General features: G+C 39.2%; 1 pseudogene; it reads left to right on the top strand.

Moving 5' to 3' along the window:
* Positions 1 to 56,037: 56,037 nt before the first annotated feature.
* LOC132612697 (uncharacterized) lies at positions 56,038 to 69,969 on the top strand (annotated as a pseudogene).
* Positions 69,970 to 72,089: the final 2,120 nt, after the last annotated feature.

The raw sequence follows: 72,089 nt of genomic DNA, 5'->3' as shown, positions 1-72,089 counted from the left end.
TTGTTGGTCTTGAGAAGGGTAATGGAAACCAAGCACCACCTGCTCCAGCTGCCCCTGCTGGGGCCGTGGGTGAAATTGAATCGATGAAGAATGTGATCCAGATGCTTACTACTCTTGTTGCAGATTAACAGCAGCGTGGGGGTGCAGATCCAACACTTGGTGGTGGGGGAAGGCTTAAGCACTTTTTTGGGCTAAATCCGCCCAAGTTCTTTGGTTCACGAGAAGAATATGATCCCCAATACTTTATGGATGATACATTCAAAGCTTTAAAGGCCATGAATGCTCATAGTTCTGAACCTGTGGACTTTGCATCATACCAATTGAAAGATGTTATCCATGCTTGGTTCGAATTGTGGGAGACAGAGCGGGACAACAATGCTCCAGCTCCTACTTGGGTTGAATTTGAGGGAGCATTAATGGAGAGATTTCTGTCTGATGAGTTCACTTGGTACAACTATTCTATGCTAGCATAGCATGCTTCTACTTATGTTGTGTTGCAAATGCGAGAGTCTTCTATACATTTAGAAACTTTCGATTTATTTCCGAACGCACAAGAAAAGGTAGAACCTCCTCGATATGGGTTTGCCAAATTTTCTTCTGCTTTACTGGATGCTGGTTTTCTTCAATCCCAGGCAGTCCCTTTTTACTCGTCGACGTGGAAATTATTTTGTTTTTTATTTTAGTATATATTGATGAAATTGTAATCATTGGTAATGATATTCAATTCTCATATCAAACCGTTGATTTGGAGATAGAGGTGACGGAGGAAGAGTATCGGGAGTGGTATATTCCCAGAGCCTTGAGATCTTTCTTTTGCTATTCTCCGCCTTGACACCTTAATATCAAGGACCCCCCCCCCCCCCCCCGATACCACAAGTAGGTGGAGACGAGTGAATCGTTAGTATCGTCAGTTGGTGCTTTGGAGTTTGTCTTTTTAACATCCTTGATCTTGATTTGTTTCCAAGAGCTGTTCCAAATTGTAACAAAGGAGAAGGCCAGTCCGTATTAAGAGAACGAAAAAGAACAACAATTTGAAGTAGTGGTGCTCGGTAGTCTGCTCTGGGCACTCGTCATGACCCCCTAGTCGGGTCGTGACATAGCTCATCCAACATATCATCAAGTCTAGGAATAAGATGTCGATACTTTACCATGATTTTGTTGACAGCTCTACAATCAATGCACATCTTCTAAGTGCCATCTTTCTTTGGAATAAGAATCACCGGTACGACACATGGACTAAGACTTTCTTTGACAAGACCCTTCTCAAGTAACTTTTCAACTTGCCTTTGCAACTCCTTAGTTTCCTCCAAATTGCTCCGATATGCCGATTTGTTGGGAATTTGGGATCCAGGCACAAAATCAATTTGATGTTCTATACCCCTCAATGGAGGCAATCCTTTGGGCATCTCATCCAGAAATAGCTCATAATATTCCTGCAAAATAAAAGAAACATAACTAGAAAAAGTGATAGTATCTTGGTTAGTATGCAATAAGAGATCCTTGTTTACAAGGCACACTATGTAGCGCCCCTCATCAAAACCTTTTAAGAAATTGCTTGGTTTGGCACGTTTACAGATCTTGGCTTTCCCTTTTGTTACCCCTTAGTCCTCTTGGCTAAGTAAAAACTCTTTTTGTACCTCTTCTCTTTGCACTCTCTCCCGGAGCTCCTTCATTATTCGATAGTCCTCACTCACTTGATAGGGTGTCAATGGGGTAAGAGTATGCTTTCTACCCCCAAAGACGAATGAATACTTATTAGATCTCCCACTATGTTGAGCATCCCTATCAAATTTCCATGGTCTCCCAAGTAACATATGACATGCATGCATTGACACCACATCACATAAGACTTCATCTTAGTACTTGCCAATGCTAAAATTCACTACAACCCGCTTAGTGACCCTTACTTCTCCATAATCATTAAACCATTGAAGCTTATAGGGGTTAGGATCTTTCCTTGTAGGAAAGTTTATATGGTCAACCAATGTCGTGCTCACCACACTTCTGCAACTACCACCATCAATGATCAAGGAGCACACCTTATCCATGATTTTGCATCAAGTATGGAAGAGGTTTTCCCTTTGATCAAGTTCCTCTCTATTCATTGCACCCATGATCCTTCACAACACACAAGCCAAATTAATATTCTCCTTTAGTTTCCACTCATCATCCTCCTCTTCAAATTCTCTCTCATGTTCACCTTTCGGTTCACCATCACTACCTCCTCCACCACCCTTCTTCTGTTTATCGGTTCGATAACCATCAAGCATGGCAACAATTGCCCTTCTATTATGACATTCACTTGTAATGTGGCCCCTACCTTGGCATTTGAAACATTGAATAGTGGAAGGACGAGGAAAGTTAGGTTTAGCATTGTTATCTCCTTTAGCCTTGTCTTCACCCTTATCTTAGTAATCGAAATTGGCTTGAGGAGTTGGAGTAGTGATCTTGGGCTTTTCCCATCTATCCTTGCTCCATGATGAGGATGACACATTCTTAGCCTTGTAGGATTTCTCCGCTTTCAAATCCGTTTCAACATTAGTTGCATCATAAAATGCTTCCTCAAGTGTGGTATATGAATGAAGCCTCATAGGTTTTGAGATATCATGGTTAAAATTGGCCAAAGATCGGATCACCGTGTAGTTCAAGTGTTCTTCGATCTTGGATTTCAACCTCAAGTTCTCAAACTCATCGAAGTATTCTTTCACACTCTTAATACCTTGCCTCAACATGTATACTCTATTGATAAGACCTTGATAATAGTCGGGTGTTTCATACCTTGCTTCCATGAATTCAATCAACTCTTGCCAAGTTGGCACATCAAATATATGTTTATGAGCTCTCTCACGTATCTTGGATTCCCACCAAGTGGATGCATACCCCTCAAATTGGGCGAGGACATACTTTGCTTTCAACGCATCCGAGATGTTGTTAGTAAGGAAGATCATCTCGCTTTGAAATTTCCATTCTAAAAATTCTTCTGGGTCACGCCCACGTTTAAACTTGGGAAGTTGCACCTTGATAGTATGCAAATTGCGGTCTTGACCTCCCCTATCTTCATACCTTTGCCATCTCGCCCTGTTATCATGTCCTTGCCATCTAGTATAGTCATCATGACCTTACCACCTACCTCACTCTTCATAGGGTCTACCAAAACCTCCTCGTCCCCTTTGGGCATCATACCCATGTCTCCCTCCATACCGTGGCTCCTCCCACTATCTATCCTGCTCATACGCCTCAACTTCTTCTTTATAAGTGGGATTGTGGTATTGGGTTGGAAATGGTTCCGGGGTAAAGTTTTGTAGTGTTTGTGAATTTGGGTGTGTGTGGGAAACAATTGGTGGAGTGACTCTCAGGGTCACGTGTGGTGGACGTTCCTCTTGAGGGTGTTGGTATGATTGGGGTTAGTTAAGGGGGTTGGTTCGCCTCACATATCCCGAGGCGTCGTCATTTGTATTAGTAGGGTGTGGAAAGGATGAAAAAGGATAGAGGTTAGTTTGGGGATAGTATAACGCACACATTTGTCCCGGGGTTATGGTTGGTGAGGGGTTGGGGTTCCTACTTGTCACACCCCGACTTTACTAGGGTGTGATGGGCACCCGACCCCATATCTGGAGCCGAGCGAACCCGCTGACTCTTGTTACATATAGAAACTCTTGAATCAATTAAGAAAGAAATACATAGCAGGCTCTCCCATATATTTGTTTTTTCATAAGTAAAATCTGATATCATATAAGACTCGTGACATGAAACATAATAACATATCGGCTGCTGGAGCCGCTTACAGACTGACAACCCAATACCTACGACTCTGTCTGCAAAGTCTCTAACATCAAACAAACATCACAGCTCATATACTCTGACTCGGCAACACTCCAGAACAAGTGGAGCCTGCCAACTCCGCTGGATCATCTTCTATGATAGCTGTGGCTCGTCTGGTGTACCTGCGTGGCATGAACGCAGCCCCCGAAGAAGAGGGGTCAGTACGAGTAATGTACTGAGTATGTAAGGCATGAATAGTAACATAATAAAGGAATATACAGTATGAATAATAACGGAATAGACATATGGAGATTATCCTGGGACAGATGTAACCTGTACATATGAATTCCTTTCTGCGGATGCCATGTATGCTTAGTTTCTTATTCAGAAAAACGGTGCTTCTTCTTTACATATACAGAAAACAGAACATTTCAGAAAACGGTGTTCTTTATTTACATTCACAGACGCCGAGTACATCGGCTCTCCCACCCCCTCCCCAATAGTGTCCCAGCATATTATATATATATATATATATCACATATACAGACGCCGTATCCGGCTCTCCCATATCCCGCGTCCGGGATGAAATCCAGCTGAATGAGGTGGTGATATAACAGTGGCCCTTCCCCTTTCCCCATATAAATATAGATATACATATTCACATTCATATACATGTGTCATACAATTGGCATGCATGAGAGCCCAAAGAAAATCATATGTCCATCGGAGTGACATAAGGTCGGTGACCTCCGATTACATTATGGAATAATCATGGGCGCTTTGTCTCACCTTGAAGGAACGAGTATTTTAAGGTGAGACTACCAACGGAAAATAGCCTTAAGAGAGAGCATAGAATGAAATCAATGGCATTATAACCGCCAATTCATATGCTTTGAAGTCTTTTAGAAATTAGTGTCATAGCTAAGGAATAGAATTAATGTTCAAGAACTAGTATAACACTTTCACATTCTCATTAGATTCTTAGCTCAAGATTCTTAGTCTTGGAATCATTCTTATCGTAATTATCATAGGCATATTCTCTTTCTTAACATCATCATTATCATTGTCATCATAGGAGTATCCTTGTTAGCATAGTTACAGTACTTGTCATTCGATGAACGGAATAAGGATCAAAAGTTTTCTTTGGATTCTGCTACAAAATAGATTAAACGGAACAATAAGCAAAATCCGGGGACAATGGGCCCACCTCGGGTCAAATGAGGCGGCATACCAAATTTATGTACATTACACTTCATGACGTCACTTGTGAGGGTTTTAGGGTAGTCGGATCTCATTGGTGCAATTTCTAGCTGTTTAGGTAGTTTCTCAACATTTGGTAACATTTTGAATTCAATCTTACTGAATGAAAAAGGGCCAAATTCAATTTTGGATTCCTAGGGATAGGATCGTCCCCGAGGCCCGTATCCAATCCTATTACATCTAAGACATGCCAAAGAAGGAAGGGTAAACCTTACATACCTTTTCTGCTTCTTATGCGACTCCAAATCCGCCAAAATCTACAAATTGGTCATGTTTACCAAAACTTGATTAGAGCCTTTAGAAGTTGATTCTTTAAAGTAACACTTTGTCTGCCGAAATTTCGGCAGCATTTCCCCTGTAAATGTACCAACCCCGAGAGTACGGCTCGGCCCCAAATCGATGACAACAATCCGGGAATTTGACCCGGCCAAACCAACAACAATACTAGCAATTATTCCAGCAACAATTCAATCAAATTCACTTCAATTCAATTCAATTCTCATAGTCTTCCAACAACTTAATAAACATATATAATCAATCCAAAACCATACAAACATGATTCCATAACATTTCCAACAATCCACAAAATTTTCCAACACAACCCGAAACCTTCCAAGTCCAAGGAAAGATCACAACACATTTCTTTCTTCAAAATTCACAAACTACACCAACAAACCACACTTTAACAACATTATTATCATAATTACAAGAAACTACATTTGATTCAAATTGGCTTACAAAAAACAGCCCACAACAACTACGACACCAACTTGGATCATTAAACTCTCATTTACATCACATAATCCACAACACAACAACCCAAACATACTAAATAAAATTAGTCCATTCTTTGACATGCAAAACAGTCCATTTTCGGCCACAACAACTACACCCCTATTTTCATGAATTTTCATCCTTTTCCATACATTGCAACAACAACTAACATACTACATAGAATTAATCCATTCTCTTCCAAATCACACTATGACCACACGGCCACAACTACATATACACGAACAACTATTCAACATCCATATTTTCATAATTTTCATGAGTTTCATTTGCTCCTACACACCACAACATACACAACCATACATAACATATAAAAGAAGATTAAGTTCTTACCCTTTTTCTTCAATTTCCCACTTGGCTAGAATGTTGATCTTGCAACAATAAATGTTCTACTTGTTCCAATGACCTCTTCTCCTTGCTAGGGACCTTCCAATTAGTAGAGAGTAATTTTTGAGAAATTTTTCCAAGGTTCTTGTTTCCTCCAAGCTTGGCCGAAATTGGCCCTTTATTTTTCTTCCAAAGTGTCTTCTTTTTTTTCTTTGTTTCGCTTGAAATTTCTAGAGTTGTAAATGATAAATTGTCTTGTTTTTTCAAGACTCATACACATATATATATATATATATATATATATATATATATATATATATATATATATATATATATATATATATATATATATAGTTATAGTGGCATGTGAGGGGAACATGCCTCTCTCTAGATTTTTCTCTTCTTCTTTTTTTCCATTTTTCCTTTTCTAGAGTTTTCTTGAAAAAGATGACTTGGTTGGCTTCTCTTGCAAGCTTTGTCCATACATGTACATAATTAACCCCCATTAAATAAAAATGTGGACATATAGGGGCATTCCACACGGCCAAGGGCCCTTCAAAAACATTCTTGATATTTTTTTTTGTGAAATTCCCATTTTGCCCCTATTCTTTCCGCAATATTACCATTAACCCTTTTGCGAATTTTCCTTCTTACCCTTGGCCTTTCTCAACATTTCCATTCTAGTAATGTCCATGATTGATATTTATAACCAACTTGTACATTAACATAATTTTTGAAAATAGCCTTACCCTTAACTTGCCACGACTACCTTGGAATATCCGAACGTTTAAAATACGGGATATAACACTACTCATGTCATCTCCAACATTCACATCCCCACCTTTTGATTGGGGACTGCCCAACCTACTAGTTTCCTTCACATTCCCCAACCTAACATTGATACTTCCCACATCCACCCTCATTGCACTCATCTCTATGGTCATCATTTCAAACTCCCTAAGTAAGAGAGTCATTGAGTCCTTTCCATCGTGAGATTTTCCTTCGGAATTAGTCATGGTACCTACAAAACTCAACAAACAATATTAGTAGTAAAGTTCCTCATGTCGCTCGTATTTAACTCTCAAAGTTTACCACTCAACCTAGTGCTTCGTCCAAGGTTGGGAATGAAAACCACTTTTCCAATCAAGCCTCACGATTGCTAAGCTTTGTGGAATAATGGATTCTTGTGTTAGGAATGACGGACGACTCAAAACAAACGGATAAGAGCCAATAAACGTTCGACGAAATAAAATGAGAAAAACTTGAAAATAATTGGCACAAAATAAATGGGACTAAAAAACAATCAAGTAAGAACAATTACTAGTTGTTAATTAGCTTAGACAATGAAAGAAAGGAGATAAGAAGTGGACAAACACTTAGAAAAAAAAAAATTGGAGAAGTTTTGGCACTTAGAAAAATTTTGGGGTAGTTTTTGGTTCCAACACTTAGAAAAATTTTCTAAGTGTTGAAAATTTCAGCTCTCTGAATCTGTACTGCACGCGCCACTAAGGCTTTTGCTGAGGTGGCAACTGACGTGGATTTTTTTTTATTTTTTTTTAAATTGGGATAAATATTTCTGATTTTTTTTTTAGACTTACTTGGGCCCACAAACACTTTTTGACCTCTTCACTTGCAGAATTTGGATCAAACGCTCTCTTTTTGGGTCTTCTTCTCTATGAAGATTTAAAGTTCTTCAAGAACTCCAAATTTCTAATCACCTTCAAATCAACTCCAAAAATTCCCAAATTTCGAACTCTAGGTTCCCCTCCAATAGTAAAAATAAACCCAATAATTTCCAAACCCTAATTTCCTCTTCTTCTCCAAGACCACCTTCAAGTTCTTCCACCTTCAAACTCCATTAATGGTGGATGACTCAAAAATGATCCAATTAACTTGAAAATTTGAATTTTGACTCAAATAAAACTAGGGAAAAAGAATCTAGTGTCAAATCAACAAAACAAACACAAGTTTGTTTTGGGTTTTTGAAGAATTTTGAAGTTTCTATATATATTATTTTTTATTTTATTTTTCTAGAACCAAAGGACGAAGAATGGATGGAATAATTCTTCTACCAAGCTCTTGATACCAAATGATCAGATTCCTAATGGAAACTCTAGAAATTCAAAAAAAAAAAAGAATTAGAATGCAAGAATTTAAGATAAAAGAAAGACTCAATTAGTAAAGGAATTAGAGGCAAATCTAGGTGTGTTAAACCTAAATCCTCCTAATTGATTCCTACTAATTGATAATCGACAAGGAAGACTGAATGAATCCATAAGTGAGCAATTCAATGTAGAAAATCAAGGACAAGAGTTTTAGATTACCAACCAAAGATCCACACAACTAATCACTAAGATAATCTCTAATTAACTAACTACACAAACTATCACTCATAAGACTTTTTTCTTCAATAATCAAGCTAAAAAAAATAATGAAATGACTAAGGCAACTATATATAGTCTTATATTTTACAAATAAGGCCCAAAAGTGACCTGTGGCAAAATTAGCTACAAGTTGGCCGAAAATAGCCAACATTGGCTCTTCTTTGGCCAATTGCACTTCTAGCCACTTTTTATGGCTTCCCTTCTTATCGCTTCATCTTCAACATCCTCCCAAGCAATCATCCACACGTTATACAGTCTTGAGAGGTGTTCTTCAAGCTCCTCCAATGCCCCTGTCTTCATGAACATCACTTGCAAGTCTTGGAGCTCCTTACTTGGCTACGAGTGAGAGGCCTTGAATGAGTAGAGCTCATTGGTGTCATATCAAATTCTCAACGAAAATTTCACAAAAGAGATCACCTTGACCCGGCATTTACTCAAGTCAACCCCAACCAAACCAAAACCAACATCCCAATTAGTGACCAAAAATACGAATGGACACCTCAGAACCCGAACCAAGATCTCAATTACGTCAAAAATCCCATTCCGGACCTAATGGGACTATCATAATTCAATTTAGGATGCAGTTATTCAAAAGTCAATTGTTTTCACTTATTCAACTTAGAAGACTCAAAAATCCTCAAAACCAACCAAGACTCGCCCGATGGTATTGGAAACAGTGCCACCCATCCCTGCGAGTCCTAAATACAGAAAGTCGAACTATGGAAAAAGTTATTTTGGAAGGGAAAGAGTAAAATGCCTAAAACGACCAAACGGGTCGTTACAACGGGTTATGGTTTTATGATCTAATTTTGCCACCTCTATGTTTTTCTAAGAAACTCTCATTAGAAGGACGTAATTTTGAGGTCTTCTATGTCTACTAGATATTAGAGCCCAACATATTTTACTAATTTTACGAAAAAGGGTAAAAATGTCCTTTAACGATGCAAAATTGAACAAAAATGCCCTTCGTCATAGTTTGGTCAAAAAATACCCTTAAACTATACGAAATTCAACAAAAATGTCCCTGTTATTACTTTGTTGGTCAAAAAAGCCCTTTTTCTAGTAAATATATTGTTTCTTTTCTTTTTAAACGCATTATTTTAATAAAAATCTTATTTTTAAAGAAAACTTTTCTTGTTTCTTTTCTTTTAAAACCCCCGTATAAAAGGTTGAAGGTATTTTTCTTCTTCTTAATCTCGTTTTATCAATTAAAATAAATTTACCCCATGTACTGTTTTAACTTATAATATTGGTAATATATATATATAAGATGACAATAACCCCATCATTAGCTTTCATTTAGATAACAATATAATTCTTTTTCCTAATGAAATAGGAATATTTTGATTTCTTAATCTTCTTCCGAATTGAAGTAGTATAAGCATTTTCTGATATAATCCTTGATTACAAAGTTAAGATAAAACAATCATAATGCCATAATACAAGAAAATTTATTACATTGCTTCAAATCACAAAATATCTTTAAGATATCTTCGATGAAGTTATTGTTGACCTTTTTTTCATTTTAACTTTAAACCCTAGGATTATATCAAAATGCTTATCCTAGTTCAATTTGGAAAAGATTAAGAAATAAAAATATTTCCTATTTTATTAGGAAAAAGAATTTTATCGTTATCTAAATGAAAACTAATGATAGGATTACTATGACTATATGACCTATATTATCAGTTAAAAAAGTACATGGGCAAATTTCATTTTAATTGAAAAAATGAGATTAAGAAAAAGAAATGACTTTCCACTTGTTTTTGTTAAAGAAAATTACGTACCACTTTTTTATTAGTTAAAGAGATTTTAAAATAAAAGAAACAAGAAAAGGATTCTTTAAAGATAATATTTTTATTAAAAATGTGTTTAAAAAGAAAAGAAACAATATGTTAATTAGGAAAAGGGCAATTTTGACCCAATTAAGTAACAATAAGGACATTTTTATTCAGTTTCTTGTAGTTTAAAGGCATTTTTGGACCAAACTATGAATGGAGGGCATTTTTGTTCAATTTCACATAGTTTAAGTGCATATTTTACCCTTTTTCGATAATGTTTTGTCTCTGCACTTATAAGAATATTTCTACATTTTTTACAATGTTCTTTTAAAGTTATGTGTGAAAAGATAGAGGTTCTGAGAGCAGGGGTTTAATAATTTGTATTATAGTATATTTTTTATGTTTCAGTTTATGTGATTTTCTTAAAATAAATATGTTAATAGTTATTTTTTAAACTTCTAATCAAACCTTAACTAACATTTCAAAACTAATTAAACTTTATCCGAAAATATGATTTGAGCGATCATCCCCCTAGATTAAAACTTGAAAATCCTTATATGTTAATAGTCATTTTCGAAACTTCTAATCAAACCTTAACTAACATTAATTTCTAAACTAATTGAACTTTAACTACTTTTTAAAATCCGAAGTTATCATTTGAGCGATCATACCTCTAGATTAAAATTTGAAAATATTTAAAACTTCACAGATATGTAAATTTAAATACAGGGACTCCAGAAAATGTTCCTAGAGTTGTTATTAGCACGGTTCATACTCCGGAAAATGTTTATGAAGTTTGAAGTATGCAGTGCAAAATCTAAGTATTTATTATAATAAATTATTTTGGATGCTTCATAATTTAAAGCTTAATACATTGGAACACTCCTTTTTGACAATGTAATACTATCTTAGTTTCCTTTTTAGAATATTAAACATCGCAATCAAATTGCAAAAATATTTAGTTAATATGATCACAAAATTACCGTTAGTGACATCACTAAAAACGTACTTAATTTTGAAATAGAATCCTTACCACTGTTAAATAGAGACTTCCACATAAAACTTTAAAAGGAGCTCACTTTTTTAGATGAGTCATTTAGAAAGGCTGCAAATGCAGCATGTAGCATAGAAAACCTACTAGGATCCACACTTTTAGCAAAGTTGCTTATGCACTTTATTGTCCAAGAAAGAAAAGTACATACATAAAACAAGTGAGTACAACATCTTTAAACCACAGCAACTACGAAATACCAACATTGCCCCTATATCAGCAAGCAGACAAAGTACATAAGTACAACAGGTAGAAAGGACATTACTTTTGAAATCCCATAATGACCCTACGTTGGCAAGCACGTACATGTCCACGGACTCCTGTGCGCTTCTGGCCTCTTCTATATATTAGTAAATTAATGCGAAAGGAAATATACGGGCTTAATATATACTTGCCCAAGCTAAGTATCAATCAAGAAAGTCATTTTGCAGCAATAATGCATCGATTGATTTCGAAGAAAGAACAAGTCCTGATGAGTTAAAAATTTTAAGAACCCATTTCTTGTTTCTTTTGTTTGGGTTCGTTCTGTTGGAAATATTAACAATATTAATCAGTAAAACTAACAAAAGGATAGAATCAGAACGCTACGTCGTGGCAAGCCACTGCCTTGCAAGCAATTTCGGCCCGACTCCGGTGCAAATCGTTAAGGCCGGTCACTTCCCAAGGTTCCCCTGCACTCCCAAACACTTGCACTTGTGGTTGGAAGTTTGGACATTGCACAAAACCAATTGCCTAGAAAACAACTTAAGAAGAAGAGAGGAAGAATATATTTTCTTGTACACCTCATAGTTTTACATGTTGAGATTCATCGTATGTTAGTTACCCTAGTCTTGGATAGAGGGTTATCTTCGAGGTTATACGAGGATGAACATGCCTATATTATGTTTATAAGAGTTTAAGCTCATGTTTGGTAAGCCATGGAAAGATTAGAAAATAAGTGAATCGAAGCGGAAAGGTTTTGTCAAAAGTTAGTTCTGAAAATGTTAAATACGGACCGTATTCCAGTGGCGGACGGGTGAGTAACGCGTAAGAACCTGCCCTTGGGAGGGGAACAACAGCTAGAAATAGCTACTAATACCCCGTAAGCTGAGGAGCAAAAGGAGGAATCCGCCCGAGGAGGGGCTCGCATCTGATTAGCTAGTTGGTGAGGCAATAGCTTACTAAGGAGATGATCAGTAGCTGGTCCGAGAGGATGATCAGCCACACTGGGACTGAGACACGGCCTAGACTTTTACGGGAGGCAGCAGTGGGGAATTTTCCGCAATGGGTGAAAGCCTGACGGAGCAATGCCGCGTGGAGGTAGAAGGCCCACGGGTCATGAACTTCTTTTCCTGAAGAAGAAGCAATGACGGTATTTGGGGAATAAGCATCGGCTAACTCTGTGCCAGCAGCCGCGGTAATACAGAGGATGCAAGTTTTATCCGGAATGATTGGGCGTAAAGCGTTTGTAGGTGGCTTTTTAAGTCCACCGTCAAATCCCAGGGCTCAAACCTGGACAGGCGGTGGAAACTACCAAGCTGGAGTACGGTAGGGGCAGAGGGAATTTCCGGTGGAGATATGGTCCGTATTTTGTGATATGGATAGTATTTAAGGATTTAAAAATATAGCAGAGAAGGCCGTTTGTGAGGTGGTGAAATACGGACCATTATACTGCCAGTATATACGGACCATATCTTTTTGGTTGTGGATTTTGCTGATTTTTATATATTACGACCTCTCCTCATTATTAAGCCATTTTAACCCAAAACCAAGTTCATAAAAGCTCTAGAAACTTCTCTCATGATATTCAATCACTCCCCAAGCAAAAAAATTAAAGATAAAAGTGAGAATCAAGTGCCTGGGATTTTCAAAGTCTTGTTGAAGCTTGTCTCTTCTTTTTATAGAAGCTTTGGAAGATAATTCAAGGTGAAGTGATCTTGGAATTGAAGTGTTCTTGAGTTCTTGAGGTAAGATTTCATCTTATTTCCATGTTTATGAGTTTTTGTGATAGTTATGCTAAGGTTTGAAAGAAAGAAATTGGAGGAAAGATTCAAACTTGAACTTGATGTTATTTTGAGTTGTAATCGAACTTCAGCTATGATTGTTAGTGTGTTTTGAGCAAAAATCTTTTTATGGGGATAATATTTAATGTTGAGAATGTGTTGAGGTTGTTATACATGGTGTATTTGAAAGAAAGAAGTGTTGTATAGAAGCGTACATTGGGCTGCTCAATTGTATATCTTTAAATGTTGTGAATATGAGTATAAAGAAGTTTATATGAGGTTGTTATGTTAATTGTTGGTTGTGTACTTTGTGATGATGGTTAAGAAATTAGGGAAATGTTGCCCGTTTCACTTTTGAATCGAGTTATCATTGATATATGTGATATACTAGCGCCATCTAAGTTGTATATGTATTCCTTTGTTATAGGATCGACTCTCTAGTTGTGATAAGCTCGTTGTTGGATTACTTGAATGACTTGAGGTATGTTAAGGCTAACTTTCTTTCTTTGTGGCATGATCACTTATGAACGAAACGAAAATGTAACATTAATCCATAATGACTCTATTCTTAGTAGCTAGGGATGTCCCATGTTGATTCATGTTCTAATATGTTATTCTCGGTAAGTTCTTCTCTAGATTAAGTATGATTCATAGAGTCACTTATTGATGAAAATACTATCTCATAACGATGTTCGGAGGTGTAACGACTTTCCGTCACTCCGACAGATTCAAGATGTACTCTTATCATATTTCTGCATTGCATTTCATTTATCTATATGTACAAACCTGTTACCCCTCAGACGTTATATAGGCGTATATTATGCATCATATATATATGTATGGGGTATGGGGAAGGTGACGGGTTATATACGCACTACCACTTGATCAGCTGGTCATATGATGATAATGATGATGATGCCCACAGAGGCCGATATGATACAATGGGATGCCCATAGAGGATTGACATGCGTTATATACACACATATATGTATGACCCTTTGCATGCATGCACAGTATTTATGCACATCATTAGCCCACAGAGCCAGTTCAGGCATATAGGTTGCATTTATTTCATCTTATGTTCTCTTATGTCTCTTTTATGTTACTTTCATGCCTTACATACTTAGTACTTTGTCCATATTGACGCTCCTTTCCTGGGGGCGCTGCGTTTCATGCCCGCAGGTTCAGGTAGATAGGTTGACGATCCTCCCCTTAGGTTGTTGTTCAGTTGACTTTGGAGTACTCCTCTCATTTTGAAGTTGCGGTTTAGTTTTGGTGCGATATTCTTTTGTGTACATATGGGTACGGTGGGGCCCTATCCTGACATTTTTATGTCAGGTACTTGAGTAGAGGCTTGTAGACAGTCATGGTATAGTTAGACTTTGTATGGCCCCTTCGACCTATATTTTTGTTGTAGAGTATCCCACGGTGGCCTTGTCCGCTTGCACAGTTTTTGTCCAGTATAGTTGTATAGTATTTCTTCTTGGGCTCATCCCTTTCTCAATATATTCCTCATGTGATTTAGCAGATTTTCATCTGGTAACCCCCGTGGTCCACTCTTGTTTATGATCATGATAGAAAAGCATGTTTAGCGTTGCTCAACAGGTAGGGCCTGGGTGCCCCTCATGACCCTCTAATTTGGGTCGTGACATTTCTGGTGTGTAAAAAATTCACCAATAACACTACTAACATAGAAGATATAAAGAGCTCTTACAAAGATGAGAGTTAATGGAGATTAATGGATATTAATTTTGGAGAGTAATGATGATTAATGGTGAGTAAAGGTAGAATTCAAAGCAGTAAATTAACTTAGCCATTAAAATGAATATAAGTGTCTATTACAAGAATAATTCTTGAAAATATCTATATTCTTTGCATTACACAACGGACAAAATATAGGATTAATTTCAACAATTCCCCACTAATGCAAAGATAAAGAGTAAGAGCGAATTCTGGGCAAAGGAAAGGAACATGTACTTAAGTGTTAATATCTTTCAATTTGAATTAACACGTAGTGAAATGAGGCAACAATTAATATCCACAAAGTGAAGTATTCTTGAACTGAATGGACATTAGTTGAGACCCTCACAACACATACCATATCCTTAATTTTATGCAAACTCCGCATTACTAAAAAGTGCTTTTATGGCCATGCACCAAATCTCGAGTCTCATGAATGCTCTAGAAAAAACAGCCCAAGTTTTTCATAGAAGGCAGCCAAACTTTTACACTCACGTACGTGATTCCATCAAGTCTATCTTCAACATAGACTACCATAAGGCTATTGAATCATTAAGAGCAAAATAAGCTCAACCTTTCTCATATCAAGCGGTAAATCCATTCAGTGCTTCTCAATAGCACCACCACAGCGGTTTACGGAAACATTAAGAGTAAAATTCAAGTAAGTCCATCAAGTGCGTCTCAAATGCACCCCCACAACGGGCTATGGATTAAGAGTAAAAATCAACCTTACAAAACACTACCACATGCCATAGGAATAGGAAATTTAGTGTATATTGACGGCCTATATGACTTCGTTTGACCACAAACAGGTATCCACCATATTACCTCAATCCAAGGGCTTTAGCCCTACGTTTCAAAAATTATTCTCTTTGCCAAACTTTTGGTTAAAAGATCCGTCAAATTTCTCTCGGACCTTACAAATTCCAACCTTCAACAATTGCTTGACAACATCATGGCTAATGCAAATGTGTCCTAGTTTTTTTTCTTTGTACACACTACTCTTAGCAATTTCAATTGCCTCCTATGAGTCACAATGTAAAGAAATTGGTTTAGCTTGTTCCCCCACAATGGCCCATCTATCAATATTAGAGATAAAATCATCATTTACAAGTAATAACATGTGAGTTATTTCAAGACTAATATATATGCACTTGTAACATCTTTTTTAAAAGCATTCTCAAAAATGCATATCACATTTTTCGTGATGAATATTTTCTTCCATTTCATTAATCCCCACGATTTTGAGAATTTAATAAAATATTATACTCATGAAAAATGTATCACACATTATAAAGAAGTTTACGGTAAAAGATAATTTTACCGTTTCATCTTTTGAGTTTGATAGGTAGAAAAGTACTTTATCTTTTCAACTCACAACAAGGCTAGTAGAAAACTTCTACCTTGATATTCACTGATTTTCAACTCTTTATCACCTTGACACCCACAAACAGATGTAATATATCTTTCCACCTGTACTAACAATGTTCTTAAAATCAGCAAAGTCTAAATGGACTAGTTTTCTACTAGTGACAGTCTTAAAAGGTTTTTGCTATGTTTCGCTTCTACACAAACTGGGCACTTTGAAAATTCATCGACATTCATCACATGAATTAAATCCATATTTTTAACTCTTTTAATAGAAGCAATATTAACAATAGTATACCCTACCACAAATCAATAGACTCAACAATATAAGCATATTTGAGAGTACTTTCATTATTAATGATCTCTTAAAGTATAGAGAAATTCACATTTTCAGTTATCAAACATACTTTAAAATTATCATAAAGGTTCACCAACCTTAAGTTAATATTTAAATGTAAATACCATTTATTCACAAGGTCAAGAAATTGTATAACTCTCTAGTGTAAATATGATCTTTCCAATTTAAATATTCATATCAGTCCACAACTTGAAATTAAACTCCATGTGGTATTACAAGAAACATATTTACGCTAACAAATATCATGTGCTTGTGATCTAGTCCTAATGAAGTTCATTTTGCTGCTGCATATGCTTCGTCTCATTGCAGTTTGTTTGAATTAAAGTAGAAATTGGGAGAAGTTTCCAACTTTGGAACTTGTCAAAAGGTATAAACATTGTCCTTTTAGATTAAAGATTTTGATAGAATTATTAGGCAAGCTTGGATTTTGTTTTGAAAATTTCAAATTATAGGAGGGTAAGATCTCATTTTACTCAAAGATGCCGGCTTAAGATTTTGATGTGGGAAATTTACGATCTTTATATTCAATCCTGGCTCTTATTGTTGTTTCAGAACTCATGAATTCAAGAGGCTATGTGCCTATTGCCTTGCAGAAATGATAGAATGAGTGAATCATTATCTGAGGTTTTTCATTTCCAAAAATGTAGCTTGAGGCTACAATTTTAGATTAGTGAATTCTTTTCTACATTTTGTCGTTTCTTGATTTAATTCTCTTGTCACATTCTTCCACCTCATCCAAATTGAAGTAACAAGCAGTGCAAGATTCTCTCTGTTACATCCCGTACTTTTAGAGAGGCACTTATTAAATTTGAACGTAAGTATGTCGAGCTATGGCTAAGTAAAACTACTTTAGATTATGAGGAACGAAGCATTATTAAGTATATTGTATGAGAAAAGGATGAATTACGATCTCATAATTCGTAACCGGAAAGGAAAACCTTGGAACCAAAGGAAATGACTATTATCAAGTATGATTAATGATAAATATCATGTCTGAAGAGTTTTAGAAGGTTCCAGGACCAAGCAAATCGAAGAAAATAAGTTTGTCGAAAATTTGAAAATTGGTAAAATTTTGGGTAAATTTTGGAGAGGTATATCTCCTAGTATATTAGGAGTTTTAAGGTGTTTCAAAAGCCTAAAATGAAGTTCGTCGAGTCTAATTTCTACCGCAACAAATCGCTCATCGATACGACATCGGAGTAGAGAATTATTGACGTTACAAGTTAGGCTGACAGAGCAGAAACGCGCGCTACAGTAACCAAGCTGCTACAGTAACTGCTACAGTGCCCGAACCGACTTTAGAACCTTATAAAAGGGGTTTTACCCCTTATTTTTCATCCAAACACCTCTCAAAATATCCCAAACTCTATAGAATAATCCCCCAACTTCCGTTCATATAATTTTAGCGCAAATTAAGTGAAATGTCTAGATGTAAGTCCGAACAGCGTATAGTTGTGATTATAAAATCGTATAGCGACGAGTTTTGGCTCAGGTTCAAGGGGGAAATGAAGATATCGCAATATTAACGGCAGTAAGGTATGAATTTCTTTTTATTAATATTAGTTTCAGTTTATTTACGGATATAAAGTTGTTAAATAGTCGTATAACGAGTTAGTTAGTTGTGGAACTTGGAAAACATCGTGTGGGATGTTTATGGAACATGATGGTGTTGGAAATGATGTTGTTGATGTTGGTATTGTTGTTGTTGGTTGCTGGATTGTGATTTCGGGCTAGGCATATAAACAGGGGAGATGCTGCCCGAATTTCGGCAGATTTTAAATAAAGGCTTGAGATAAGTGTATGATGGTGCGGTCTTATATGTAGATTACGAGACTACGAACGATCATAACTAGATTGCAAGATAGGAGGAAGGTGGGAGAGTCGGTAAGTAAGCTTCCAGGTATGTTAAGGCTAAACCTTTCTTTCTTAAGGCATGATTCCTTTGTTGTGAACCTATATATGACATCTTCAATAACCTTATTTCTAAAAGTACCAAAGCTTATAGTTCCCGATGTTCTGGTGATATCCTTGAGCTTGTTTCTTGGCTATTGATGTTATTCATTGATGTTGATCTCATCTTGTCACGCCCCGAACCATGGCCTGGGCGAAACACGGCACGCGGTGCCATACTGCATGTGACCGAGCAAACCACATGGCTTGATGAATCATCATGAGGCATATATGAGCGAAAATATAGCATGAATGTGATGAGCTTTTATAAAACATCAGATGTCATACTAATTTAATGAAATACTTGTTTAAATCATAAATGCGGAAATAACATGAGTTGAGCCAAAGATGGCTAAACGCCTTGCATGTCTAACATAACTAAGCTGATTAGTCTATGAAACCTCTAATTATGAGTCCTGAATGGAAAACGCACTTGCTGGGACAAAACCCCCAGCATACCTTTAAATGCATAACTAATAAAATAAAGATCACTGACTAAAACCCCGAATAAGATGGGGCTCACCAATAAGATGATACGAGCGAATCCCACTGAGCAGATGTGGCGTCCTGTAAATCCGTAACTGCATTGTGAAATGTAGGCCCCCAGGCAATAAAAGGGAACGTCAGCATATTTAATGTACTAGTATGTAAAGCAACTGAATGAAATAACAAGGGACATGAAAATAACATTACAGAGACTGAGCTGAAACATGATCATGAACATGAGTACATATACATATATAACATGTGTAAAGTATTGTGAGTAGGGAGAGCGGTAAATATAACCGACAACATGGTCTGGTACTTGCGTCCTACTAGCAGAACACTCATACCTTGCCAGGGACATGAGATTTAATAATATTACGAAAGGATCCAGTCATTATGAGAGATCATCCTAAGCATGGATGGAGAAATCCTCATCCTACGGTGGCTACATAGTTTCAGGCTGTTTGAAGCCTTCTCGGTAATTACTGCGACTCCCAAAACATGAACATGTAAAAATAAGTGGCACTTGCTGCCCATGGTTTTCATGAATATAAATTGCTTGTACATGGATATCATGAATTATAACTTGCTTGCATGAACTTGTAAAACATGTATAGTAGTTTCTTAAAAATAGCATAATATATCATAAAATAGCATGCATGAACCCATGGAATGAGATATATAGATTTTTCATAGATTACGGACAGATTCTTAAAAATCATAAAGAAATATTAAGAACTCAATGATGGAATTATAACAATTCATACATAATATAATCATGGACATGGACCTAGGTTGTTATGAGCATGGTATAGAAACCCTAGTTTTCGTAAAGATTCATACTTTATGGATTAAGAGGCGTGGGGAAGAACAATGATGTTCCCACACGTAGATAGTAGCTCCACATACCTGATAATGCTCCAAAACTTGAATTAAAGACTTGAGCTTTGAAGAAAATTTCCAAAATCTTGAATTCTTGAACCTTGAGATGGGTTTTCTTGAAAACCCTAGGTTAGGAATGATGATTTCTTGTTTAGATTACAAGGATATATATTAGAATTGAATTGGAATGATTAGAGTAGGCTTACCTTGGTGTTCTTGATAATGGGAGAGGGTAGGAGGTCGTTGTCACGCCCCGAACCATGGCCTGGGCGTAACACGGCACTCGGGCCTTGCTTGATGTGTCCGAGCGAACCTCATGGCTTGCTTGTCAACATGGGCATCAAACAATATAATCTATATGATGCAATTTAAATGAATCATGAAAATGTAATTTTCGGAATATATTCTTGAAATTATCTCATAGCATGAAATATCATGAAAACATAATAGTCTGCAAACATGAATGCACAACTGACTCTGTGAACTAACATCTGTCTATGAAACCTCTACAACATGTCTGAATACTAACTACCAGGACATGGCCCTGGACTACCATAAACTGAATACTAATGCAGACTCCATGTTGAACCCCGAGAGGAGTGGGGCTCACCAATAAGCTGATAACTGAAGTGATCCTACTGCGCAGGTGTATGCTCCTGAAAACCGGTATCTGCACCGTGAAGTGCAGGCCCCAGGCAAAGGGACGTTAGTACATGGTGAATAGTACTAGTATGTAAAACCTGCTGAAACGAAGAACATGGCACAACCTAGATATAGGACATGAACTGAAACTGAATGTAACTTGAACATGAGCATGAAACGTGAGTAAAATCTTAAAACAGTAAATCAATAGAAATACTTGTATGTAAAACTACTTGTAACGTGGGGAATGCTATAGTATAACCGACAACATGGTCTGGTACTTGCGTCCTACCAGCAGAACACTCACAACCTTGCCAGGGATATGAGATTTAAGTAATAATAAGCATGTAAGGATCCAAACTGCATAATGAAGGTGTTGCCTCCTTGCTGACAACCCTATCCTACGGTGGCAACGTAGTTTCAGGCTATCTGAGCCTTCTCGGTTATCTAAGCAATTCCCAAAAACATGAACATGATATAATTGGCTAAGAAGCCCATGATTTCGTGAAATAACTTGTAAATAACTTGTAATCATGATTTCACGAAATAACTTGTAACATGGTTTCATGAAATAGCTTGTAAATATGGTTTCATGAAATAACTTGTAAACATGGTTCCATGAAATATCTTGTAATATGGTTTCATGAGATAACTTGTCATAGTCTTGCAAACATATTCTTGATTCATGAGTAATAACAATAGTTCATAATCATATATATATAATTGACTTGAAAACATACTTGTAACTTGCTACATAAAATCATAAAGTTTCATATAAACATAATGAGAACACATAAGGAAGAATTCATGATTCATGGATTAAGCTGGGGTTCCTAATAACCGTAATGGAAGATTAGGAATACAATAATGAATATAGATACGAAATTCATGTACATAAATACGGGCTACCAATATGTTAGGTTTAATGCCCTAGGGTTTGAACTTCATGGATATCAAGGAACGGAGCATGGGGAAGAACGTAGAGATTCCCATATGTGAATGAAAGTTCTATGTCACGACCCGACTAGGGGGCCGCGACGAGCACCCGGTGCTACCCCACCCGAGCACTCCCGTATCGTACATAACATAACATCTAGGTGAACCATAAGTCAATTCGTGCTTTTCTTATCGTTAATCATATTGATTCCATTAGACGATCATCATCATTTAACATATCATAGGCATCTATGCCACATCATAAGTACAAGGCCGACGAGGCCAACAAAAGATATACAAAACATGGGCCGACATGGCCGAACATCTCTACTCACATACACATGACTACGAGCCTCTAAGTGTATGACATATCGTATGAGCGGGACAGGACCCCGCTATGCCCATAATTTTATATACACAAAAGAATAAGTACCCAAAAGCTACGGCTCCGAAAGAAATGGAGCTCTGCTATGCAATCTCTGAATAAGCAGCTATGGATCAAGTCTGTCTCCCTGTGCACCTGCGGGCATGACGCAGCGTCCACAAACAAAAGGACGTCAGTACGAAGAATGTACTGAGTATGTAAAGCATGATCAACATCAATATAGAAGCATAATAGATATCATATAAAGATAGCATAGGAGGGGAGACAGTAATATCATCATCATCATATCGCTTACTTGCATACATCGTCGTTCGTATCCCATAATAATACTCGTACCATACTTGTGCTCATATTCGTATACATGCCCCTATTCGCATTCATATACATAGTCTTTTCACATTCATATTTATATTATATACATAGCCATACACTTATATACATACATAGCGTACCCGACCATAAGGCTCGGTGTTTCGTACGTACTTGGCCAACCAAGGCTCAATGTTATTTCTACCTGGCCCTACCAAGGCTTCAGGGTTATCCGTACCATCTGCAGATGTGTGCGTGCGTTACGTAATCATATACATACATACATACATATATACATCCATATACATATATTCTACCCGGCATTATAAGCTCGGGGTGTCATTATAGCCCTTCATAGGCACATGTGAATATAATAGCCCGTAGGCACCTTTAGCATCATTATTATTATCATCGTCATCACTATCATCATCGTTTTCGCTACATCTCTATCTTATGCTTACTCGTCAATGGGGTGCGTAGTACATTCGTAGCACGTATCAAGGGTCGTGAGCTTATGAGCTCGGAATATCAATCATTTGGAGACAACATACTCATTTAGAGGAATTAGGAATATGGCCAAAGAATCATGCCTTATGAAAGAAGGGTTAGCCTCACATACCTTTCCGTCGAACTATTCTACACTTGCACGTTCCCTTCCAATGCTAGCGTTTATACCTTCATTAATATCATAACAATGGCTATTAGTCATTCACATTATCTAGATTCCTCAATTTGCCTCTAATTCACCCACATTCATGGTCATAACACCCATCTTCGTCCATTCGTCTAAAGTGTTTAGTTCATGATCTCAATACCATTTATAACACATTCATATCACAACACAACAACATTCATAACTCAATTCAAACTATTTCTCAAAATGTCACTATTCATCATTCATGACCTAGTTGACCACATTCTCTACAATCCATGTATTTTAATTCTCCAATACCTTAAACATCTTGTAAAAATCATGAATCTTACCTTAGAAGTTGTAGGAACAAGCTTTGGTTGATAATACTCTTCTTTAAGCAAAACCCTAGTTTTTCTCCATTTGAATTTCTTGACTTGGATGATCCTTGATGATTCCCTTATCCTTGATTCACTTGTCTTAATGTTATGGATGACTTATAATCCTTGGAAACTCATATAATAAATGTAGAGAGAAGTTTTAGAGAGAAGTGGTGTAATGTTGTAATGAAATAAAATAAGTCTTGATCCTCATATTTAATGAATTGGAAAATCTGTGCTGGGTGAACAGTGGTCGTCCATGGAGGTTTACGGTCCGTATTCCACTTTACGGACCGTCCTTCGTGGTAGTCTTTAAGCTTAAGCAGTTCCAGAGACTTTGGCCTGCATGCATGGGATTTACGACCATGGTTTACGGGCCGTAAATCACTTTACGGTCCGTCCACCAGGTCGTATTATACCTTTTCCTCAGCTGGCAGAAAGTTGAAGTTTGGCATGCCAGTTTACGACCTGGCAGTTTACGGTCCGTATTTGCACTTTACGACCACTGGCAGACAGCTGAAGCCTTTGCATGGCAGTTTACGTCTGCCAGTTTACGGACCGTATTGCACTTTACGGTCCGTATTTTGCAATATACGACCACTAGGCAGTTTTGCCAACTTTCAATTTTTTCTCATTTCTCGACTTTTCATTCTAATCATCCACACCCATTTACATACATTTCCCGTGAAACATTATACACTCGCACTCCTCGCACACATCATTAGTTCATTTACTTGCGTACCAACGGGAAATTTTCCGAGGTGTAACATTCTACCCCCCTTATGAACATTCGTCCTCGAATGTTAAAGGCTTGGGGAATTCTATAAAAATTTCGCCAGAGTTTCCTCTGTAATGTGGCACTACCACCTTGTCACAACAACCCACAATAACAATGCCTCACAGGGCAATAATACAACAGCACTAGAAATTTGGCCACACACGACCCAAATGTATAAAAGGAAAACATGCATACCTTATGATTTTGACGTCTCATCTTGGACTTCTTCCAAGGGCTGAAATAAATGTGGGTATTTGGATCGCATATTCTCTTCTGCTTCCCATGTCATTTCCTCTCGATTGTCATTTCTCCACAGAACTTTAATTGAGGCCACTTCTTTGTTTCTAAGCCTCTGTACTTGCCTATCTAATATGGCAATGGGTATTTCATCATAAGTTAACTTTTCTGTCACTTGAATATCATTCACTGGGACGATCCTCGTAAGATCTCCAACACACTTCTGAAGCATCGAGACATGAAATACCGGATGGACTGACTCCAAATCTGGAGGTAGATCTAGCTCATAGGCCACTTTGCCTATTTTGCGCACAATTTCGTATGGCCCAATATACCGGGGACTGAGCTTCCCCTTTTTGCCAAATCTCATCACGTCCTTCATCGGCGACACTTTCAAGAATACCCAATCTTTCACTTCGAACTCTAAGTCTCGTCGACGATTATATACATAGGACTTCTGACGACTTTGAGCCGCTAGCAACCGATCTTGTATGAGCTTAACTTTCTCTATTGCTTGTTGGACCAAGTCTGGCCCTATCAACTTAGCTTCTCCGGTTTCAAACCACCCAACTGGGGATCTACACTTTCGCCCATATAGAGCCTCATACGGTGCCATTTGAATGCTAGAATGATAACTGTTATTGTAATCAAACTCAATGAGTGGCAAATAGTCATCCCAATTTCCTCCAAAATCTATCATACATGCCCGTAACATATCTTCAAGAGTCTGAATAGTACGTTCGGCTTGCCCATCGGTCTGTGGGTGAAACGCCGTGCTTAGGCGCACTTGGGTCCCTAAACCTTCTTGGAAAGACCCCCAAAACTTGGCTGTAAACTGAGTCCCTCTATCGGAGATAATAGATACCGGAACGCCATGGAGTCTCATTATCTCTTTAAGATAAAGCTTGGCATAATCTTCTGCCATATAGGTCGTTCTGACCGGTAAGAAATGCGCTGACTTTGTGAGCCTATCCACGATCACCCATATCGAATCATATTTACGTCGAGAACGGGGTAACCCTATAATGAAATCCATATTAATCACTTCCCACTTCCAAGTTGGGATTTCTATAGCTTGCAATAAGCCACCCGGCTTTTGGTGTTCTATCTTCACTTGTTGGCAATTAGGACACTGAGCTACGAATTTTGCTACGTCTTTCTTCATCCCATTCCACCAATATATAGTCTTAAGATCATGATACATTTTCGTCGCTCCGGGGTGAACGGAGTAACGGGAACAATGAGCTTCTCTCAAAATCTGATGGCGTAGACCTGCCACATCGGGAACACATAACCTGCCTCGACATCGGAGAACTCCGTCTTCCGAAATGTCAAATGATGACCCCTCCTTCTGAGGGAGTGTATCTCTGTACTACATTATCATGGGATCCTTATATTGTCGCTCTTCTACTTCCGCTACTAACGATGAAACTGCTGAATTCTGAATAATAGCTCCACTGCTACCGGAGTCCACCACTCGGACTCCTAGGCTAGCTAACTGCTGAAGATCACGGGTCATCTCTTTCTTTTCTGGTCGTACATCACTTAGACTTCCCATCGACCTACGGCTAAGAGCATCAGCCACAACATTTGCCTTTCCGGGGTGGTACAGGATTTCGACATCATAGTCTTTTAGCAACTCTAGCCATCGTCTATGCCGCAAATTCAACTCCTTCTGCTTGAAGATGTGCTGGAGACTCTTATGATCTGTATAAATATCCACGTGGACACCATATAAGTAATGTCTCCATATCTTTAAAGCATGGACCACCGCGGCCAATTCTAAGTCATGGGTAGGATAATTCTGCTCATGTTTCCGTAATTGTCTAGAAGCATACGCAATCACCTTACCATTTGGCACCTTGCAATTGATCAAATAAATCATCAATCCTCGGGAGGGGATACTTGTTCTTAATTGTCACTTTATTCAATTGCCGATAATCAATGCACATTCTCAAAGAGCCATCCTTCTTCCGGACGAACAATACGGGTGCTCCCCATGGGGATGAACTAGGCCTAATGAAGCCTTTTTCAAGCAAGTCTTTTAATTGCTCCTTCAACTCTTTCAACTCTGCGGGTGCCATCCTATAGGGAGGAATAAATATGGGTTTAGTGTCTGGCAACACATCAATCACAAAATCGATCTCTCGCTCGGGAGGAAGGCCTGGAAGCTCTTCTGGGAACACATCCGGAAATTCGTTCACTACCGGAACTGACTGAAGAGTCGGCGACTCAACTTCTACATCTTGAACTCGCACTAGGTGATAAATACACCCTTTCGTGATCATCTTCCTTGCCTTTAGATAGGAAATAAACCTACCTTTTGGTGATGCCGCATTCCCTTTCCATTCTAAGACTGGTTCTCCCGGAAACTGGAAACGAACCATCTTCATTCAGCAATCAACATTGGCGTAACAAGAAGCCAACCAATCCATGCCCATAATAACGTCAAAATCTACCATTTCTAGCTCATGCAAATCAATCATGGGACGAAGATCACAAATCACAATCACACAATTTCTATATACTCGGCTAGCTATTACCGAGTCACCCACGGGTGTAGACACCTCAAAAGGTTTGATAGACTCCGGCTAAATTATAAATCGACCCGCAATATATGGAGTAACATATGATAATGTGGAGCCCGGATCAATCAAAGCATATACATCATGAGAGAATACCGATAATATACCTGTGACCACATCAGGAGAAGACTCAAGATCTTGGCGTCCAGCCAAAGCATAAATATGGTGCTGAGGACCACTAGTACTGGGAGCTCTGCCTCTACCTCTACCATGGCCGACTGGCGCATGTGAACCTGGCCCCGTAGGGCGTAGAGATGCCGAAGATCCGGCTACCGACCCTGATGGTTGGGGCCTACCTCTACCATGTACTGAGGGGCAATCACGCATAATATGGCCTGGCCGACCACATGAATAGCAAGCGTATGAACCTGATCGGCACTGACCCCAATGCAACTTTCCACACTGAGAACATCGTGGTACGGGTGGCGTTGGCTGGCCTGAATCACCTCTAAACTGAGACCCCGAATAACCCTGACTCGGCTTGAAACGAGTAGATCTGTCAAATCTCGGCCCCGTGAACTGTGGAGGTGTACTGGTCATAGAATATCCTGAATGGTTGGGAAACTGCTGTCTGTGTCTGCCCCTGGAGTCGCTCCTCGAACCCGAAGGTCTGGCCCTCTTGTTATGGCCCCTATCTTGCTCACGTTCATTTCTCCGCTGCTGTAGCTGTTCCTCTAATTCCTGAGCATGTGCCTGAATGCGTGCAATATCCATGCCATCCTGAAGGGACGCAGTCAAGCATTTATCCATCAAGTGGGGCCCTAGGCCTTTCACAAACCGGTGCACCCGATCGCCCATATCCGCTACCATGGCCGAAGCATACCTAGCCAAGGAATTGAAGCGGAGACTATACTCTGTAGCACTCATGCTACCTTGCCTCAAATTCAAGAATTTATCAGCCCTAGCTCGCCGAACTTCCGGAGGCATATAATAACGGAGAAAAGCATCAACAAACTCTTGCCATACCGGCGGAGGTGCATTGGCTCCCCGTGAAGCCATCCATACTGTATACCACTGGATCGAGATATCTCTCAATCTATAGGACGCTAGCTCTACCGACTCAGTGTCTGAAGCATGTATCAACCGGAGCGTCCTTAGCATACCATCAATAAAGTCCTGGGGATCCTCTTCCGGTTTCGACCCAAAGAATTTCGGGGGTTTCAAAGCAATGAAGTCACGGGCCCTTGCACTAACAGCCCTGTCACCTTGCCCTGCGCTTGGCCTCTGAGTCTGGGCCACAACCAACTGAGCCAACAAATTAATGGCCTCTCTCACGTCTTGGCCCGAAGCATTCAGTGGAGGACCTGGATCTGGGGCTGATGTTCCCACGTGCTCCTCGGTAATAGGCACTGTCTGGGAGGACTGAGATTGAGCCGCACTCTGGGACTCATCTTCCTCTACTACCGGTGGCGGTGCTCTTTCAGCCCGCTTTTCTGCCACCGTCTTGCCCTTTTGGGCTGCTGTAGCCTTTTTATTTTTAGGTATCTCTGAAATACACAACACACGATTTAGGAACAAAAATTTCTTACATCATAGCTCTATCGCACGATTCTTATGAAGAAAGAAGGTCATATATTCCTAAAATGTCCGCAGCTTCTCGTTTATAACTGTCGCGCGCAACACACTCATAACCAAGACTATACTAGACACGGCTCGTAGACACATCCTAGGACTGAACTGCTCTGATAACACTTTTGTCACGACCCGACTAGGGGGCCGCGACGAGCACCCGGTGCTACCCCACCCGAGCACCTCCGTATCGTACATAACATAACATCTAGGTGAACTATAAGTCAATTCGTGTTTTTCTTATCGTTAATCATATTGATCCCATTAGACGATCATCATCATTTAACATATCATAGGCATCTATGCCACATCATAAGTACAAGGCCGACGAGGCCAACAAAAGATATACAAAACATGGGCCGACATGGCCGAACATCTCTACTCACATACACATGACTACGAGCCTCTAAGAGTATGACATATCGTATGAGCGGGACAGGACCCCGCTATGCCCATAATTTTATATACACAAAAGAATAAGTACCCAAAAGCTACGGCTCCGAAAGAAATGGAGCTCTGCTATGCAATCTCTGAATAAGCAGCTATGGATCAAGTCTGTCTCCCTGTGCACCTGCGGGCATGACGCAGCGTCCACAAACAAAAGGACGTCAGTACGAAGAATGTACTGAGTATGTAAAGCATGATCAACATCAATATAGAAGCATAATAGATATCATATAAAGATAGCATAGGAGGGGAGACAGTAATATCATCATCATCATATCGGTTACTTGCATACATCTTCGTTCGTATCCCATAATAATACTCGTACCATACTTGTGCTCATATTCGTATACATGCCCCTATTCGCATTCATATACATAGTCTTTTCACATTCATATTCATATTATATACATAGCCATACACTTATATACATACATAGCGTACCCGACCATAAGGCTCGGTGTTTCGTACGTACTTGGCCAACCAAGGCTCAATGTTATTTCTACCTGGCCCTACCAAGGCTTCAGGGTTATCCGTACCATCTGCAGACGTGTGCGTGCGTTACGTAATCATATACATACATACATACATATATACATCCATATACATATATTCTACCCGGCATTATAAGCTCGGGGTGTCATTATAGCCCTTCATAGGCACATGTGAATATAATAGCCCGTAGGCACCTTTAGCATCATTATTATTATCATCGTCATCACTATCATCATCGTTTTCGCTACATCTCTATCTTATGCTTACTCGTCAATGGGGTGCGGAGTACATTCGTAGCACGTATCAAGGGTCGTGAGCTTATGAGCTCGGAATATCAATCATTTGGAGACAACATACTCATTTAGAGGAATTAGGAATATGTCCAAAGAATCATGCCTTATGAAAGAAGGGTTAGCCTCACATACCTTTCCGTCGAACTATTCTACACTGGCACGTTCCCTTCCAATGCTAGCGTTTATACCTTCATTAATATCATAACAATGGCTATTAGTCATTCACATTATCTAGATTCCTCAATTTGCCTCTAATTCACCCACATTCATGGTCATAACACCCATCTTCGTCCATTCGTCTAAAGTGTTTAGTTCATGATCTCAATACCATTTATAACACATTCATATCACAACACAACAACATTCATAACTCAATTCAAACTATTTCTCAAAATGTCACTATTCATCATTCATGACCTAGTTGACCACATTTTCTACAATCCATGTATTTTAATTCTCCAATACCTTAAACATCTTGTAAAAATCATGAATCTTACCTTAGAAGTTGTAGGAACAAGCTTTGGTTGATAATACTCTTCTTTAAGCAAAACCCTAGTTTTTCTCCATTTGAATTTCTTGACTTGGATGATCCTTGATGATTCCCTTATCCTTGATTCACTTGTCTTAATGTTATGGATGACTTATAATCCTTGGAAACTCATATAATAAATGTAGAGAGAAGTTTTAGAGAGAAGTGGTGTAATGTTGTAATGAAATAAAATAAGTCTTGATCCTCATATTTAATGAATTGGAAAATCTGTGCTGGGTGAACAGTGGTCGTCCATGGAGGTTTACAGTCCGTATTCCACTTTACGGACCGTCCTTCGTGGTCGTCTTTAAGCTTAAGCAGGTCCAGAGACTTTGGCCTGCATGCATGGGATTTACGACCATGGTTTACGGGTCGTAAATCACTTTACGGTCCGTCCACCAGGTCGTATTATACCTTTTCCTCAGCTAGCAGAAAGTTGAAGTTTGGCATGCCAGTTTACGACCTGGCAGTTTACGGTCCGTATTTGCACTTTACGACCACTGGCAGACAGCTGAAGCCTTTGCATGGCAGTTTACGTCTGCCAGTTTACGGACCGTATTGCACTTTACGGTCCGTATTTTGCAATATACGACCACTAGGCAGTTTTGCCAACTTTCAATTTTTTCTCATTTCTCGACTTTTCATTCTAATCATCCACACCCATTTACATACATTTCCCGTGAAACATTATACACTCGCACTCCTCGCACACATCATTAGTTCATTTACTTGCGTACCAACGGGAAATTTTCCGAGGATGGAAGTTCTACATACCTTAATTGCTCCAAAACTTGAATTAGAGACTTGAGGTTTGAAGAAGATTTCCTAAATCTTGATTCTTTAACCTTGAGATGGATTTTCTTGAAAACCCTAGTTTTAGAATGATAATTTCTTGTTTAGATTACAAGGATAGGTATTTGAATTGAGTTGGAATAATTAGAGTAGGCTTACCTTGGTGTTCTTGATGATGGAAGAGGGTAGAAAGTCGTTCTAGGGCTTGAAGGAATGAAAAATAATGATTTGAACTGATATGGACGAATATATACTGTTCTGGAAAAATAAATTTTCGGCCCAGTTAAATACTGGCCGTATTTTGAAATACGGACACCACTGCCCCTCTTCAGTAAAATGGCCATACCTCTTTGCACATATGTCTGTTTGACCCCCATAATATACCGTTGGAAAGGTATTTCAAAGCTCTACAACTTTCATGAAGGAAGGTTTTCCAAATTCCAAATACGTTTTGAAATACGGGCCATATTCTGAAATACGGTCCGTATTTAACCATTTGACATCAAATTGCCAAATTCCAGAATGCTCAGAAATCCTTGGTTTCAGTTTACGATTTGAAATACGGGCCGTATTTATTTAACCATATCACATTCAACTACCAGTTTACGATTTGATTTACGGCCCGTAAACTGAAATACGGTCACTGTTCATGGGCGTAAACCACCATCTTACAACTGAAGAGGAAATTTCCAATTCCCACATTCTTTATCTGGTTTTCTAAGTCTAGGATCATGGTCAAAGCTTAGGTTAAAGGTACGGGGTGTTAAAATATCTCCCCCTTAGGATCATTCGTCCTCGAATGATGGGTCATGGTTAAGAACATGGCTGGACATGGCTTGAATTCATGAACATGAAAGAAACATGACGTAAAACATAAGAGCTTGACTTGGTTACGTAGGAACATGGTCATGGATCATGAGAACTGAGTACATGATTACATGGAACCATGTACATGGGGAACATGAAACTGAGTAGCGCCTACATGAATGAGAATCATGAAACATTTGTCCTCGATTTATGACTAGTGGTTAAGAATCGCTACTAACTCTGGAATCTACAAAATTTATGGCAGGACTTCCTTCATAATTCGGACCCTCACGACATTTCTCAAACGCCTGCTAGCTAGCTAAAGTACCGACACACAACTCACTGGGTATCTTAATAAGCATGATGTGACATAATGTGATTACTGCATGTTGATATAGCTAACATAAATACTGAGCTGGCTTGAACACATGAATATCGGTTGAATGACTACATGATTACTATATATGGGGTTTGGAAGAAAGTCCGTAGGCACGAATGACATGAGTACTGGAAATAGGCACGAACATGACATGATTACCTGGGCGTGAGACGCATGACGTGGGGCATATACGTGAAGACTGGATGACATGAATACATGAGAGCTAAACTGTCATGGGATACGAATACGTGTAAAAATGGATATCGTAACATGGGATCTGAATGTCGAAAACATGATTATTACAACATGTTGGTTGAATACTAAGCGCGTGTAGGATTTGGATACTTAGAGACTTAATCATAGACGTTAGTATGTCACCATGGTAATATGAGATAGGAGTATGACTTAGGCTTTGAATGTAAGCGCAACTCGATGCGAATGCGACAGACTTGAATCGTATAACAAGAATATGATCCTAACATAGGTATTCATAAATCTCTAGCATAGGCATGACATGAATACATCGAATCTGAGTAGAATACTCTTGAGATAAGTACCACGGGTTATATGAAAAGTTATCTATTTGAATATAGGAATGCACTTTACTTCTGATTATCTTGTTAGCTGTTACTCATGATTATGAATACCTTAGCTCACCTTGCTCATTCTCGTGAGCATATTATAGAGGACTGAGAGAAAAGGAATTATTGGTACTATTCACATGAGATACTTTGCTTTAGAGAACAGACATGACATGGTGCATTGTACATGGAGGACGTAACGTGGAACATGCATACATGGGAACGTGATTCATATGGCATGAAACGTGATTACGTGAATAGCATGACATGGGACATGGGTACATGAAAAAACATGGCGTTCACATGAGTATCTGCATACCATGGCGTATGGACTTGAGTTCATGGGCATTGAAGTAAGACTAAGGCATAAGTGTGACTTGCGTGGAGTACAACTGCAGGCTCACTCTTGGGTCAGAGACATAAGGCATGGATAAAAAATTACCTTTAGGATTTAGATATACTGAAAGAATAGGACATGGTTCAACATAGCTTACTCTTATCACCGTGAGTAAATGCTCTTGTTATAAATAAGAAACATGAAAGAATGGATTATAAGCATGTATAACTCGTTCCTCGAGCATCTAAGACATGGGTAGAAAGTCACCTCGAACATAACGAGACCTAGATACTTAGCGAAAGGAAAAAGGAATCATGTCATCATGATCGTAAAACATTAGCTAAAGGAACATAAGCACGAATTACATAGAATCATGGGTAGAACATCCATCTTGGTTCACCTTCATTATTATCTCACAAAATCATTATTACGATACCGCTATAAGTGGAATGCATAGCGAAATGAATTGGGGCACGAGTATGTGGCAACATGGATAACATAATCATAGGGGTCAAGATTATCATTAGATTTGAAAAGCACTTAGATGCTAGAACATGGACATGAGTATAAAAGCATGATAGATACGTGAGACCTCAATGCGGTTTTTAACTTTAGACATAAGCACACCAGAAGTGCCAGACATGAAAGGACATTCCCTTGCATAACTTACTATCGTATGAAGTCTTAATTCTTGTATCTTAAACACAGAGTATCAATCTCTAACATGGGCATGATATGGGTACGAAAGGCACGAGTAGAGTACGTCTGGGTATTAGTACCATATAGTACATGAATTACTCTGGAGTTGGAACCGTTATACCCTTAAAACCCACTATTCGATCTAGACTTTATCTCATAACATAATTACCTAGTACTTGATCTTAACAGCATGACAAAAATCACATTCTACGCACCTTATCTTGGCAACATGAAACTGTGATCCTCTGACATAATCTCCTTAACACCAATCAACTTACGAAACACATAGTCTATATCGACACCTTATCGCACGATCTCCCCCTTAGTTCAAAAGCTGACGTTTAAAGCCTGTGGATCTCTCGAGTTAGCGATAAGTGGTCATCTAGTGGTTCCGCCAATTTCCTCTAATATACTGACGACCCATTTCTTCGGCTTCTTTCAAGCAAGTATTACTTACTGGGAAAACTGGATTACTTAAATGAATGGGTTTCTAATGTACATGACTAGCATACTAGCTTTGTCAGTCTTGGGGAAAAACTCTTTTCTGATAGCACTTAAAGGTTCTTTTTTTGTAGCTTGCTCTCTTACTGCTTAGATGGTTTTCTTCTTTCACCAATTTCTATACCTCGAATTTAACTTAAACCCTTTGGGTTCTAATACGCCTTCAGTGTATTCAGACAGTCACCCACTTAGTAGTGCTAACTTGACTAAGTAACTCAAATCGTACTTCTACTAACTCTGCTGAAAATTTTTAATTCACTGTATCTATTCAAACTTACTTACTATGCTTCTGTTAACCACTTGCTAGCATCATATTCTCTAATTCTTTTCTGAGTACTAAAGTGGAGCATAAAGTTATTCCTAACTTTTCCTCCTTATCTGACTCTATTCTGGGGGTGTATACTATTTTTTTTCTGAACTATGGACATGGATCACACTTAGGGAAATTCCATCTGTCTCAAACAAGGAATTGGAACAACTAACCCCAAACTCCCTATACACTTTCAAAATTATATCATACAATACACATTAGGGATAAATACTTAATCACATAACCTAAGAGGGAATTGTCATATCTTTAATCACATAACTTAATCACTTACTAATGTCATCTCTCTAGGTCTGATCTGAATAAGCTTAAATAATTTAAAACTAACCCTAAAAAAAATTCAATATCGTCTGCTCGTGGTTTTCTTATCGCATCCGTCCCTTCCTAGTCATGTGCATAGATCATATGGCAAAAAAATATATATATCCTAGAAAAGGTCGAGACTTTCTAGTATTACAGGTGGTTGGCTTTTAGCCTATTTCCTGCTCAAAACAACCGTGGACAATTTATGCCTGCTGCGGTTAACTTCATAACATCCTACCTCGTGGGGTCTTAAATATGAACCATCACCCTTATACTATAGCTTCATGGTCAAAGAGTCCAAATAAACTAACTCTATAGGGTATATAACCTACGTGTACTGCCATGCCGAAACTTGTTTTTAAAAGGGTATTATCACCTGATAAACACACCATGCACTATTTGGTAAGTCTTTGTCACGACCCAGCTAGGGGCCGCGACTGGTACCCGGAGCTAGTTACCGAGCACCGCTCACTCTAATACCTATCATGCTCATTTAATCCTCTTTTTATCAATTTTACATACCAATTGTAGGAAAATCATATTTTATCAAAACATAAGTACTTTATATACATTTTCCCCTTGGCCATCAAAATAATATACATACATGTGAAAACATCTTGTGAGACCATCTAACCCTGCGTATCTACGAGCCTCTACTAACATAATGAATACATGGACGGAACAAGACTCCGTCATGCCCAAAATATGTATATATGAATGTACATCAAAAGAATAGTCATAAGCACCTCCGAACAATGGAGTGCTATCTATCAGCTGACAGCTACTGAGGACCTGGGCCAAGCTCTCCTCCCTGTCTACCTGTGGGCATGAACACAGCGTCCGAAGAAAGGACGTCAGCACGAATATTGTACCGAGTATGAGAGGCATACATAATGAAAAGAAACATCAGTAATACGAGGATAACATCAACATGAGTCATCTGGATCTGACTGATAATCATAAATAAAGTAATGCATGCTATCTTACTCATACTCATCATCATGACATGTATGCATCCTATGCAAGCTGCCCGTCCTTGTCGGAACGGTGTGATAATCAATAATATTAGCCCGCGTCCAGGCCTCCCGCGTCCGGGGTACCATCTCATGCCGCCCATTAGTGGTGTCTGCCCACGCCCGTAGGTCGTGGTGTATCCGTATCGCCGCCCGCCGAAGCGGTGTCTGCCCGGCCAACTAGGCCCGGTGTGAAATGCTCATGACATGCTCAATGTAAATGCTCATAGTAATATGCTTATCATAAAATACTTATCTTACCATAATGCGTATATAAGACTCATGATCAACTTTACTCTATCGGGGTGACGTAAGGTCGTGATCCCCCGATTACATTATGGAACCATCATGGTCATTCCGCCTTACCTTGAAAGGACTAGTACATAAGGTGAGTGTAGGCAAGGAATAGCATCATCATCATTCTAGTGTCATCATATCGCATAACTTATCTCATATAGACATTCGTAGGCATACGCTTTTAACTTCTTAGAATGTAAGAACTCATGAAAGGAATAACGATTCAAACTAAAAGATTCATGCCATTAGAAAGAAGGACTATCCTCACATACATTGGTCTCTTAGCTAAGATATTGCGCACTTGTTCTCCGTCGACATCACGTCGTTACCTTCATAAGAGAATTCGTATCAACATTAGTGAGCTAACTATAAGAACGCGTCGCTAATTCTAGGAGAAGTCGGACAATGCTTCCTTCGGTCATACTACTTCTCTCGCGTTCTATATCAACTCCCAATATTCATATAATATTATTCGCAATATCATGATCGACAATCGTCATTTACGTACATTTGGCAAAATCCACCATTTTCCTCCACTTTTCCCTTATTTCTACTTCTAGCCCATCCTTGCGTTTTCATGCATTTAATGCTTGTTTCATGATATAAACATCATTTATAACGTATTAGTACTCACAACACTTCAATATTCATAGTCCAATTCCACTATCATTCATTTATGTCACTATTCACTCAATAATGACCCATTTCTATGTTCTTCTACATTTCAAGTGTCTAAGTTTTCCAATACTTCAAACAACATGGAATAATCATGAAACTTACCTTGGGTGATGGTTGAACAATCCTTAAGTTGAAATACTTCACTTAGCCAAAACCCTAGTTCCACCTTCTTGGGAATTTCTTGACTTAGAAGATCCTTTGATGTGTTCTTACACTTATTTTTATGAATTTGGTTTTGATAATCTTGATATCTCCTTTGATTCTCTTGAATTCTTGTGGAGGAAATATTTGGAGAGTTCTAGAATGTCTCTTGAGGTATATGGCTGAGAATGAAGTGAAATGAGGCTTAAGTTCCCTTTTAATAATCCAAAATCTGATCTTTAATGAAAACTTGTCGGGGTGAACAGTGGTCGTAAACCACCATATACGGACCGTATTTTGATTTACGGTCCATCCACTGTGGTCGTTTTTAAGCATTCCAAAAACAAAAAGTTTGGCTGGGGATTATGGCGATTTACGACTGAGGTTTATAGTCCGTAAACCAGTTTACGGGCCGTCCTCCAAGTCGTGTTTAACCATTTCAAAGATAGAAAGTTTTGGCTGATGGACATGGTAGTTTACGACCTGGTTTACGGTCCGTAAACCAGTTTACGGGCCGTAAACTGGGTCGTATTTAACCATAATCAACATTTACAGAAAGTTGAGATTTTTGACCAGTTGGAGGACGACTGCACTATACGGTCCGTAAATCACTTTACGGGTCGTATAGTGCCATATACGACCACTGGGCTGAAACATTTTCCGCGACTTTCTTATTTCCAAAACAATTCTTAATTAGCCATTCCCGACTTAATAAAACATCATTCACTCAACTTTTCATCATTCCACTCATTATACAAGTACGGAGAAATTTCCGATGTGTAACATTCTTCCCCCCTTTTGGAACATTCGTCCTCGAATGTTCGACACTCGGGGATTCTGGAAATATTTTGCTAGAGTTTCCTTTGTAATTTGGATACTACCTTTCCATTACAACAACCCACAATATCTTCGCCTCACAAGGCTATATCACAATATCAACACATTTATGGCCACACACGGCCAAAAACACAAAACTAAAACATACGTACCTTACACCATCGACGTCTCATCTTGAATCTCTTCTGGGATTGGAACAAATGGGGGTACATAGATTTCATCTTCTCCTCCGCTTCCCAAGTCATTTCTTCCCGATTATTGTTCCGCCATAGAACTTTGACTGAAGGAACCTCTTTATTCCGAAGCCTTCGTACTTGTCTATCCAAAATGGCAATGGGCATCTCCTCGTATGTTAGCTCCTCTGTTACTTGCACATCATCAATCGGGACTATTCTTTTTGGGTCTCCAATACACTTGCGGAGCATCGAAACATGGAATACTGGATGCACGGATTCGAGCTCTGAAGGCAAGTCCAATTCGTAAGCTACTCGACCCACCTTGCGAATGATTTGGTAGGGTCCGATATATCTGGGACTTAGCTTTTCTTTCTTGCAAAATCTCATCACTCCCTTCATCGGCGATACCTTCAGGAACATCCAATCGCCCACCTGAAATTCCAAATCTCACCGGCGATTATCTGCATAAGACTTTTGGCGACTTTGAGCGGTTAACAGTCGGTCTCGAATCACTTTAACCTTTTCAACTGCTTTTTGGATCAAGTCGGGGCCTATCAATTGTACTTCTCCGGTTTCAAACCATCCAATTGGAGATCTGCATTTTCTTCCATATAAGGCTTCATACGGGGCCATTTGAATGCTGGAATGATAGCTGTTATTATAGGCAAATTCAATAAGAGGCAAATGCTCATCCCAACTACCGCCAAAGTCCAATACACATGCCCGTAGCATATCCTCTAAGGTCTGAATAGTGCGCTCGGCTTGTCCGTCAGTCTGCGGATGGAACGCCATGCTGAGCTTAACTTGGGTACCTAGACCTTCTTGAAAGGACTTCCAGAACTTGGATGTGAACTGTGCCCCTCTGTCTGTGATAATGGCCAAAGGAATACCGTGAAGTCGTACAATCTCCTTGAGATACAATTTAGCATAATCTTCCGCCGAATATGTGGTTCTAACGGGGAGAAAATGAGCTGCTTTCGTGAGTCTATCCATGATCACCCATATAGAATCATACTTCCCTCGCGTACGGGGTAATCCTACCACAAAATCCATGTTAATTTCCTCCCATTTCCACGAAGGAATTTCCATTGCTTGCAATAACCCTCCTGGCTTTTGATGCTCGGCCTTCACTTGCTGGCAATTCGGACACTGTGCTACAAATTCTGCTATGTCTCGCTTCATGCCATCCCACCAGTATACCAATTTTAGATCGTGGTACATCTTGGTTGCACCTGGATGAATAGAATACCGGGAATAATGTGCTTCCTTTAAAATTCGTTGGCGCAAGTTTTCCACATTTAGTACACATAGCCGGCCTCGATATCTAAGAACCCCTTCTATGGAAACTTCAAATGGAGACTCTTCCTTTTTTTGAGATAGATCTCGATAGTGGCTTAACTGAGGATCTTCATATTGCCGTTCCTTCACTTCTAGATTCAATGATGAAACTGTGGGGTCATTGACACTAATACCTGCATCTCCTAAATCAATGGGTCGTACGCCGAGACTTACTAACCGATGGACCTCACGAACCATTTCTCCCTTTTCCGAAGGAACTCCACATAAACTACCCATTGATCGGCGGCTAAGTGCATCTGCAACTACATTCGCCTTCCCTGGATGATATAGAATGTTCACATCATAATCCTTCAGTAATTCTAACCATCTCCTTTGCCGCAGGTTCAACTCCTTCTGTTTGAAAATATATTGAAGGCTTTTGTGATCCGTATAGACGTCCACGTGCACACCATATAAGTAGTGTCTCCATATTTTCAATGCATGAATGACCGCAGCTAGCTCAAGATCATGAGTGGGATAATTCTGTTCATGTTTTCGCAACTGTCTCGAAGCATAAGCAATAACTTTTCCATTCTGCATCAACACACATCCTAATCCCACACCGGAGGCGTCACAGTATACTACATAGCCATCTGATCCTTCTGGAAGTGTTAGCACTGGCGCTGAGGTCCGCCTGTTTTTCAACTCTTGGAAGCTACGCTCACAGGCATCACTCCACTGGAATTTAGCCGACTTCTAGGTTAACTTCGTCAATGGGGCTGAAATAGATGAGAAGCCCTCTACAAATCTTCTATAGTATCCTGTTAACCCAAGGAAACTACGAACTTTTGTAGGCGTCGTAGGTCTTGGCCAAGTCTTCACAGCTTCTATTTTTTGAGTGTTAACTCGAACACCATCATCTGAAATAACATGACCCAGGAATGTAACAGAATTAAGCCAAAACTCGCACTTCGAAAACTTTGCATACAATTCTCGATCTCGAAAAACGCCAAGAACAATTCTTAGATGATCTGCATGTTCTGATTCTGTGCGAGAATATACCAGGATATCGTCGATAAACACTATCACAAAAAGATCCAAAAACGACCTGAACACATTATTCATTAAATTCGTGAACACCGCCGGGGCATTCGTCAACCCGAACGACATTACTCGAAACTCGTAGTGACCATATCTTGTCTTGAAGGCAGTCTTGGGAATATCTGCTTCCCTAATTCTCACCTGATGATAACCCGATCTCAGATCTATCTTGGAGAACCATTTAGCACCTTGCAATTGATCGAACAAGTCATCGATTCTAGGAAGGGGATATCTGTTCTTCACCGTCACTTTGTTCAACTGCCTGTAGTCGATGCACATTCGTAGCGATCCGTCTTTCTTCCTTACGAACAAGACTGGTGCTCCCCATGGCGAGGAACTAGGCCTTATAAACCCCTTCTCAAGTAAATCTTTTAGCTGTGCTTTTAGCTCTTTCAGTTCTGTTGGAGCCATTCGATAAGGAGAAATAGAAATAAGCTCGGTGTCTGGTAATACATCAATAGCAAAGTCGATCTCCCTTTCTGGAGGAAGGCCTGGTAACTCGTCGGGAAACACATCTGGGAATTCATTCACTACCGGGACAGACTGGAAAGTTGGCACTTCCGCTTCCGTGTCATGAACCCGAACTAGATGACAAATATAACCCTTGGCTATCATCTTTCTCGCCTCAAGGTAGGAAATAAACCTACCCTTTGGGGAAATTGTATTACCTTTCCACTCGAGTATGGGCTCTCTCGGAAATTGGAATCGGATTACCTTTGTCCAGCAACAAACATTAGCATAGCATGATGCCAACCAGTCCATACCCATAATTACGTCAAAATCTATCATCTCAAGTTCAATTAGATCGGCCCTTGTCTGACGATCACCTATAATGACTACACAGTTCCGATATACTTGCCTCGCTATTACAGGATCACCAACCGGAGTGAATACCTCGAAAGGTTTAATCGGCTCGGGTCTCACCCCAACACAATCAGCGATATACGGAGTAATATATGAGAAGGTAGAACCCGGATCAATCAGAGCATATACGTCACGAAAAAATATAGTCAAGGTACCTGTGACAACATCTGGGGAAGACTCAAGATCCTGTCGCCCAGCTAAAGCATACACACGGGGCTGAACAGCACCTGAAGTAGATGCTCCCCCTCTACCTCTGCCCCTACCTGCTGTAGTCTGAGGAGTCTGTGCTGTCGGGCGTGCTGAAAAAGAACCCGCTGCTGAACCTGTAGGCTGAGTCCCAGCTCTATCTCTCACTGAGGGGCAATCTCTCATCATGTGACCAACTTGCCCACAAGCATAACAAGCATCCGAACCTTGACGACACTGTCCGGAATGTAGTTTGCCACACTGGCTACACCGCGGCACTGGAGGTCTCCTCTAGCTAAAGTCTCCCCTGGACTGCGAATCTGAGGCCCTCGAACTCTGCCCCTGGCCTGACTGAGTAGAACGATCAACCCTCCTATCTGAGAATCTAGGAGATGGACTAGTCACTGACTGGCCTGAGTGCCTAGAATATGTTTGTCTCGGTCCCTCTCGGTACTCACTGCTCTCCCCTATAGATCTAGCCCTCTTACCTTATCTTCTGTCACCCTCACGATCACTTCTCTGCTGTCGTTATCGTTCCTCGAGGTTCTGAGCATGGTCCTGTATCCGGGAAATATCCATCCCGACTTGCAAAGAGGCTGTCAGACAATCTCTAAACAAGTGTGGTCCTAAACCGCTCACAAATCTATAGACTCGGTCTCCCATGTCAGCCACCATAGTCGGAGCATACCGGGCCAATGAGTTGAATTGCATACTATACTCTCGGGCACTCATGCTTCTCTGTTTCAAATTCAAGAACCTGTCCGCTCTAGCTCGGCGGACTTCAGGAGGCAAGTAGTGACGAATAAAGGCATCTACAAACTCTTGCCACACAGGAGGTGGTGAATTCTCCCCTCTTGTTATCACCCAATTCTTATACCATAGTACCGCCACGTCGCGAAGTCTATATGAGGCCAACTCTACAGATTCAGTCTCAGAAGCATGCATAAGTGTTAACGTCCTCAGCATTTCATCGATAAAACCTTGTGGGTCCTCATCCGGCTTCGACCCAAAAAATTCGGGAGGATTTAGAGTAAGGAAATCACGGGCTCTTGTACTAGCTGAACGATCACTTGGGCCCGCATTCTGTCGTTGTGCCTGAGCGGCAACCAACTGCGTCAATAAATGTATAGCCTCGGACACTTGTTGACCCGAAGCACCCGGTGGAGGAATCGGAGCTGAGGCTCCTCCCTGCTCTTCTACATTGGGCATGGCCTCACTTTGCGATTCACTTTCCTCTACCCCCGCCGGAGGCTCCCTTTCTGCCCGCTTCTTCGTCGTAGCTTTACCTTTCTGGGCAGCTGTAGCTTTTCCTTTCGGCGGCATTTTTCTGAAACCATAACGCACTTTTAGGAATGATATAATCCTAGACATGGCTCTATCGCACGATTCATGAGTAGAAGGATGGTCATTTTCCTAAATGCCCTGTAGCCGCTTGTTTATTAGCGTGGCGCGCAACACACCATAAACAAGGCTCTACTAGACACGGCTCGTAGACACTTCCAAGGGCGAACTGCTCTGATACAACTTCTGTCAAGACCCAGCTAGGGGTCGCGACGGGTACCCGGAGCTAGTTACCGAGCACCGCTCACTCTAATACCTATCATGCTCATTTAATCCTCTTTTTATCAATTTTACATACCAATTGTAGGAAAATCATATTTTATCAAAACATAAGTACTTTATATACATTTTCCCCTTGGCCATCAAAATAATATACATACATGTGAAAACATCTTGTGAGACCATCTAACCCACACTGCGTATCTACGAGCCTCTACTAACATAATGAATACATGGACGGAACAAGACTCCGTCATGCCCAAAATATGTATATATGAATGTACATCAAAAGAATAGTCATAAGCACCTCCGAACAATGGAGTGCTATCTATCAGCTGACAGCTACTGAGGACCTGGGCCAAGCTCTCCTCCCTGTCTACCTGTGGGCATGAACACAGCGTCCGAAGAAAGGACGTCAGCACGAATATTGTACCGAGTATGAGAGGCATACATAATGAAAAGAAACATCAGTAATATGAGGATAACATCAACATGAGTCATCTGGATCTGACTGATAATCATAAATGAAGTAATGCATGCTATCTTACTCATACTCATCATCATGACATGTAAGCATCCTATGCAAGCTGCCCGTCCTTGTCGGAACGGTGTGATAATCAATAATATTAGCCCGCGTCCAGGCCTCCCGCGTCCGGGGTACCATCTCATGCCGCCCATTAGTGGTGTCTGCCCACGCCCGTAGGTCGTGGTGTATCCGTATCGCCGCCCGCCGAAGCGGTGTCTGCCCGGCCAACTAGGCCCGGTGTGAAATGCTCATGACATGCTCAATGTAAATGCTCATAGTAATATGCTTATCATAAAATACTTATCTTACCATAATGCGTATATAAGACTCATGATCAACTTTACTCTATCGGGGTGACGTAAGGTCGTGATCCCCCGATTACATTATGGAACCATCATGGTCATTCCGCCTTACCTTGAAAGGACTAGTACATAAGGTGAGTGTAGGCAAGGAATAGCATCATCATCATTCTAGTGTCATCATATCGCATAACTTATCTCATATAGACATTCGTAGGCATACGCTTTTAACTTCTTAGAATGTAAGAACTCATGAAAGGAATAGGGATTCAGACTAAAAGATTCATGCCATTAGAAAGAAGGACTAGCCTCACATACCTTGGTCGCTTAGCTAAGATATTGCTCACTTGTTCTCCGTCGACATCACGTCGTTACCTTCATAAGAGAATTCGTATCAACATTAGTGAGCTAACTATAAGAACGCGTCGCTAATTCTAGGAGAAGTCGGACAACGCTTCCTTCGCTCATACTACTTCTCTCGCGTTCTATATCAACTCCCAATATTCATATAATATTATTCGCAATATCATGATCGACAATCGTCATTTACGTACATTTGGCAAAATCCACTATTTTCCTCCACTTTTCCCTTATTTCTACTTCTAGCCCATCCTTGCGTTTTCATGCATTTAATGCTTGTTTCATGATATCAACATCATTTATAACGTATTAGTACTCACAACACTTCAATATTCATAGTCCAATTCCACTATCATTCATTTATGTCACTATTCACTCAATAATGACCCATTTCTATGTTCTTCTACATTTCAAGTGTCTTAGCTTTCCAATACTTCAAACAACATGGAATAATCATGAAACTTACCTTGGGTGATGGTTGAACAATCGTTAAGTTGAAATACTTCACTTAGCCAAAACCCTAGTTCCACCTTCTTGGGAATTTCTTGACTTAGAAGATCCTTTGATGTGTTCTTACACTTATTTTTATGAATTTGGTTTTGATAATCTTGATATCTCCTTTGATTCTCTTGAATTCTTGTGGAGGAAATATTTGGAGAGTTCTAGAATGTCTCTTGAGGTATATGGCTGAGAATGAAGTGAAATGAGGCTTAAGTTCCCTTTTAATAATCCAAAATCTGATCTTTAGTGAAAACTTGTCGGGGTGAACAGTGGTCGTAAACAACCATATACGGACCGTATTTTGATTTACGGTCTCCGTCCACTGTGGTCATTTTTAAGCATTCCAAAAACAGAAAGTTTGGCTGGGGATTATGGCGATTTACGACTGAGGTTTACGTTCCGTAAACCAGTTTACGGGCCATCCTCCAAGTCGTGTTTAACCATTTCAAAGATAGAAAGTTTTGGCTGATGGACATGGTAGTTTATGACCTGGTTTACGGTCCATAAACCAGTTTACGGGCCGTAAACTGGGTCGTATTTAACCATAATCAACATTTACAGAAAGTTGAGATTTTTGACCAGCTGGAGGACGACTGCACTATACGGTCCGTAAATCACTTTACGGGCCGTATAGTGCCATATACGACCACTGGGCTGAAAAATTTTCCGCGACTTTATTATTTCCAAAAAAATTCTTAATCAGCCATTCCCGACTTAATAAAACATCATTCACTCAACTTTTCATCATTCCACTCATTATACAAGTACGGAGAAATTTCCGAGGTGTAAGAATCTTGGGTCTCGAATTTCCTTCTTGCCGCTTACACATTTGATACATTAAAAATTCGATGGAAAAATAATGTTACTTACTGCTCTAAACTTCATGGCACGAATTGGAATAATTCATGATGACCCCATCTGAAAGAAACACATCGATAATGATTAGATTTATATCTTTCTCATCCATTGAGACGTGGCGTATTCAGTAGAACGGGAAAGAACACAGGAGTCCGTGTGATTTCTGAGAACATAGCTCTATTGCACGATCTAAAGTTGAAAGAAGTGAGATAATCTTAAATGTCTTGGTGGTCAAATGTTTATATGTGTGGGTGCCACACACATATAAAAGTGACCCCACTGGACACGGTTTCATAGACTCCCTAAGACACTTGAACCTAGGGCTCTGATACCAAGCTTTGTCACGCCCCGAACCATGGCCTGGGCGTAACACGGCACTCGGGCCTTGCTTGCATGTGTCCGAGCGAACCTCATGGCTTGCTTGTCAACATGGGTATCAAACAATATAATCTATATGATGCAATTTAAATGAATCATGAAAATGTAATTTGCGGAATATAGTCTTGAAATTATCTCATAGCATGAAATATCATGAAAACATAATAGTCTGCAAACATGAATGCACAACTGACTCTGTGCACTAACATCTGTCTATGAAACCTCTAAAACATGTCTGAATACTAACTACCAGGACATGGCCCTGGACTACCATAAACTGAATACTAATGCAGACTCCATGTTGAACCCCGAGAGGAGTGGGGCTCACCAATAAGCTGATAACTGAAGTGATCCTACTGCGCAGGTGTATGCTCCTGAAAATCGATATCTGCACCGTGAAGTGCAGGCCCCGGGCAAAGGGACGTTAGTACATGGTGAATAGTACTAGTATGTAAAACCTGCTGAAACGAAGAACATGGCACAACATAGATATAGGACATGAACTGAAACTGAATGTAACTTGAACATGAGCATGAAACGTGAGTAAAATCTTAAAACAGTAAATCAATAGAAATACTTGTATGTAAAACTACTTGTAACGTGGGGAATGCTATAGTATAACCGACAACATGGTCTGGTACTTGCGTCCTACCAGCAGAACATTCACAACCTTGCCAGGGATATGAGATTTAAGTAATAATAAGCATGTAAGGATCCAAACTGCATAATGAAGGTGTTGCCTCCTTGCTGACAACCCTTATCCTACGGTGGCAACGTATTTTCAGGGTATCTAAGCCTTCTCGGTTATCTAAGCAATTCCCAAAAACATGAACATGATATAATTGGCTAAGAAGCCCATGATTTTCGTGAAATAACTTGTAATCATGATTTCACGAAATAACTTGTAACATGGTTTCATGAAATAGCTTGTAAATATGGTTTCATGAAATAACTTGTAAACATAGTTTCATGAAATATCTTGTAATATGGTTTCATGAGATAACTTGTCATAGTCTTGCAAACATATTCTTGATTCATGAGTAATAACAATAGTTCATAATCATATATATATAATTGACTTGAAAACATACTTGTAACTTGCTACATAAAATCATAAAGTTTCATATAAACATAATGAGAACACATGAGGAAGAATTCATGATTCATGGATTAAGCTAGGGTTCCTAATAACCGTAATGGAAGATTAGGAATACAATAATGAATATAGATACGAAATTCATGTACATAAATACGGGCTACCAATATGTTGGGTTTAATGCCCTAGGGTTTGAACTTCATGCATATCAAGGAACGGAGCATGGGGAAGAACGTAGAGATTCCCACATGTGGATGGAAGTTCTACATACCTTAATTGCTCCAAAACTTGAATTAGAGACTTGAGGTTTGAAGAAGATTTCCTAAATCTTGATTCTTTAACCTTGAGATGGATTTTCTTGAAAACCCTAGTTTTAGAATGATAATTTCTTGTTTAGATTACAAGGATAGGTATTAGAATTGAGTTGGAATAATTAGAGTAGGTTTACCTTGGTGTTCTTGATGATGGAAGAGGGTAGGAAGTCGTTCTAGGGCTTGAAGGAATGAAAAATAATGATTTGAACTGATATGGACGAATATATACTGTTCTGGAAAAATAAATTTTTCGGCCCAGTTAAATACTGGCCGTATTTTGAAATACGGACAGCACTGCCTCTCTTCAGTAAAATGGCCATACCTCTTTGCAAAGATGTTCGTTTGACTCCCATAATATACCGTTGGAAAGGTATACCAAAGCTCTACAACTTTCATGAAGGAAGTTTTTTCAAATTCCAAATATGTTTTGAAATACGGGCGGGCCGTATTTTGAAATACGGTCCGTATTTAACCATTTGACATCAAATTGCCAAATTCCAGAATGCTCAGAAATCCTTTGTTTCAGTTTACGATTTGAAATACGGGTCGTATTTATTTAACCATATGACATTCAACTACCAGTTTACGATTTGATTTACGGCCCGTAAACTGAAATACGGTCACTGTTCATGAGCGTAAACCACCATCTTACAACTGAAGAGAAAATTTCCAATTCCCACATTCTTTATCTGGTTTTCTAAGTCTAGTATCATGGTCAAAGCTTAGGTTAAAGGTACGGGGTGTTACGGTCGTTCTAGGGCTTAGGGATGTTAAGAATGAAGTGAAAAAGCCTTAAAACGAAGTTTTAAAATTGCCGTCAGACCTGTTTTACGCCCCATTGTACGGACTGTAAAAGTTTTACGGTCCTTAGATCCCACCGTAAATCAATTACAGTGATTTGGGCTTTCTGAACCAGTTTTACGGCCCAAATCTATGGCCCGTATAATTTTTATGGCCTGTAGATTCCACCGTAAATTGGCAGAACACTGTTTTAGTAAAACAGACATAACTTTATGTACAGATGTATGTTTGACCTCAATAATATACCGTTGGAAAGGTATTTCAAAGATATACAACTTTCAAAAAGTAAATTTTCCCGAATTCCTTACATATTTTTCCGTATACTCATTTTAATTGAGACATAGTGCAAACTCACTTGAAAGCACACTCCATAGGGTAGCTTCCTGTTGCACCTCGAAAATTTTTCGTGAGCCAACAATGAATGGACCAACGAAGGGCATGAGTGTGCGATGTTTTACTAAGTAGGGGATGACTATTTATGAACTTTGGAAATAAGGAAGTTGCAAAATTTCCTTTCAGCCCAGTGGTCGTAAAATGGGATACGGCCCGTAAAGTGATTTACGGACCGTAAAGTGCCATCGTCCTCCAACCTTCCAAAATTTCAACTTTCCGTCAATGCTTCAAATGGTTAAAAACGACTTAGAATACGGACCGTAAATTGAAATACGACCCGTAAACTGAGTCGTAAACTGCCATGATCTTCAGCCGACCTTTCTGTTTCTGATATGCTTAAATACGGCCGTGGAGGACGGACCGTAAACCAGTATACGGCAGGTAAAGTGGGGTTTACGACCACTGTACACCTCAGTCACTGTTCATTCCGGATTGGATTTTAAGTCATTAAAAAAGAGACCAAACCTCATCCAATTCATTTCAATTTCACGATATTCCTCTCAAGAAGCCTCTAGAATGCTCTCTACTCTTTATCACAAGAAAACCAAAGGAAGTTTGTGATCCACTACATGAAACCCACGAAATCAAGTGTGAGAATCACACTAAAGTTCATGTTTCTCAAGAAAAACCCGAAGGGAGTGAAGTAGGGTTTTGGTGCTAGGGGAGCAATTCCACTCAAGACTTGTTCAACCATCATCTAAGGTAAGTTTCATGACTTCTTCATGCTGTTTAAAGTATTGGAAAGCTAAGATGCTTGAATGGTAGAAAAACATAGAAGATAGGTCTTAAATGGATGAATAGTGTCACAATTGAATGGTAGTTGAATGGAATCATAAATGTTGATGTGCCATGATTATGAATATGTTTTAAATGATGTTTAGACCAGGAAATAAGCTTTATATATATGATAAAATGCGATAACGAACTATAACCATAAATGTGGAAAACAATGGAGGAAAATGGTGGATTTTGCTCAACGTATATGAATGACAATTGTTGATACGATATTGTAAAGTGTTGTTGTAAATGTTTAGGAGTTGAAATATAACATGGGAAAAGTAGTAAAAACAAGGAAAGTGCCGCCCAAATTTTCCTAGAAATAGTAGCGCGCGTTCTTATAGTTGCTTAACTAACGTAAATGTGAATCCTCTTTTGAAGGAAGAAACACGCTATCGAAGGAGAGCAAGAGAGCGATAGTTCAGTTAAATGTCAAAGGTATGTGAGGCTAGACCTTTTCTTTCTATGGCATGAATCCCATGATATGATTCTTCTTCCTTTCCCTGATCCTCCTATATTCCGGAAAGCTAAGAGCCTAAAATCATGAATAGCTACATGAGCCAAGAGATATGATATGACGTTCTCATAAAGTAAATGATGTCGTTCCTTGTATACACTAACCTTATGTACAAATCCCTTCAAGGTGAGATGGAATGTTCATAAATGTTCATAATGGAATCGAGGGTTCACGACCTTACGTCACCTCGATAAAATATAGTTACTCTAGAGGCCTTATGCATGTACGATGGTAAGCATATTATTATAACTATTTTATGATGAGCATGTTATGATCATATTACACCGGGCCTAGTTGGCTGGGCAGTCACCGCGAAAGCGGGCAGCTTATACGATACACCATGGCCAGTTGGCATGGGCAGACACCACTAGTGGGCGGCATGAGATGGTACCCCGGACGCGGGAGGCCTGGACGCGAGCTAATGTTACTGATTATCACACCGCACCTATATGGTCGGGAAGTTTATGTATATATATATATATATATATATATATATATAATATGCATACATGAGATGATGATAAGCTTAAAAGTAAGTTAGCACGCATTACTTTTCATGTAATTCCCAGTCAGGTACAGTTGCTCCATAGTTGATGCCTCTCTTATTTCCTTGATGTATTATTATTGTTCATGCCTCTCATACTCAGTACTATATTCGTACTGACGTCCGTTTTCTTTGGACGTTGTGTTCATGCCCACAGGTAGACCGGGAGGTGATCTCGATCCAGATTCTTTGTAGCTGCCAGCTGATTGCGAGCACTCCATTGTCCGGAGGTGCTCATGATTATTCTCTTGGTATAGGTATATTTTGGGCATGGTGGAGTATTGTTCCACCTATATGTATAGTATGTCAGTAGAGGCTCGTAGATGCGCAGTGTGGGTAGATGGTCTCACGAGAGGCTTCTATGTATATGTATAGATTATTTTGATGGCTGAGAGGCTTATGTATATATATAAATATTTTCATGTTCTCAAATGAAAAGATGATTTTCTTATGTCCTAAGCGTGAATTGATAAAGAAGCATTAAATGGGTAAGGTGAGTAGCAGAACGAGTGGTGCTCGGTGGCTAGCCCCGGGTACCCGCCACAGCCCCTACCTGGGTCGTGACACTTCCGACTTTCCTTTGCTCAAGGACTCTTCTTATGTCTTGATTGGGTTTCAAACACCATTTATAAACTACTCAAATTGGGTTGATTATACCCCCGTCTTACGAGTCAAATCTTAGCCCGAATGCACGAGGTGTTACAATATCTCCCCCTTGGGATCATTCGTCCTCGAATGATGGGTCATGGTTAAGAATGCGACTAGACATGACTTGAATATATGAATGTGAACAAACATGACATCGAACATGGGAAACTGATATAACATGGTTTCATGAAAATATGAGTGCTAAAACACGAGACATGAATAGAGAATACATGAACGTGAACGTGAAACGTGAGGCATGAATACGTAAGGGACATGACATGAATACTGAAGGTATTTACCTTGAAGTGTATCTGCTTACTCTTCAAACAAGTGAGGATATCTAGATTTCATGTCTTCTTCGGCTTCCCATGTAGCCTTTTCAACATTCTGGCTCCTCCATAAGACCTTACTAAGGCTACTTCCTTAGTTCTCAACTTGCGAACTTGACGATCAAGAATGGCTACGGGGATCTCCTCATAGGTAAGGCCATCCTTAACTGTTATAGTATCAGCAGGAACAACCAATGACGGGTCTCCCACACAATTCCTCAACATGGATACATGAAACAATGGGTGAACAGTAGCCAACTCTTGTGGCAACTCAAGTTCATAAGCTACTAGACCGACCTTTCGTGAAATTTTGTAAGGTCCAATATATCTGGGACTAAGCTTCCCTTTTTTCCCAAATCTCATAACACCCTTCATGGGTGAGACTTTAAGGAACACCCAATCATTAACTTGAAATTCTAAGTCCCTTCTCCTTATATCTGTGTAAGACTTCTGGCGACTGAGCCATTTTCAAACGCTCTTGAATCAACTTGACTTTCTCCATCGCCTAATAGAACAAATCTGGCCCCAGCAATTCTGCTTCACCAACTTCAAACCAACCAATTGGTGACCTACACCTTCGCTCATACAGATCTTTAAACGGTGCCATCCCAATGCTAGCATGATAACTATTATTATAAGAAAACTCATTAAGAGGTAAGTGATCATCACAATTACCTTTGAAATCTAGGACACATGCTCTCAACATGTCCTCAAGAGTCTAAATAATATGCTCTGTCTGGCCATCTGTCTACGGGTGAAAAGCTGTGCTGAGATTCACCTTGGTACCGAATCCTTTCTGAAAGGATTTCTAGAAGTTCGCTGTGAACTGAGCACCATAATCTGAAATAATAAACACTGGGGTCCCATGCAATCTTGCGGTTTCATGAACATATAACTTGGCGTAATTTTCTGCTGAATATGTGGTCTTGACTGGCAAAAAGTGCGCTGAGTTAGTAAGCCGGTCAACGATCACCCAAATAGAGTCATGTCTCCTAGTTGAACGAGGTAGACCTAATACAAAGTACATATTGATCATTTCCCATTTCCAGACAGGAATATCAATATTCTGAGCCAAGCCACCTGGCCTCTGGTGTTCGGCTTTCACTTGCTGACAATTCGGACACTTAGCTACAAAGTCTGCTACATTTTTCTTCATATCATTCCACCAATAAACCTCCTTAAGATCACGGTACATCTTAGTGGAACCTCGGTGAATGGAATACCTGGAGTTGTGAGCTTCTGACATGATTCGCTCTCTGAGCCCATCTGCATCTAGAACACATAATCTGTCTCGGTACCTCAAGGTACCATCATCTCCCCCTTGTTCAAAAGCAATCGTCTTATGCTTATGAATCCCCTCCTTTAGCTGCAACAAATAGGGATCCCTAAACTGTTTCTCCTTGACTTCAGCGACTAAAGAGGAAAGAGCTCTATTCTGAACAACCACACCACCATCCTCGGAGTCCAAAAGTCGAACCCCAAGACTGGCCAAACGGTGAACTTTCTTGTTCATAACTCTCTTATCTGAATCCATATGGGCTAAACTCCCCATGGAACGCCGACTAAGAGCATCTACAACATTCGCTTTCCCCGGATGATAGAGAATATCCACATCATAATCCTTAAGCAGTTCGAGCTATCTCCTCTGCCTAAGATTCAGCTCTCTTTGCTTGAAGATATACTGCAGACAATTATGATCCATGAAAATGTCAACATGCACTCCATACAAATAATGATGCCATATCTTAAGTGCAAAAACTACAGCTGCCAACTCTAGGTCATAAGTCAGATAATTCTTTTCGTGAACCTTGAGCTGATGAGATGCATAAGCGACAACCTTACCATGCTGCATTAAGACACATTCGAGACCCACTCCCGAAGCATCACAATAAACTACGAACCCTTCGGTTCCCTCTGGCAGCGTCAAAACTGGAGCAGAAGTCAATCTCTTCTTCAACTCTTCAAAGCTTTTCTCGCAAGCCTTTGACCATTGTAACTTAACCTCCTTCTGAGTCAACTTAGTCAACGGAGCAGAGATAGAAGAAAATCCCTCTACGAAGCGTCTATAATAGCCTGCCAGACCCAAGAAACTTCTTATATTAGAAACTGAGGTGGGTCTGGGCCAACTCCTTACGATCAATCTTCTGAGAATCAACTTTAACACCTTCACCTGAGATCACATAGCCTAAGAACGCCACTGACTTAAGCCAAAACTCACACTTTGAGAATTTTGCAAAACGTTCGTGATCTTTAAGGTTCTGCAAAACTATTCTGAGATGTTCTACATGATCAGCCTCATTACGGGAATACACCAAAATATCATCAATGAAGACAATGACGAATAAGTCGAGATAATTCTTGAAGACCCTGTTCATAAGATCCATGAAAGTAGCTGGGCATTTGTCAACCCAAATGACATAACAAGAAATTCAAAATACCCATAGCGGGTTCTGAAAGCGGTCTTCAGAATATCAACTTCCTTAACCTTTAACTGATGGTAGCTTGATTTGAGATCAATCTTGGAATAACATTGGGCACCCTAAAGTTGGCCAAATAAGTCATCTATTCTAGGAAGAGGGTACTTGTTCTTAATGGTGACCTTGTTCAACTGACGGTAGTCTGTACACATACGTAAGGAACCATCCTTCTTTCGCACAATTAAGACTGGCGCACCCGAAGGCAAAACACGAGGCCTAATAAAACCCTTGTCATGAAGATCTTTCAATTGGGCTTTCAACTCTTTTAACTCTGTTGGAGCCATTATGTATGGCGGAATAGATATCGGCTGTGTATCAGGAAGTAGATCAATTCCAAATTCAATCTCCCTGTCATGAGGGACTCTCGGAAGATCTTCGGGAAAGACCTCTGGAAATTCATTTACAACTGGGACGGACTGGAGAGTTGGAGTCTGGGCATTTGAATCCTTGACTCGAATTAGGTGGTTGATATAACCTTTAGAAATCATTTTTCTGGCTTTTAGGTAAGAAATAAATCTACTCCTAGGTACTACTGAATTACCCTCCCATTCTATGACTGGCTCATTAGGAAACTCGAATCTCACAACTTTAGTTCTACAACATACTATGGCATAACATGAAGCTAACCAGTCCATACCCATGATCACATCAAAGTCTACCATCTCTAACTCTGCTAAGTCAGCTATGGTTCTACGGTGATGGACTAAAACTAGGCAATCCCTATAAATACGCCTAGCTATGACTGACTCTCCCACTGGGGTGGACACTTCAAAGGGTTCATGCAATTTTTTTGGTTTAAACCCAAATTTCTTTGCAACAAAAGGGGTTACATAAGATAAGGTAGATCCTAGGTCAATAAGAGCATATGCTTCAAAAGTGAAAACTGTGAGTGTACCTATGACAACATCTGCTCTAGCCTCTGTATCCTGACGACCTATCAATGCATACAAACGGTTCTGATCACCGCTTGTATTGCTAGACCTTGTTGTTCCATGTCCCTGCTGGGCCTGATTGTGATGAGAAGCTGCTGAATTTGTGGACTGCGCCATGTTATCTCCAGTACCTGGCCTAGCTGACGGACAATCTCTCTGAATGTCGCCCTTCTGGCCGCAACCATAGCACGCATCTGTACCCATACGACACTCACCTAAGTGTCTCTTACTACACTTGCTGCAAGCTGCAATAGTATAGGCTGACTAACCCACACTAGCCTGAGAATAAGAACTCAATGGTCTGAAGTTCTACTTTTTGTCATTTCGGAACTTAGGGACTGGGGCACTAGCTGTAGATGGAGCGGGTCCTGCTGACCTGTTCTTAAAGAACTGCCTACCTCCTCCCTGACTAAAGTTACCTGAAGATTTAGCCCTCTTGTTGATTTCTTTATCCTTTTGTTTCTGCAGAGCTTCCTCTTCCTTCAGTTCAGCTGCATTAACTTGCACAAATGCCAAGATCTTAGAGATAGTCATCTTATTATTCTGAGCAGCAGTCTTGGCATCTCTATACAATTCGGGTTTCAACCCCAGTACAAATCTTCTGACCGTTTCCCTCATGTCGGGAACTATGTGAGGAGCATATCTGGACAACGAAATAAGTTGGAGATAGTACTCTTGAACGGTCAAGTTACCCTGCCTCAACCTCTTAAATTCCATAGCTTCTGCTTCCCAGACCTCGATAGGAATGAAGTGGTTAAGGAAAGCATCAACGAACTCGTCCCAAGTAGCAGAAGATGCATCCTCCCCTCGAGATTGTTCCCATGTCTCATACTAAATATGAGCAACATCCTGTAGCTGAAAAGTACCAAACTTTGCTGCCTTTGTCTCAGTGACATGCATAATACGAAACACTTTCTGTAGGCCATCAATATCGTTCTACGGATCCTCCTCAGCCTTAGTCCCTATGAAAGTTGGAGGTTTCATCCACAGGAATTCCTGAGTTCTTGAACTATTTGACCCACCACGAGCACCTGAGCTAGGGGCCGATTCTTGTCACTGCGCCTGGTTGGCAATGATCTGAGTAAGCAGCTAGATGGCTCCTCTAACATCCATGTCTAAAGTGTTAGGAAGTGTAGCTGTAAGAGCAGTTGGGACTACTGGTTCTGAAGCAGTTGTCTGGGTCGGAATGTCTTCTTCTTGAGCTACCTCAGTAGTAGCCCTCCGGCTAGTAGCTGTAGTATTCCTAGTGTATTTCCTTTTTGCAGGTATTTTCTGAAATACAAAATTCGCACGAGTTAGAAGGATTCCTGAAGTACTGCTCTAACTGCACGATCTAGAGTATGAAAGAAGTGAGACAATCCTGAATGTCTTGGTGGTCAACTATTTATATGTATGGGGCCCTCACACATATAAAAGTGACCCCACTGGACATGGTTTCATAGACTCCCTAAAGACACTTGAACCTAGGATCTGATACCAAGCTTTGTCATGCCCTGAACCATGGCTTGGGCGAAACACGGCACTCGGTGCCATACTGCATGTGACCGAGCGAACCACATGGCTTGCTGAATCATCAAGAGGCATATATGAGTGGAAATATAGCATAAATGTGATGAGCTTTTATAAAACATGAGATGTCATAATAATTTATGAAATACTTGTTTAAATCATAAATGCAAAAATAACATGTGTTGAGCGAAAGATGGCTAAACACCTTGCATATCTAACATAACTAAACTGACTAGTCTATGAAACTTCTAATTATGAGTCCTGACTGAAAAACGCACTTGCTGGGACAAGGCCCCCAGTATACCTTTAAATGCATAACTAATAAAATAAAGATCACTAACTAAAACCCCGAATAAGATAGGGCTCACCAATAAGCTGATACGAGCGAATTCTACTGAGCAGATATGGCATCCTGTAAATCTGTAACTGCATTGTGAAATGTAGGCCCCCGAGCAATAAAAGGGGACGTCAGCACATTGAATGTACTGGTATGTAAAGCAACTGAATGAAATAACAAGGGACATGAAAATAACATAACAGAGACTGAGCTGAAACATGAGTACATATACATATATAACATGTGTAAAGTATCGTGAGTAGGGAGAGCGGTAAATATAATCGACAACATGGTCTGGTACTTGCGTCCTACCAGCAAAACACTCATACCTTGCCAGGGACATGATATTTAATAATATTACGAAAGGATCCAGTCATTATGAGAGATCATCCTAAGCATGGATAGAGAAATCCTCATCCTACGGTGGCTACATAGTTTCAGGTTGTTTGAAGCCTTCTCGGTAATTAATGCAACTCCCAAAACATGAACATGTAAAAATAAGTGGCACTTGCTGCCCATGGTTTTCATGAATATAACTTGCTTGTACATGGATATCATGAATTATAACTTGCCTGCATGAACTTGTAAAACATGTATAGTATTTTCTTGAAAATAGCATTATATATCATAAAATAGCATGCATGAACCCATGGAATGAGATATATAGGTTTTTCATAGATTACGGACAGATTCTTTATAATCATAAATAAATATTAAGAACTCAATGATGGAATTATAACAATTCATACACAATATAATCATGGACATGGACCTAGGGTTGTTTTGAGCATGGTATAGAAACCCTAGTTTTCGTAAAGATTCATACTTTATGGATTAAGAGGCGTGGGGAAGAACAATGATGTTCCCACACGTAGATAGTAACTCCACATACCTGATAATTCTCCAAAACTTGAATTAAAGACTTGAACTTTGAAGAAAATTTCCAAAATCTTGAATTCTTGAACCTTGAGATGGGTTTTCTTGAAAACCCTAGGTTAGGAATGATGATTTCTTATTTAAATTACAAGGATATATATATATTAGAATTAATTTGGAATAATTAGAGTAGGCTTACCTTGGTGTTCTTGATGATGGGAGAGGGTAGGAGGTCATTCCAGGGCTTAGGGATGTGAAGAATAAAGTGAAAAAGCCTTAAAAAGAAGTTTTAAAATTGCTGTCGGACCTATTTTATGCCCCATTTTACAGACTGTAAACGTTTTATGGTGCTTAGATCCCACCGTAAATCAATTACAGTGATTTGGGCTTTCTGGACCAGTTTTACGGCCCAAATCTACCCGTAGATTCCACCGTAAATCAGCAGAACACTATTTTAGTAAAACGGACATAACTTCTTGTACAGATGTCTGTTTGACCTCAATAATATACCATTGGAAAGATATTTCAAAGATCTACAACTTTCAAAAAATTTCCCAAATTCCTTACAGATTTTTCCGTATACTCATTTTAATTGAGACATGGTGCAAACTCACTTGAAAACACGCTCTGTAGGGTAGCTTCTGACTTTCCTTTGCTCAAGGAATCTTCTCATGTCTTGATTGGGTTTCAAGCACCATTTATACACTACTCAAATTGGGTTCGGTATACCCCCGTCTTACGAGTCAAATCTTAGCTCGAATGCACGAGGTGTTACACATCTTATGACTTTGTTCCTTCAAGGTGAGAAGTGTTCATGATGACGGTTCCATAATAATAATCCAATGAGTTTAGGAACAGGTTCTTAAGGAATGTTTTATAGGACATGAATAGAGTGCTAGCAGAGGATCTCTAATGAGGTATTTAATGTTTGAAGAGATGTTCATGTTGTATATTAGGAATTGGTTATATTCTAATCAAGTGGGAAAAAGTATTAATAGCCTAAGCAGTGGTTATAAGTCTTATGTGATTATGTAGACCCTACGGGTTTAAGTGATGACCACGGGAAGTTTATAGAGATTACTTGTAGACATTTAGTTATGATGTTGATTATAATTACCACTGCTCTACGACCAGTCGGGCAGATGTTACCACCGTGCTACGGCCGGTTGGGCAGATATGTGTTTACCACCATGCTACGGCTGGTTGGGCAGTTATTACCACCGAGCTACGGCCGGTTGGGCAGTTACCACTGATCAGTCGGGCAGTTGCGCTCTATCATCGGGCGATAATCAGACGGGCAGTTATTACCACCGTGCTACGGCCGGTCGAGCAGTTACCACTGATCAGTTGGGTAGTTAGCACTAGGAGAGTAAGTAAGTCAGAGATACAGTATTGTCCATAGATGCAGTTAAAGATATGAGAGTATTAAGAGACATGCGTACTAGATTCTCATCGGTAAGTCAGAAGTGCCAGGTTGATTCTTATCCTCTTTCTTTGCAGCATATGTTGATTATATTACATTTCCACCTTAAATACTCGGTACATTATTCGTACTGATTTCCCTTCTTGTGGTCGCTGCGTTCATGCCCGCAGGTGTAGACAGACGGGACGAGGATCTACCATAGTAGGCTGCTTTCAGGTACCAGTTTTGATTGGTGGGCTCCATTTCTTCCTAGAGCATTGCCGAGTCTGGGTCTATATATATATACATAACTTATGTTAAGGGTATGTCAGGGGCCCTGTCCCGACTTGTATACTTCAGTCATGTTCATAGAGGCTTTGCAGACAGTTCCTGTGTACAACTTAGTTATATTATGTCGGTTGTTATGTTGGCGTCATGGGTCCACTGCACATATATTTTTGCATGATATTATGTTCATATTTAGCCCTTAGCCGTATTTTTACCATTCAAGACATGAAGGCTGCAAGTTATAAGTTGGTTCGCTTGGTTCCTGTAGGGTGCCGGGTGCTAATCACGCCTTACCAAGGGTGGGGTGTGATACTGTCTACCTTCGTGCTATTCACTCAATTTGTTAAAATGTATGAACAATAATGATTTATCTTTTTTGCCACATTTCTGTGGAGGATTTGATCAAAATCATCCTTATAGTTTCCGCACAAATTTTACAACATCCTTGTGATATCTCACTTAATTGAAAACATCCTTTAAGTTTGTAAAAGTTAACCAAAACATCCCTTTGTTAAATAAACCATCCACCTTTATCGGAACTTTTATTTCTCACGTGACCCCTCTTCTTTTTGTGCTCCTTTTATCAGAGTCTTCCTCCTTCCTTCTTGGGTGAAGCTTCTTCCTTTAATTCATTGGACACACAAGGATGGTACTATTACCTTTCTCCGTTCTTTTGAACATTACATGGCATAATTGCCTACGAGACAAATTTGACAGAGATTTCTATTTGAAAATGGAACCTTTATTTCTCCTATTCTTGGTCAAGGAACAGTAATTCATAGAGTTTCATATATTTCAGGTGCAGGATATGTGGACGCTTTAATCAAAGTATTTAAAGTAAAACAAATTATATTTTTACAGCCAAGAATATCATATGAAACAGATTTTTTGTCAAAAGTCAAATAACATGCAGAAAAATATAAGAAAATAATCCTCCCACGTTAAAGAAAGAATTACAAGACCAACTCTCCAATTTTTGAAAACAGTTTGAATAAGTATTCAAGATTCAAATTTAAAAACAAAAACAAAGATTATAAAAGTTACAAGACAAAAAAAGTAGTCGTTAATCTAATAGAGATGATTAAAGGATATGAAAAGAAGACGTGGGAAAGAGAGATTGGAGGTTAGGATTTGCAAAGGCATATTCTTTTGCCTAAAGCTCCTCGGATATATGCTGCAGGAGTTCTTTTCAATTCTAGTCGACTGGATTCAAGACTCCTAGAATAGAAAAGTAAAATGGAGGTCACGTGAGGAAAAACGTTTCGTTAGAGGTGGATGAAATATTTAACAGAAGGATGTTATTGGTTAAGTTTGGCAAACTTAAAAGATGCTTTCCGTTAAGTGAGACACTATAAGGATGTAGTGAAAATTATGGGGAAACTATAAGGATGATTTTGGTTAAGTGAGACATTTCTGTGTTTATAATTAAGTGTTTAAAAAGGCAGGGGCGTAAGGCGGAGCGTTTTACATATGTCTCGGTGAGGCGTAAGCCCCGAGACACGGGGCGTAAGCCCCATGGGTATTTAATTTTTTGTATCTCATAAAATAATATAATTATAATAAATATTTTTAAATAGGTAATATTACATAAAAAATAAAAGAATAGTGTATATATATAACCTTACAAGTATAAACAATACAATGAAATAAAAGCTATTATGAAATGCAAATCAACTCTAACATCTTAACTTTCAAACAATGAAAAATCACAATTTGTTAAAACAATATTACTATCATTCTATTCATTGTATCTCCCTATAAACAACTTTATCAGTATTATAATTGAAACGTAACTCCTTCATTAATAAAAATAAAATTACTTTCAAATAGAGAAATAATAAAATATGATAATTTGATACATAGGACAAAAGACCAATGACAAGTGAAAATTCACAATTCGGTTATGTTTTTTTAAAAGAAATATTAAGTGATATTCACCCTCACGATGTTCTCATATAATAAATATGCAATACTACGACTTGTTATTTGAGTTATACCCAATCTTCTTATTTCGGTAAATGAAAAATTATTAAGTATCAATCATTTGTTAAAAATTTATGAGGGTCAACGGTTTTAATTAAGGAATTTAACATATAATTGTGTAAGAACTGTTAGGCGAGTCCCGAGCGTTGGGCGTTAGACGTGTTTAGGGCGAACAATCGGGCGCTTAGGGCGTAAGCCTCGCAGGAATTAAGCTCCGCACGTGAGCCCTGGGGCATTTTGCTAGTGCCCCGCCCCGGGGCGAGCCCCGAGGCGAGTCCCAGAACTGCCTTTTAAAACACTGGTATAATTTAACATTTTTGTGTGTATAATTTAACATGCATAGGTTGAGCGTGGCGTGGGATGGCAAACAGTGGCGGAATCAAGATTTCCGCCGAGGGGGTTCAAAATATAAAAAAGTAAACATACGAAGAATCCTAAGGGGGTTCAACATATACTATATATACATAAAAAATAATTTTAACCTTGTAAAACCAGTGTTTTTTCCGCCGAGGGGGTTCGGATGAACACCCTCGGCTCTATGTGACTCCGCCACTGATGGCAAATATGTCTTTTTCAAACTTGAGAATTTTGAGTCCTTATTATGGGGATAGGAGGTGGAGGATATCTGAAGGGATTTGTAGGAAGGAGGTCGATTTGAGACATATAGAAGTTTTAAGTAATTGCTTCAGAGCAAAGGAAAAATAGCACCTATTGCTAGAGCAAAAAACTGATTGTAATTCCCTCATTCTTAATTCTTCCCATGGACCACATCACAAAGCACCGGTACCATTACATTCATGCATAACTTCCATGCTAAGGTTAGACCATTAAATGATATCATCACTTTTATTTGCATAGACTATGAACTACAGATTGCTTGAAATCAAAGTATATATTGGTTAACAGCGGTAAACTAGAAATGATAGGTTAAGCAACTAGGAAGAAGTGTACCGAATGAAATTTGTTCGATCTAGCATGCTGGAATATCAATCACCTAAAATGACCATAGGCCTATGAGTGTACACTTAGGCCATGATTCGTATTTTGATGGAAAACATCTCCTATTTGAATCAAGCTTATCAAGACATGCTTCCTTTTCGGACAGACAGAAAGGGAAAACGGTGAAAATTCTCAATGTGAACTGTGAAACAACCCATCATTTCCCCATAGAAAACTGTTAGTTAGATTGGAGAAATTCTCTTTATTCTGTTTCCCCGGTTATTGTGTATTTATGTGAAGATTACACCATAGATGCGGATCACTTTGGATTAAGTAACTCTTTCTAGATGCAGCTCACTTTGGACTAAATAACTAACCGGTGTGGTATCATGACAATCTCGGGATAAGTTGCTTATATCTAGCGACATTCTTCCATTTGTTTACTCGTCCCTTACCAAAACCATCCTCCAGAAAAGTAAACGACAAAAATGAAAAGGAAATATGAGTTGCAACAGTCAAGATTGTTGTGTTTTGCATCTTTTTTTCTTCTTCTTTGGCAATGCTAATATAAATGTTATGCTTTAGCTAGGAAAACCTCATAAGGAAGTCTTTGTCACGACCCAGCCAGGGGCTGTGACGGGTACCCGGGGCTAACCACCGAGCACCGCTCGTGCCATCACTTATTACTTACTAGCAATCATTTATCCGATTCATGCTTTATTTATAACAAAATCCATTTTCATTTAGAAACGAAATGCTTTTAGACATACGAGCCCTTAGGCTAGCAAAATAATATACATACATATATATATATATATATATATATATATATATATATATATATATATAATGACCATGCCATAAAACCACACGACCCACGTCGAGTATCTACGAGCCTCTAAGAGATGACATCTAGAACTGTACACAAATGAATCATCATATGCACCTCCGGGACAATGGAGGGATTCCAATCAGCTAGCAGCCTCTAAGAATCCGGAGCAAGATCTCCTCCCTGTCTACCTGTGGGCATGAACACAGCGTCCATAGAAAAAGGACGTCAGTACGAATATTGTACTAAGTATGTAAGGCAGGAATGAAATAAACAAACATAATAGAAAGATCATGGGTCATGGGACAAAGATATAGCCTGTACACATGTCATAGGCAATCGTATTACTATCATATTTCACATTTTACACAATCATAGCACACATGTTATCACATCCCATACATCATCACGTACGTCATCATATACATCATCACATCATAATCTGTATCGTTACCCGCGTCCGGGTAACCCTCACATGCCGCCCACTAGAGGTGATCATGCCCGGCCCTCTCGGCTCGGTGTAAACATCGCAGCCCACATTAGCGGTGACATGCCCGGCCTTATAGGCGCGGTGGAATCATATCATCACGACATCAATCATAACACGTCATTATTATACATCTCAAGCCATAGCATCATGTTCTCATTTCTTAGTGTTCCATGTATCCCATAGTGTTACAAGTTAGCATCGCTTATCATCTTATTGTCATAACATACATTAGCATTAAGAGCATTCATTAGGCTTTAAGACAACCATACTATGTCGGGTGACGTAAGGCCGTGAACCCCCGATTGTATTATGGACATTTATGAGTATCATGCCTCGCCTTGAAGGGAAGAAAACGTAAGGCGAGTGTTAACAATAATAGCATCATTAACATTGTAGGAACATCATGCCACAATTTCTTGAGTCCCTAGACTCTAGCTCATTATCATCACTATCATGCTCATAGGGGATTTAATATATAGAAGGACACTTAAGCTTCATCTTATAGAAGGATTTGTGGAAAGCTTGAAGGATTCATGCCTTTTGAAAGAAGAGTTAAGCCTCACATACCTTTGTCGTTTAAGCAATTTAGCGTTTGCTTATTCTCCTTCAATGTCACGCCTCTACCTTCAAAAGAGGATTCGTATGATCGTTAGTTAACCAACTATAAGAACGTACTACTATTTCTAGAGAAAATTGGGCAGCACTTCCTTTGTTTATACTACTTTTCCTGTATTCCATATCAACTCCCAATCACCCACAATAACAATCACAATATAGCAAATCACAATTATCATTCATATACAATGGCCATGATCCACCATTTCTCTTCCTTTTTCCCCACATTTATGGTTTTAGGTTCACTATCGTATTTTCCCATGTATCACACTTATCTCATGGTCTACATGTCATTTATAACATATTCATACCCACAACACACTAACATTCATGATTCAATTCAACTACCACTCACTCATGACACTATTCACTCTTGAATGACCCATTTGCTATGTTCTTCTACAATTCGGGTATCTTATCCTTCCAATACCTTAAACAACATAAAATGGTCACGAAACTTACCTTGGATGATGGTTGAACAAGTCTTGAGTGGAGTTCTCCCTCTTCCACCAAAACCCTATCTCACCTCTCTTGGTTTCCTTTGAAGAAGATGAGCTTTACTTGAGTTTCATACACTTTGATTCATGGATTATGTGTTATTGATCTTAGTTTCCCTTGGATTTCTCTTGTAGTGGAAGAGTAGAGAGTCTTCTAGATGGTTCTTGAAGAGTGGAGAGTGAATGAAATGAAAAATGAAATGAAAGAGTCCGTTATATTAAAATACCAAAAGCTGGCCGACCATCTTTATACGGACCAACATACGGTCGTATAATATTTACTGACCGTATGTTGGGACCGTATATTTGGTCCAGTGAACCTTGGTGTTCTGGGCTGGATCTACGGACTGGGCATACGGTCCGTATATATTATACGGCCAGTATGTCTGGCCGTATGTTGTCCAGTTCTCCGGAACTTATTTTTGTCGACTCGTTTGATCTCCGATCCTTATGGAACTTTCTTAACACTTGTTTAACACTTCAATACCTATCTAAAGGACGTTTTTTCTTATCCCTAAGACCTCCTTATGCCATCACCAAATCGTTGCTTGTTATTCTTATCCGATACACAACGTGTGATTCATCTTCCTTGGCAACTTTCTCTCATTGCATCGTATGCCTTTAGAATCTCGTCGAGGGTCAGCTACGACTCTTTATTGCTTGTCAAAACATCGCATACGCTACGCTCTTGGTTAGCTTATTCACTGTACATATACGGGGGATTTTCCAAGGTGTAACAGTCTTCTTTAAAATTGTTCTTGCACAAGTGTTAAGGAGTAAGGACATGCAGGCTGCAGCTAAACTGCAACAAGGATAACCCATATGAATGTGCCTCTCTCTCTCTCTCGTCTTGGATTATAATGTAGGGATTTATATGGTATTTATTGGAAAATATTCTTCCTGTTTGGAAATTGTTTATTGTATTATGGAGTTCTATGTTACTCATTGAGCATACCTTTTTTATTTTCTCAAAACTGATTGAATGCCTTAAGAAGGAAAGAAAAGGAACCCACTGGGGAACAAAGACATTCAATTATGCCATCAGGTTGTTGACTTGGTGAAATGATTTAATCTGTTTATTATCCTGGATAATTTGTGATATATCAGAGATGGCTTGCTTGCTAAAAGTAGCAGCAATATATGACAGGGCACTTGATTTTGGGCTCAAAAAGAATCTTATGCTTTTATTATCTTTCCTTCTGTACCATCTGCTGATTTATAAAAAATAACTTACTGCAAAAGTAGGCTTGACAGCTGAGAAGCTTAGCATGGACTCTGACTCATCACTCATTAGATTTGAAACCTCTATGAAAAGCTATGCACCGTGACTATATTTAATCGATCAGTGGTGGAAACTTGCGAGTGGCATGCTTCCTACATGAAGGAGAAAATTGGTCTGCGAGTGCTTTCTTTTTTAATTTTATAAAAATAAAATATATTTTCCACTTTTTCGTTGGAGAAACAACTATTGGGGAAATTGCCAAGCACAATTCTAATGTCCACACCCTCTCTTTAACCGACAATGGGTTTGCCACACATCTTGGCAATGCCAGTCAATTTCTAAAGTATGTAATGTTATTTTTTATGACCTTTACTGTGTGTGAATAGTCATAGATGTGAGTTTTTAGTGCACAGTATTTTTTTGGGTATTTGATGGAATTGCCTTGATAATGTTTTGTGAATGAGAAAGAGAGAGAGAGACAATCATATCTGTTTCAGATAGTATTGCTTAAATTCCGGGTCGTTACTTTTATTGCATCTTTGTTAGTACATAATATATCTAGTTCTGATGGTTTCTTAAAGTAACAATATGTTGAAAGTGCAGGTCAACAAAGAGATTGAGCAATGCTATGAATTAATGCACAGGCTTGATCGCGGTGTTGTGGATTTGGGATCTTCAAGGATGGGTCCTGGACATCCACACTACATAAAAACCTTAGAATTGGGGAGCAAGGTTAGTCAGCTTTTTCCAAGTCTAGATCAAAGGAATAGAAAAAGAAAGATGAACTAGCTTGTATCCAACTATTTGAGGAGAATGGGTAAACTTTTCTATAATTTAGTTCCGAAAGATTCCTTCATCCGCTGGGCTTTTCTAAATACTAAATGTTCGGCAGATTCAGACCTCTTAGATTGTACGACATGGTCAGGGGCTGGGCCGGGATTAATGGATGCTGCCATGCAAGGTGCTCTACAAGCCGGGAAGTCCGTTGGTGGGTTCAAGATAGGTACAGAAGAAGGGGAATTGACGGCTACAAATTTTCATCCATACTTACCATCAGAAAGTTATCTTACATGCTGGTAAGGACAGCATCTGTAACACCTCGTATCATTAGAGCTCTAGTGGAAAAACTGAAGGTTTGAACGTTTTCCGAAAATGGTTGACAGGCTTACTTAGGGAAACCATAAATCCTTGATTAGTTGGTAATTTGGGAAAGTACCCTTAATAAAAGTTGTAGTACGTAGAAATACCTTTCTAAAGATATAAGGACCAGGCCAATCAGAGATCGGAGCAAGGAGATATGATCGTTTCATGAAAGTTGTAACCCTTTGAAATAGCTTTCCAACGGTATATTGTGGAGTCTAAACAGAGCTATGTACAAGATGTTATGTCCATTTTACCGAACACTGCATAGAACCAACACAAGTCGCTTTTCGGGGCAACTGAGGGCGCGTGCAATGGCCCCGCGTCACAGGCCGATCGCATTAAAACACCCTGTCTGAATATTGACCTGCAGGGGGGCGTGCGCTGCATGTGCATCGCGGGCCCATCACATAACAGGTCGGGTTTCGGGTCAAAAGTCGGGATTTCGCGTTTTAAGTTATATTTCAGCTTAGGGTTTATTTCCCTAACACCCCTAGTCACGAAAAATCACCCTAAAGTCAGAGGGAACACGTCTCAAGCCTCAAGAACCCTCCAAGGTAAGTTTTATCATGATTCTAGGTTGAATTCAAGTCCCTAATCTCTTTCTAACTTGAGTAAACCCTTCTAATCGATAGAGTTGTGAGTGAAACATTATTGTTAGGCGTGGAAACCCTAGAACTCGAATTCAAGAGGATTGAACGTAAAAAAGGTAATGCTTCTACAGTCTAATCATTCATAATAGTGAATTGATGAGTTCTTGGGAGAATAGTAAATGGGTTTAGTAAAGAGAATTACACGAATTATAGTAGAGTTTTGGATTGTTGACTTGAGATTGTTATAATCATATGGGAGATGGAGAATGATGTTAATTACACCTAATTGAGATTGTAGAATCACCTAGAAGTAATAGAATGAGAATTGGGTGAAGAAACACTATTAATGGAGATTGTGGAGCTTTATGCCCATTAAGTGTTTGATAAAATGCTTAGATGACCAAAAGCATGAATATTATTGCTAATATAGAATCCCTTTGACATGTATTGATATAGATCAAAGTTCAAAGGGTTGACGAACATTGTATTGCGCTCAAAGGCTGGAATTAAGGTATGTGAGGCTAACTATCTACGTTAGGGAATATTCATGATTCTCCCTACGCCTCATTCTTCATACTTGTCAGTAATTTGAGTCAGAATATAGTTTAGCCCTAGTTTCATGATATGATATAGAACTGTTATCTTTTAGGGTTGCAGTTACAGAATTCGTTCATGGTTGTCACTTTGAACATCATGAACTCAACACATAATCTTTATAGACTTATGCATTGTTATCACATGCGTCTCAGTCAGTGTATAACCAGTTATTTACATGAGTCCCATAATCAGAAACAATTATCATGCTATCAGCTATAGCCAGTCTCAGTCTTGTAAATTGTTAATGTTGAACACCCGTATCTGTATTTTTGGGCCCTAGGCCACACTTTATGCATACGTATTGCTTGGGCCTGAGGCCACAGTTTTTGTGCACATTATTTGGGCCCTAGGACACAATTATATTTACAGTTTTACAGGTGATTATTCATCCAGAACAGGGAGTACTTCAGCTTCTTGCTTTCCTGTTTAACTCAGTTTCAGTTCCCGTATTTTATTGCTTCAATTGTTTTACATACCAGTACAATTCAAATGTATTGATGTCCCTTTTTATTGCTTGGGGGCCTGCATATCGCGATGCAGGTAACGACATACAGATTGACGATCCAGCTACTTAGGAGTGTTCGTATCAGCTACTGTGGTGAGCCCTAGTTTCCTTCAGGGCGATATCAGTCATGCAGTTCTTACAGCTTTCTAGACAGTTACCTTTTTGTATTCATTAGAGGCTTCATAGACACAGTCCAGATAGTCAGATATTTGTTATGTTAGCCTTTTAGACAGTTATACTCAGTCGTTCAGTTGTTTTGGTTTAGCCATGTTGGCTACTTTTAGATATGTTCAAATTGTCTAAGTATTTCCACATTATGATATTTCAGTCAGGCCTTTAGTTAATCAGCATGTGTTAGTTTTATTTTAGAAATTAGTTATGTTTTGGTATCACATGTTGATTTAGTCAGCCAGTTGGTTTGCCCGGTCACTTGCAGTTAGGCACCGGGTGCCGTGTTACGTCCAGGCCCAGGTTTGGGGCGTGACAGCATCAGATACATGATATTTCTTATGTTCTTAGGGGTCGTTTAGTTGTTGGTTTGAGTTATGCAGTTAGTAGTTATGCAGGTTTTAGTTATTCCATCTACAGTTCTACCCTGCATAAAATAATACATAGATTTTCTCATAACTTATACATGAATCAGTTATGCGGGATTGTAAGCAGGTAACCAAACACCAGTGGTGTGCCGAATTTTATACATAGCAATTAAAATGCTACCAAACATGCTACTAGTTTATTAAATGAATAATTCTCTTCCTAACTAGCAACCAAACGATCCCTTATAGCTTCTTGAGTTCATCAATTGTAGTATACTCATCGACAAGGAATCACGGGTTGGTAGATGCTGTTGTGAGATGTCGAAGCTCTGAAAGGACAGCTGTTGTTGCCCTTCTCGGAGGAATTGGTACCCTTGACGAGGTTTTTGAGATTATGGCTTTGATTCAACTCGAACGAATTGGATCTCTATTTCCTGTTCCTTTGCTTCTAATGAACTATGACTCATTTTATTCCAATTTACTAGAGTTCCTCAATTATTGTGAGAAGTGGGCCACTGTCTCTAAGGGTGAGGTTGCATCATTTGTGGAAAGTTTATAACAACAACTCAAAAGCTTTGGATAACTTGGCTGAACTTTATATGGCCTTTCTCCTATAAGGGCCAGTAGAAAAGATTCTGAATCATCAGAATATAGAAGTTTATCATGACAGTTATCATCCATCAGCTATGGGAAAAGGTTCAAGATTTTGTTTCATCAGCAATTTTTATTTCTTATTCTGCCCTCTAAAGTTGCCATTTCTGGTTATGTTGTAACATGTCTTTTTGCTGAAGTTGAACATACATCTTGAGATCAACGTTAAACCGAAGTGCGGACTTTGACTTTCTTCTATCCATAAGATGCTAGTAGGAAACTCAATTCAATTACCATCACAGATACATTTACGGGTTGTTTGGTTCAAGGATAATTTATGCAGGTATTTTAATATTAAGGATCATAATATCGAGACTAATAATTACCGGATTTTTAGTACACATACGTTTTTTTATTGGATGACTAGTGGATATTTATGCTCGTCGTGTTCTTTATATGGACATCCAGAGGGTAGGAATTCATTCCCTTGACTTGTATTGGAGAGTTTGACTCTCAAAACTTAAATAAAGGGTTGCTGAATTAGCCTATTTCTTACTTGTACCAATTGAAGTATTTGGAAAAGAGAAGTGAAACCATTCGACGGAGTTAGAAAAGATTTCACTGCTCATAGTAAGATTGGTCTCTTCTCTTCTTCTCCTCGTATAGCAAATAAAATAAGCCATTTTTTAAGAGTAAGAGCTATTAGCAAGAATGAATTTGAATCAATCAAGTATTAATGCACTAATCATGAAAGAGCCATAGTATTTTTAGGCTTGTAAAGAAATTTGGCAACATTTGGCTTGTATTGGGCTGATTTATAGTCCGCCCAACATAACCCATTGCCAAGAAAAACTTACACAAATAGCTACATTTTATAAGCCCCTAACATAATATAACTATAAGTTTCCAATTTACAAACGGTAGCTACATTTTAAGTGTTACACGTGTATTTCTCTGTATTTAAATATAGAGGAATACATGTATCCTAAAACAGAGTGGAGTAAAAATGGGCATAATATTTGGAACAGAATATATTAAAAAAGGGAAGTCAAATCAAATCTACCATAATTCACTCTGTTCATACAACATACTTGGTCTAACCACCGCTTTGTAGAACTTGCCTTTATATTTTTATGGCACCTTCTTGTTACATGAAAAACCTTCATTTCATCCATACTGCATCAATACGACATGTGACATCATGGTCAATCTCCCCACTATCTTGGATAATAGAACCTGGTTACTTGAAACTTCCTCTCTTTTGAATGGTCTGGGTATCAAGCCTCACTTCAATGTCAATCTCATGCGTTCGTCAATGAACTTATATTCCAAGTATTTTGTCTTGGTCCTGCTCAACCTGAACCCTTTAAGCTCCAGAGTTTGTCTTTAAACATCCAGCTTAGCGTTAACTTTGTTATGGCCAACAGCCAGATGTTATGGCCTAGTTACGTTTATGTGTCCAACGTTGATGGAGCGAGAATAATGGTCAAAGTAGTGGAGTAGGCAAAGTTGTTATGACCGTTAAGTTTGATACTTTTGCCAATCCATTGGCAAAAGTACCTTAGTTGACTTGTTTTATCATCCTCAATGGGTCGTATGATTAGACTGTAAATTTTATTTTGATTGTTGAATTAGGCTTGAAAAGAAATTTGGCAACACTTTCTATAGTTTTTGCTGTTCAAGCATTTTTGTAATGCTCCTCATTCATTGCTCAACCTTCTCATTAGGGGTGCCAAATAAGGCTCAAAAATTTATGGACCGTCCAAACTTTTATGGATTGAGCGCTAGATAATTTCGTATTTGACTGATTTTTAGTCCACCCAACATAACCCATTGCCAAATTGTTCTCTATTTTAGCTAAATTCTAGTCCAATTTGTTAAAATATGTCTTTCGTGGATGTCCCCATTTTTAGTACAGTTACATATTAAAAGAAAAAAAAAAGGTCTTTGTTGCTTCTTTTTTCTTTTTTTTTTTCTTGGTCCCAACCTGTGCATCTTTTGTGATCAGATTGATTGGCTCTAATTGGCTGAACAACTAGGGATCATAATCAGGAACATACACATCTAGACTAATTTGCAGTGAAATTAAAAGATTGTTAGGTTGAATGGTAATTCAAGTATAACATAGTATGGACAATTTTAGTTATATATATATATATATATATATATTGCATCAAAGTAGTGGTCTAGTAATCA

This window comes from Lycium barbarum, chromosome 1 (genome assembly GCF_019175385.1).
Source record: "Lycium barbarum isolate Lr01 chromosome 1, ASM1917538v2, whole genome shotgun sequence".
NCBI lineage: Eukaryota > Viridiplantae > Streptophyta > Magnoliopsida > Solanales > Solanaceae > Lycium > Lycium barbarum.
Note: the sequence above shows the minus strand (reverse complement) of the source record. Positions and strands in the feature narration are given on the sequence as shown.